At 43.7% G+C, this 72,089-nt stretch overlaps 2 protein-coding genes across 2 annotated transcripts; one reads left to right on the forward strand and one right to left on the reverse strand.

Annotated features, from left to right (window-relative positions):
• Positions 1–2,054: 2,054 nt before the first annotated feature.
• fam49al (family with sequence similarity 49 member A, like) lies at positions 2,055–30,532 on the reverse strand. Its single transcript, XM_083774115.1, has 11 exons — positions 30,515–30,532; positions 22,868–22,947; positions 17,963–18,084; positions 17,152–17,257; positions 13,253–13,389; positions 11,750–11,827; positions 10,631–10,747; positions 6,064–6,149; positions 5,612–5,738; positions 5,165–5,235; positions 2,055–4,390 (listed from the first exon to the last, which is right to left on the reverse strand). Exons 2-11 carry the CDS (start codon positions 22,935–22,937, stop codon positions 4,327–4,329), a joined length of 978 nt encoding a protein of 325 aa, XP_083630241.1. The 5' UTR covers positions 22,938–22,947; positions 30,515–30,532; the 3' UTR covers positions 2,055–4,326.
• A 34,440-nt stretch (positions 30,533–64,972) lies between these two features.
• On the forward strand, positions 64,973–69,471 carry txnl4a (thioredoxin-like 4A). Its single transcript, XM_083774081.1, has 4 exons — positions 64,973–65,128; positions 65,758–65,952; positions 66,328–66,431; positions 68,984–69,471. The coding sequence occupies exons 2-4, from the start codon at positions 65,800–65,802 to the stop codon at positions 69,153–69,155; spliced, it is 429 nt and encodes a 142-aa protein (XP_083630207.1). The 5' UTR covers positions 64,973–65,128; positions 65,758–65,799; the 3' UTR covers positions 69,156–69,471.
• The last annotated feature ends 2,618 nt before the right edge of the window (positions 69,472–72,089 follow it).

A 72,089-nucleotide genomic window follows, 5' to 3' on the forward strand; every position in this document is an offset into this window, starting at 1 on the left:
GACGAAATTGTCAACATATTTAGTTTTAGTCGACGAACATTTTTCGTCATAGCAGTATTGGAAATCAACACTGATGAACAGTACTGTTGAATGTTTAGACTGCATTTGTATTGGTGCTGTTAGCATGACTGTATAATATATAGTTTTTCCTTAATGTGATCTCACGCTGCCCCCTTGTGGTTAGATTAGCACATGGCTTGCTTAAGTGAAAGATCAACACTGGGGGAATTCAACTATCAAATTCTTTATTAATAGTGAACAGTAGACCGACAGGAAATGGGAGAGAGAGATGGGGAGTGACCTTAGAGTATATATGAATAGAGACGGCACCCGGAGGAAACCCTGAGGCCAAATGGACATAGTGGCCGAATCAGGGGGGCAGTCAGACAGATATTTTGTGAAGCCACTAAGGAAATCGGGACTTCCTGAAAGTTCATATAATGGCCTTTTGTGGCGCTGTCATTGGGCCCAAAACAATCCATAGCCCCATAGAGGCCAACTTCACCTAGACTGTATTACCTTATTAGACATGGTCATGAATACTTTCTGCTTCCAGTCACTAGTTTAAAGTCTCATTTCTCATGTCATAATATTCTTTTTGAAAAAAATGACCATAAAGTCGCGTATGTTCTGAGGGGCGTGGCTACCGTTACAGTCTATGATCGGGAGCCACCCCCTGTTCGAGTCAAAATAAGAAGAAGGGGGGAAGTCCCGCCTCGTTGTCTGGGCCAGCCAATGGCCTGCTGGGCCCAAACAGATCTAGAAAGATGGCGATTTACAATTCAAGGACTGACTGGCTTCATCTTACGTCCATATCAGACCCTTCTTTACAGTCTATGGGCCGAATTTGTCATTGCAGCTCGAGCCCGTTGACTATCATTGCGCACGTTCATGTTATTGGGTCCATGACATGTGAACGAATGTTTCATACGTGAACGTGTGCATAGTGATAGTGATAGTCAACGTCCAGCGCGTTCATGTGTTTGGGGCAAATCCATCCCAGAATGCATTCTGTTCCTACCCGGAAGGAGGAGTGAAATCGCCTCATGTGCTTTTGAGCAACTTAATGCAAGTGGATGGAAGGAGAACTCGGGTGCCATCTCTATTCATATATACTCTAAGGGAGTGACATGCAGCAAAGGTTGTCGGGATGGGGACCCATTAGCAGCCTATAGGTGCCCAGACCCAGGGCCTAACAGGGACCCATTAGCAGCCTATAGGTGCCCAGACCCAGGGCCTAACAGGGACCCATTAGCAGCCTATAGGTGCCCAGACCCAGGGCCTAACAGGGACCCATTAGCAGCCTATAGGTGCCCAGACCCAGGGCCTAACGGGGACCCATTAGCAGCCTATAGGTGCCCAGACCCAGGGCCTAACAGGGACCCATTAGCAGCCTATAGGTGCCCAGACCCAGGGCCTAACAGGGACCCATTAGCAGCCTATAGGTGCCCAGACCCAGGGCCTAACAGGGACCCATTAGCAGCCTATAGGTGCCCAGACCCAGGGCCTAACAGTGCCATCAGATTCCAGGCAGATCTAGTTCAGCAGAGTGGTCAGAATCGAACCCCCAACCTCAACCAGCTGTAATATGTATACGTACATGTACAACACCATTAGGAATGGGTCAAAACCACTTCTTTACGGGTGACTTAACACAAACCACGGCTGTGAGTACGTGCGTACGTGTGTGCATCAAGTTAACAAAGGTGCAGACGATCAGAAATCAGCAGAGAGTGATCGACGTTTGCGCTACTGTATGCCGAATTGAAGTGGACTCAGTCCCAGACCTTTCTCCCTGGAAATAAAAAGGTCTGGGTTTCCGAGGCTACTATAGCACTGTTCTTTTCCATTGGGCCTTTTGACTCAAAGGCTTATTCTAAACAGAAGAGGAACCACGCAGACACAGAGCATCCATGGTTGAATGTAATAAATGACAAGTTTATTGTTGCACAAAATGTACAAAATAACAAGCAAATGGACAGGCCTCCCCCCCCCCCCCCCCCCCCCCCCAACAATGATGGCCCCTCCCCTCCCTCAGTTTAGTCATTCGCCAATATGAAGTTGGAATTCTTAAAACCTATGACTATGGCAAGTGGTCCAAGCCAAAACGCATGGTAATTCTGAGAGACAACACATACCCAATTTCAGCATCACTGAACAATTAAAAATGAATAGAAACACCTTATTTACACATTTCTTGTCAGAACTTTTACAACATGCCATCTATATATTTATACAGAATATGCTTGTGCACATACCCCTGTATAGAAAATATATTATAAGTTCAAATTAAGATAGACTAAGGGCTATAGACATCCAAAGTACAGCACTTCTTTTGAATCTCTGTTTGAATCTTTTTTTGTTTTTGTTTTAAATTCTCATTTTTAATACCCATTTATTCAATTATTTACTTCTTAACCAGCCTCGCTAAAAAGAAGAAAAAAACTCAAATGGACTGTATGCAGTTTGTGTGTTTTTCCTCAAGAAAAGACTAAACTATAGTCTTGGATGATAGATGGTAGAATGGAAAAAGCCTCACTTATGTACACTGAAACATTCTGATCTCCTAGAGAGAGAGAGAGAGAGAGAGAGAGGGTGTATACTTGTATTACTATACTTGGTAGACGTAGCAGAATTTGAGAAACGGACTGTGTGTGTGTGTGCGTCATGATGTGTGGTGTGGTCATTCTTTCATTGTTACAAGGCTAACGCTGCGACTGCGTTCACACGGGCAGATGCAAAAGATTCAAAGCTACACGGTGCATTTGTAGCTTATTGCAGCAGCTACAAACGTTGGATGTATCATTGCATCTTCATGTCGCTGGCTTCCGTTGACAATGAATGGTAGACTGTAGCTTTGCATCTGCCCGTGTGTAACGGCATAAAACTCCCACCACCATGGCTGCTGAAGAATGTAAGAAGAAGAAGAAGAAGAGCGTAAACCAATCAGCTTTGGCACTGGTTGAAGGAGTAAGTGTGCTGCGTTTTGTTTTTTTCTTCCCTTTCTTCAGCCTTTCCTATTGTCCTCTCACGTCTTGGGGACACGCATAACAGGCCACACACATTTATTTTGTACACCCTTAAATGCACCCGTTTAAAATCCCAGAATGGATGAGAGCGGCTGTGGAGTCATTGCTTTCCTGAATTCACATGTCTTGTGTTGATCTATAAAGGCTAAATGAAGTTATGTCCAGTGGTCTGGTCTTGCGTCAGTTAGAACAGAATGATTTCTTATAAGCTATAATTATTGTGTCCTAAAATAGCACCACAGAGAGTGAACAACCTTTTTTCAAAGTAAAGGCAAACGACACAATGGTTTTGTGTGGAGAACGAACCAAGCAGCACACTAAAGGTGTTTTTTTTGTGCCATGAAAAAAGAAAACACACACACACACACACACACAAAAACACCCCACATATCCCATGATGCAAATTAATCGTTTGATGATGATGATGAACGAAGAGGAATGTGGACTATATAACGGGAGGCATTCTAAAAGTCAAAGGTGGGCTTTATCTCCTCGTGTCCTTCCCTCGCCTACCTTCCTTCCTCAGCTGCACTGATGAAAGAGGAGCGGGAGAGAAAAAATAAATAAAAAAAGAACAGGCGTAAGCAAATCTCCGGAGGGCATCCATCCATCCATCACATTGCTCAGTGCGTCGCCCGAGGTCAGTGCAGCTGAGGGAGCAAGGCCAGGAACCCTACAGTACCTAAACCACGTCACTGTCATGTCTACAGCCTTGAGAAGTGGCACACCTCTGCAGGCCTCCATCAGGTGACGCAGGCGAGGCTCAAGGAATTGAATGGGGCGGAAAAAGAGGCTTTGTTAAACCTCACCAGTTTTACTAAGTGGAGAAGACAGTGTTGCTTTCAAAGTGTGTGTGCAAAAATACGTTCGTCAAACTAACGTTGGGATATGAACCTTTTTTTTTCCTTGAATACATTTTCAGTCTATGTTTCTTTGATTCTGCGATATAGCTTCCTCCTCTTTTTCCTTATAACTAATGTTCATCTGGCGCCTGTGTTGCACTTTTCTTTAATATATATCTATATTTTATTCTCCTGGCTTTTGTCTTTATTTCTTTTTTTCTATTTTATAAAATGAGAGACAGAATGATGGACAGCTGACAATATATATATAATTATTTTCCTCTTTTTTTATCATCAGGTCTTTGTGAACCTGGGGACCATTTTTCGTTCGTTGTAAACAAACAGGTTTTTTTTTGTTCTTTTTTCCTTTTCAGCCGTTTGCGTTGGTTTTCCTCCCTTTGCTCCTCCGCTCCTCCTTTGTGTGGCCTCTTTCCTCTCCTCCCTCACGTCGTCTCTCATTGAAGGAGGGCCCTGATTTGTTTGGAAGTGCTGTCATCGTTTAGATGTCGTGTCGTATACCTGCGAGAGGAGAAATGTGTGCATGAGAGACGCATTGGAAACCGAGGGGGTGTGCCAACATGTCGACGATATGACGATACAATTTGTATCGTCCTCCCGGCAATATCGCAATATATCGAAATATCGTGATATTGATTAGTTAGAAGTCTCCTGAGGAGGTGTGTCTGAAACAAATCAATAAGGGAGAAGGCAAGATTCGTGTACAGGTCCACATTGAAAATAATCTGAAATATTGACTTAAATGTGACCCGTGTGAAACAATTAATCAAATAATTGATTAATCAATCGGCATACAATTTATCAATTGTAATTACATATTAGATGAAATGAAGAAAATGCCAGCACTCATGTCCTTTTCACATGATTGTATTTACCTCTGACGTTTAGGCCTGATTGGCCTTCCTCAGCGTAATTAAATATTGAAATCCGTTTAGGCATTGTTATCATTTTTGCATGCACTGCTCACAGCTTGCCAAAATTGGAACGCTTGACTTTTGCCACAATAATAATCATCAGTTGCAGTCGTAGGTCCGTCCAACACTTTTTTCATATTTGCTAAAGGATGTGGAAACTAAAAGGGTCATTTCGTCCCCGTCTACAGTCTACACAGTATGATCCCATCGGATTCAGATTCTTTGGCGTGTCATTCTTTCCATATTTTTCTTCTGTCACTACCTCTCTCTCTTGTTCTCTCTCACGCACGCACGCAAGCATGCACACACACACACACACACACACACACACACACACACACACACACGTGCCCCCCCCTACCTCAGTGCGTTGAGTAGTCCCTCCACACTGTTGGATGGCTGCTCTTTCAGCACCTTGATGCAGCCCTTCATCTGCAGCGCACAAAGACAACACAGTCGGTGGTGGAAAAATAGTACTTTAACTTTAGTAAAAGTGTCAGTCCTGTAATTAAAGTACTCACTATGCAGAATGTCCCATTTCAAGTTTACGAATGTCTACAAATATTTAGAAAATAGCAGATCTACAAGCACCAATGTGTCGCGATGTGACGCGTTGTGTGCTATTTTCCAAAGTGTCTAATGTATGTTTTGTAATAATAATCATAATACAGTTTTTCACAGGTACATAGTGCATACTGTACTGTATATGTGCATGCATACAGTATGCAAGCATGCTCTCTATATGGCTTGTTTGGTTCTTGTAGATCACTGTGTGTGTGTATGTGTGCATTTAATTTACAGCGCTTACATCGATTTTGGAGGTCTTGGCGAAAGCCCCCACTGGGTGGACATGGTCGTAGAGAATGATGACGCCCACCATCACCCTCATACAGAAGAGCATGGTGTCTGTGTTAGTGAACCTACAGCGGTACTCCCTACGGCGGACACAGAAGGAAAAGTAAGAGAACATTATTATTATTTCTTTTAACTTTCAGAGTTAAATTGATATAAATGTCCTGGCTTTTACAGCGTAGAATGAGGCAATGGAGGACCACAAGCATTTTGTAATCACTGTCCAGGTCACTAACAACTCCTATATTAAATTTGAGGCAGTTTAACATAAACCTGAGGTGAAGGGCAAATCTTCACATATTGATGGACTAGTAATTGTGTAAGTGTTCGAGTTTCATGAGCTATAGGGACGGTGCGAGGAGGTAAAGGGAGGGATGGACAGAGGAGAGGAAAAGGAAAGGAGGCCACTTACGGAGTCTCAGCATGACACGGCAGACGCAGGCCATGGTGCTTAGACAGTCTGTGGTGTCCTCTATGGGCGGCAATGTCTTATTCTGGAAAGAAGAGTCACTGGTCAATGGGCTATATGCACACAGAATAACTCTTCCTACTTCCGGACGCTTCCCTACTTCCTTCACAGGTGTTACCGATGATACGAATTAAGGTTCTGTTCCATTTAGTGTGCAGTGGTAACACCTGTGAAGGAAGTATAGGCCATGAGCCAAAATTCCCAAATTGCGCGTTATGCATCCAAAGGGTGGGCAATTTTATTTTCGATTTTCTGACTAGCTGTACATCTCTACTTTATAGTTTGGCATGATAACCATTGCAAACTCGTAGCTTAGTGGTGGTTATCATGCGTTGAATATGTGGATCCCTATATTGTCACCATCAAAATGTCCTAACAAATATATGGATAACTTTTGAACCTTAACTTATGTCAAGACTAATGAAACCACTTTTCTGCATAATTAAAACATGGGAAATAGTTTGGAATGGTTATTGTACTTGTTCAAAACTTCTATATATGCTTAAATGGCATTTTAATGCAATATTTCCATCCCAAATATGATGATTTTGAAAAAAGCTAGTAAATATACCCATTTTAAAAGTGTATGCTGAGACCCAACATGTTTCTAATGGCAATAGAAAGCTGCCCATCGTTCTAAGCTTCGATTTGAGTGGTAACATGTGGTTGTACCTCCTGACATACTGTCAGAAATGTGATAAGTGATGACATGAGCCAGCGTCCCAAAATTGAGCTATGGTATCAAATGGGCGCGGCAAGGCTTGGTGTTTCTTTCTTTTCTCGTGGGTGGGTGGAGGGCACCCAGGCAGCCCAGCACCCCCCCCACGCACACACACAGTGCCTCCCCCCCCCCCCCCCCCCCCCACACACGCACACACAAGCTGAGAGCCCCTGATTTTGACCTGATAAATCAATGCACAAATAAAGGCACCTGCTGCATTTCATTTCATCCATCCCTCCCTCCATCTCTCAATCCATCCCTCCCTCCCTCCATCTCTCAATCCATCCCTCCCTCCCTCCATCTCTCAATCCATCCCTCCCTCCCTCCATCTCTCAATCCATCCCTCCCTCCATCTCTCAATCCATCCCTCCCTCCCTCCCTCCATCTCTCAATCCATCCCTCCCTCCCTCCCTCCATCTCTCAATCCATCCCTCCCTCCCTCCATCCCTCAATCCATCCCTCCCTCCCTCCATCTCTCAATCCATCCCTCCCTCCCTCCATCTCTCAATCCATCCCTCCCTCCCTCCATCTCTCAATCCATCCCTCCCTCCTCCATCTCTCAATCCATCCCTCCCTCCCTCCATCCCTCAATCCATCCCTCCCTCCCTCCATCTCTCAATCCATCCCTCCCTCCCTCCATCTCTCAATCCATCCCTCCCTCCCTCCATCTCTCAATCCATCCCTCCCTCGCTCCATCTCTCAATCCATCCCTCCCTCCCTCCATCTCTCAATCCATCCCTCCCTCCCTCCCTCCATCTCTCAATCCATCCCTCCCTCCATCTCTCAATCCATCCCTCCCTCCCTCCCTCCATCTCTCAATCCATCCCTCCCTCCCTCCCTCCATCTCTCAATCCATCCCTCCCTCCCTACATCTCTCAATCCATCCCTCCCTCCCTCCATCCCTCAATCCATCCCTCCCTCCCTCCATCTCTCAATCCATCCCTCCCTCCCTCCATCTCTCAATCCATCCCTCCCTCCCTCCATCTCTCAATCCATCCCTCCCTCCTCCATCTCTCAATCCATCCCTCCCTCCCTCCATCCCTCAATCCATCCCTCCCTCCCTCCATCTCTCAATCCATCCCTCCCTCCCTCCATCTCTCAATCCATCCCTCCCTCCCTCCATCTCTCAATCCATCCCTCCCTCCTCCATCTCTCAATCCATCCCTCCCTCCTCCATCTCTCAATCCATCCCTCCCTCCCTCCATCTCTCAATAAATGGTGCATTTATATAGCGCCTTTATCCAAGGCGCTTTACATAGATTGTGCATTACATTCACCCATTCATACACCGATTGCGGCGGAAGCCATGCAAGGTACCAACCAGCACATCGGGAGCAATTTGGGGTTCAGTGTCTTGCCCAAGGACACTTTGACATGTAGACAGGAGGAGCCGGGATTCGAACCGCCGACCCATGGATCATTGGACGACCTGCTCTACCTCCTGAGCCACAGTCTCCCAATCCATCCCTCCCTCCCTCCATCTGTCAATCCATCCCTCCCTCCATCTGTCAATCCATCCCTCCCTCCCTCCATCTCTCAATCCATCCCTCCCTCCCTCCATCTCTCAATCCATCCCTCCCTCCCTCCATCTCTCAATCCATCCCTCCCTCCCTCCATCTCTCAATCCATCCATCCCTCCCTCCCTCCATCTCTCAATCCATCCCTCCCTCCCTCCATCTCTCAATCCATCCCTCCCTCCCTCCCTCCATCTCTCAATCCATCCCTCCCTCCCTCCATCTCTCAATCCATCCCTCCCTCCATCTCTCAATCCATCCCTCCCTCCCTCCATCTCTCAATCCATCCCTCCCTCCCTCCATCTCTCAATCCATCCCTCCCTCCCTCCCTCCATCTCTCAATCCATCCCTCCCTCCCTCCATCTCTCAATCCATCCCTCCCTCCCTCCCTCCATCTCTCAATCCATCCCTCCCTCCCTCCATCTCTCAATCCATCCATCCCTCCCTACATCTCTCAATCCATCCCTCCCTCCCTCCATCCCTCAATCCATCCCTCCCTCCCTCCATCTCTCAATCCATCCATCCCTCCCTAACCCCCCACACACGCACACACAAGCTGAGAGCCCCTGATTTTGACCTGATAAATCAATGCACAAATAAAGGCACCTGCTGTATTTCATTAATTAGTCACATGCTGCTGACCAGTGGAGAGATGGAGGGAGGGAGGGATGGATTGAGAGATGGAGGGAGGGATGGATGGATTGAGAGATGGAGGGAGGGATGGATGGATTGAGAGATGGAGGGAGGGATGGATGGATTGAGAGATGGAGGGAGGGAGGGATGGATTGAGAGATGGAGGGAGGGAGGGAGGGATGGATTGAGAGATGGAGAGAGGGAGGGATGGATTGAGAGATGGAGGGAGGGAGGGATGGATTGAAAGATGGAGGGAGGGAGGGATGGATTGAAAGATGGAGGGAGGGAGGGATGGATTGAGAGATGGAGGGAGGGAGGGAGGGAGGGATTGAGAGATGGAGGGAGGGAGGGATGGATTGAGAGATGGAGGGAGGGAGGGATGGATTGAGAGATGGAGGGAGGGATGGATGGATTGAGAGATGGAGGGAGGGAGGGATGGATTGAGAGATGGAGGGAGGGAGGGATGGATTGAGAGATGGAGGGAGGGATGGATTGAGAGATGGAGGGAGGGAGGGAGGGAGGGATTGAGAGATGGAGGGAGGGAGGGATGGATTGAGAGATGGAGGGAGGGAGGGAGGGAGGGATTGAGAGATGGAGGGAGGGAGGGATGGATTGAGAGATGGAGGGATGGATGAAATGAAATGAAATGCAGCAGGTGCCTTTATTTGTGCATTGATTTATCAGGTCAAAATCAGGGGCTCTCAGCTTGTGTGTGCGTGTGTGTGCGTGTGTGTGGGGGGGGGGGGGGGGGGGAGGCACTGTGTGTGTGCGTGGGGGGGGGGGGGGGGGGGGGTGCTGGGCTGCCTGGGTGCCCTCCACCCACCCACGAGAAAAGAAAGAAACACCAAGCCTTGCCGCGCCCATTTGATACCATAGCTCAATTTTGGGACGCTGGCTCATGTCATCACTTATCACATTTCTGACAGTATGTCAGGAGGTACAACCACATGTTACCACTCAAATCGAAGCTTAGAACGATGGGCAGCTTTCTATTGCCATTAGAAACATGTTGGGTCTCAGCATACACTTTTAAAATGGGTATATTTACTAGCTTTTTTCAAAATCATCATATTTGGGATGGAAATATTGCATTAAAATGCCATTTAAGCATATATAGAAGTTTTGAACAAGTACAATAACCATTCCAAACAATTTCCCATGTTTTAATTATGCAGAAAAGTGGTTTCATTAGTCTTGACACAAGTTAAGGTTCAAAAGTTATCCATATATTTGTTAGGACATTTTGATGGTGACAATATAGGGGTCCACATATTCAACGCATGATAACCACCACTAAGCTACGAGTTTGCAATGGTTATCATGCCAAACTATAAAGTAGAGATGTACCACCCTTTGGATGCATAACGCGCAATTTGGGAATTTTGGCTCATGGCCTAGTAGGGAAGGGGCCCGTGTGTGTGTGAGTGTGTGTGAGTGTGAGTGTGTGAGTGAGAGAGATGGCAATTTGACTAATGATTATCAATCCAGTATTTAACCACAAGATGGAGACAAAGCATATGAATACACTTTGTATTTGCACATTTGCAACAGAAGAAGTAGGCCTATATAGCAGAAAAGGCATTTTACCACATTAAAGCCAGAGGGCGTTTATGAATAAGGGGAGTAGGTTTAGTTTACCTCTGAAACGAATTTAGTGGTGGCGTTACTCAAAGTCTTCAGCATGGGCGTGGCTTCCGCATAGAACAGAGACATCCGATTGGCCATCTCATTGTTCACCTCATTCTCAGCTTCCAGCTGTGAACCAAACAATAATTTAATTAATTGTTCTCCACATGTGTTCTGGGGAACCTTAAGGGGTCTTTGAGGGGTTTCCGAGCTAAACTTTCATAGGTAGGAACCAAATGGACCCTTGCAGGTCTGTAATGGGTCCCATTGGTTGCATTTGTTGCATTTGGTTGCATTTGTCAGACTCTGAGTTAAACTAGGAAAGTGTGCTCCTCAGAGCACAGGTCTGCGCTAGGCCGGGTTGCCTAGCCTCTTGGCCAATTGGAATGGGATCTGAAAATGGCAGAAAATGTAATCTGATACAAATGCAGCTGTTCAATCCTGGGTGATAGTTTGGTCTTCCTGTGAGGGGTATACAGTTTTACCATCTTGTACCATTTGCATGTTGTATTATTGCCTGTATAGATGTTGAACCATTACATGGAACACAATGTAAAGAAGCCTTTGGCTTTTGTATCATAATGCTGTATTTTAAAATATTCAATCACTCATTCAAAGACAGACCAACTGACTGTGGCTTATACTAATGTAATATCTGTTCACAGCAAAACAAGCACTAGTCTCTCAAGACAGACTGTTGCCTCGTGTAAGACAGAACAAGCACTAACATAGATATACAAGATAAAGACAATTTATTTCACACGGAGTGATTGAAATGTAGTAACAGTCTATTCTGTCCGGTGTGTGTACAGTTACCTTTGAAGAGCATGAGTAGGCTAGTAGTGTACAAGTGCTATTGTGCGAATAGTGATATTCAACAATCTAATATTTTCTCTTTTTATCTGTTTTATCTGTTTTTTATTATTTAATTTATTATTTGAATTTACTATGTGCCAAAACATATGGAATACACACAATGCACTTTAGTGACTTTGAATTTTGACCTAGGGATAGGGACCTAGTAGCACTTAAGTTTGTAAATGTTTCTGGTTGTGATGTATGTTCTTCCACTGTCTCTTGTTAGATGTGTTTAGAACATGGATGTTTAGAACATGGACTGACAAGGCCTACCTGCTGGTTGTTCAGCCTGTTCCTACTTATGGTCCTCCTGTAGTAGCTGAAGTCATTCTGAATGGCTGGGTTGGTCATCTAGGGAGAGGGAAGGTGATGATGGGGAAATGCTTTAAGAAGATGTTATCGTCACTGTCGTGCAGAGACCTTGTATCTCCGTAGTTCAACTTTGTATGTTTTTTTTCCAGTAAATCAGTGGTTTTCAACCTGTTTGCATATAAAGGCCCATTATTTATTCGGCATTCAAGCCACCGACCACCATTTGATGACATTTAGCCTCTCAGACCCAACACTATAGAATGTTTTGTTCGTTGGCTAAGTCCACAATTTTGTCCACAATTCCATGCTGCATTGATGTGGTACCATATAGGAGAGATAAGGCAGACATTGATCAAAATAATAATTATTTTACATGCTCTAATTGTAGGGATGTCTTCTAAATTAGTTGTGAAATTAAATTAGTGGTAAAAGTTTAGAATTGGAATTATGTATATTTGCAGCCATATATATATTTTTTCCATACCAGAATATTCAAAACATCAATATTTGAACTTCAGCTGATTCCTCATAGTATTGACTTCATATACCAATAAAAAAGATCACACCTGTGTGAAGTGAGGGGCCGGGCGCTCTTATCATCATACATCATCTCATTCCGACCAATCACAATTTGCGTCCTCACTTTTGTGATTGTGTAATTTTGAAATTACTGAGTGTCCAGACTCTAGACACCTCGCTATTGGCGATATTCATACCGCGGCCATCTTTCCAGCAAGGTGATAACTAGGTGCAACTTCCCATAGACATTCATCCAAAAAAGTCCTAATTGTATTAAACAACAAACTTGAATTATCAAGTTTTTGTTTCATAAAAATCCACCGTAAACATGTTATGAGCTACTTCCTGTCAAGAATTATGTGCAGGTTATTTTTTTCCTAAGTGTCAGAGTTTGCTTATTATGCAGGAGGCAGCAGGAGGTTGCTTTACTAAAAACAAGTGCTTCCGAACTCCAATACAAAAATATAAAATTAATCACCTGCAAGGAATTTCTTGACAGGAAGTAGCTCATAACAAGTCTACAGTGGATTTTTTGCAGATAGAAAGAGGATCATTCAAGCTTTTTGCACAGCTGCAATGTTGTTGAGTTTGACGTTGTTTAATACAATCGGATAGGACTTTTCTGTTTGGATGAATGGGCTATGGGATGGGGAAGTTGCTTATAGTTAGCAATCAATTCTATTATACAGTAGCACGCAAACTTTCTAATAAGCCCATTGATGATGGTATTAGTAGGAAGGTTTATGAACTTTCCACAGGCCATCTCTAAGACACAAAGCAGGTAGATGTAAATTGTGCCATCTTATAATGAGCACTAGTGGGGAGACTGTCTACTTGCACTGAAGATTTGGTTGAGAATGGGTGAAGTGCTCCTGTACTGTACGAGGCTTGTTGGTGTTGCTCAAACAACTCGACCCTCTCGTTCTCCTCCCTCTCCTTGCTCACCTTCAGTTCGTCGAAGCTGAGCGTGAAATGGAGGATCTCAGCAAACTGTTTGGCCAGCGCCTGCTCTCTCTCCAGGTGCTGCATGGGAGCGTATGGTGGACTCGTCAGGGCCTCCAACAGGCTACGCAGGGCATTCTCTGTACACACACACACACACACACACACACACACACACACACACACACACACACACACACACAAAGGCGTTAGCTTCCCATTCCCAAATCGTGTACTCATACTGCAATTGACACCGTAAAATCCAGATTTTTCCACTTTGAACCCTTGAGGCTTTACAAATGGAACCAAAATGGTCCCTTATGGGTCCATTTGGTTCCATTTCTATACTCAATTTGTATTAAACACTCAAAAACTACGTCGTATATCACAAAGCATAACTCAACATTTACAGTAGTAGTACCAGTCAACAGTGATTCGAGAGAGACATGCTTTGACATGACCTGATGTAACGGTGACCACACATGCCCTCCTCTTCACATAACATGCCACGCTGTCTTTGAACCCCTGACCGTATGGAGACCGTATACAGTCAGTGTATAGCAACGCCTCAGCACCAAAGTCTCCCGAGTATCCCATCTCTTCCATCGCATTAAAAATGCAACAGGGGCCTTCTATAAATACAGTGCTGGTGCGTTTCATCTAAAGGGCCCGGGCAGAAACCCCACTCTAGCAACTCTCCCTCCTGCTGTCACCCCTTCAGCAAGCATAGAGCTGTGAATACTAGACACTGAAGCTGCTGCGTTCACACGGGCACAATGTAAAAGATGCAAAGTTAATCAGTAATCAAACATAATTGATTTGAATCGAATCATCCCACATCAGAGTCATCACAATACACATTGTAGATTGTATATCCGTTATTTTTGTATATGTTTGCATGACACCCTTGTGCAAGGTATAAAATGGTGGCTAATCAGACCAAATCGATTTAATCAATTATAAAACATTATGTTGATTGTGTTAATTCGTTGAAAATAATAAAACATATTCTCAATGTCATTAATCGGAGGAGTAATTATCGATAGCTGCAGCTCTAAACACATGGTGGCTTTCTTGACACGATGTTGATTGCCATTCCATTCACGTCAATTCTAAATCTAGGCCTTGTGACGTGTGCTCGTTCTATAGATCTAGGGGGTGTGTTTGTTTCTACGTTGTGGGAGAGCACCAGATCTGCCGGTGCACTGCAGGGAAAAGACACTAGGAAGTGTTCTGTTCTGCCTTTTTCTTAGCCGTTCCAGGCGTCAGAAGCACAGATGTGTCATGTGATCAGGTCCGTTCCCCTCGGCAGATAGGGACGGAAGAGGGTTTATATTAGGGCGATGTCAACAAGAGGTAATAATGTTTAGAGTGCAGGCATGAATCATTGATGCATTAGCATTAATTATTAGTTGGAGCTTGTTATTGCTGTGGTTGGGTGACCAGATGAGGTAGATTGGAGGTATCATTACGGCCCACCAGGGATCCAAAATGACCCTGAACTCTGGGTGTACAAATGGAACAAGTTTTTAATAATGTTACACTGTAAGATTATCACTGTTAGTTTAACTCTGAGCTTGTACACATGGCCCAGTAATGGGTCCATTTGGTTCCATTTGCACACTCTCAGAGGTACAGACCTGTTTAAGGCCCCTGGATGGGCCCCGGACCCCATGTTGAGAAACAATGTTGTGTCATTAGGTGGTTGTGCAGAGGCCATGTCCACTGAACACATTCATCTGCCTGTATTCTCTGTCTGTCTCTCTACTTCTCTCTCTCTCTGTTCCACTGTTTCCGTAGCAACGGCTGCTTGCCTGCTAGGTCAGCCTGCTGCAGGGCTGGCTGAGGTGTGTGTGTGTGTGTGTGTGTGTGTGTGTGTGTGTGTGTGTGTGTGTGTGTGTGTGTGTGTGTGTGTGTGTGTGTGTGTGTGTGTGTGTGTGTGTGTGTGTGTGTGTGTGTGTGTGTGTGTGTGTGTGTGTGTGTGTGTGTGTGTGTGTGTGTGTGTGTGTGTGTGTGTGTGTGTGTGTGAGAGTATTTATGTATGCGGCAGTGTGGTGTGTGTGTCAGGATGCGTGGTGTGTAGGTTATGAATGCTGCCTCCCTCGCTCTGTGTTTAAGTTATAACAGCCCCACATTGATCATTGTTATGGCACTCCATTGCCCCCCCCCCCACACACACACACACACACCCCCCATCCCCTTTCTGTACACCATATGTGTAACTGGTGGCCCCCACCTTCACTTATAACCCATTTAGACCTGAGGACGATTCTACAAATGTCTTCTAAATCCTGACAGTTTTCTGAAAAACCCTGTTTCTATGTCAGTGGTTCTCAAACATTTTCATGTCAAGGACCCCCAAACAACATATTATCCCCCATCTGAAAATATGTTGTTCCAGGGAAGCATGAAGCAAAGATTTGAGTTAAAAACGTTCGCTCTGAAAGAATATATATTAAAAGATTTGCGCCACATTTTCATAGTTTTTCAAAAAATAGCAGCAAAAAACTCGTAGTGCAGCACTCAGTGCTGCGCTATGAGCTTGTAGATCTACTATTTCTAAATAGCTGAAGTATAACATAATGCTTAAACACCAAAAGGGGTTCCCGTCCAGAATGGGTGAATGTGGCCCGCAGGTTAATATCGGAATACTGATATATTATTGGTTTCAGGCTGCTGTTACAATTCCAAACATGAGCCGCTTTAAAGTTCATAAAGTTAACATAACTATAGTTAAAGGGATATGAAAGGCATTTGAAATTAAATTAAATAAATTAACTTTTCAGGATTCCAATTGCAAAATTGCAAAAGAAAAAATAATTCAAGATTTCAATTCAAATATAGCAAAAATAGCCGATCTACAAGCTCAAAACGCATCACATGTGACTGTGGGTGACTGAGTGAGTGTGGGAATATAGTGGCCCTTTGGAGCAATGTGGCCCCTCTGGAGTGAATGTGGAAATATAGTGGCCCTCTGGAGTGAGTGGGAAATATAGTGGCCCTCTGGAGTGAGTGTGGAAATATAGTGGCCCTCTGGAGTGAGTGTGGGAATATAGTGGCCCTTTGGAGTGAGTGTGGACATATAGTGGCCCTCTGGAGTGAGTGTGGGAGTATAGTGGCCCTCTGGAGTGAGTGTGGGAATATAGTAGCCCTCTGGAGTGAGTGTGGGAATATAGTGGCCCTCTGGAGTGAGTGTGGGAGTATAGTGGCCCTCTGGAGTGAGTGTGGGAATATAGTAGCCCTCTGGAGTGAGTGTGGGAGTATAGTGGCCCTCTGGAGTGAGTGGGGGAATATAGTGGCCCTCTGGAGTGAGTGGGGGAATATAGTGGCCCTCTGGAGTGAGTGGGGGAATATAGTGGCCCTCTGGAGTGAGTGGGGGAATATAGTGGCCCTCTGGAGTGAGTGGGGGAATATAGTGGCCCTCTCCATGGTCAAAGCCCACCCTGTAAGTGTTCACTACAGTGTGTCTCCCCTCATCTCCTCCTCGCTCTCCTTGTTCTGTGGTTCCCATGCAGCCCACTAGGTCCGCTGGGTCCGTTTGGTACTTCCCTCCTGCCGCCAGCTACAGTATGTCATTGCATTTATCTGATGCCTCATGCAGGCCTAAGTAATTACTAATAATCTACTACTAAAAGTAGACAAGAATGACAAAGATTGACAGGTGAAGGCATTTAACTAATTAAGCTCTATAAAATCGTACGAGGAAATAGTTGATTATTTTTACCCCACGAAGATTTTAGGTATATATCGACGTTTTTCTTTTAAATATATATTTATATATATATTTGAAAAGTTTTGAAAAAAAATTCTCAACTCAGGGATGCCAGGGTGAAAGTGGTTAACTTCTGGTAGAGCAGGAAAGCAAAAAGCAGGTTGAAGGCTTTTGCCCATTGATTGCTCACCCAGTCGTAGGGAGAATTCATAGAAGCGCTTGAGCTTGGCCACCAGGGGGCACACTGCATTCCATGCTTTCTCCTGAAGAGCCAGGTCTCCTGGGTTCTGGATGGCCTACAGAGGGGGGGGAGGCACAAACACAAACAAACGTTACTTTCCAAATATTACACGCGTCCTTTCCTGTCTCTCTTAAGTTCAAAGCAATATTTCACTTTGGTAATGGCTTTGCGATCAGGATGGAAGAAAACCTGAAGGTCTCAGCTGTAATTGAAGTGAAACACCAAGAGAGACCATTTCCCCCCCCTTCACCATCTGACATAACCCAAGTGGTCACCACGTGCGTTACTGAGACACAACATCACTGGAAAGGCACAGTTTCTGTTTCAAATTAGCATGCATGATGCATGACTCGGGCGGAAGAATGAGATTGTTTAGGAGGCAATGACAGGAATCTGTTCTGTCACTATTTGTTAGCAAGCCAGTTCAAAGACATCAGCAGGAGTTGTTAACTTGTTCATACAAGGGTGGCAGATGAACAAGATGATTGTTCATCGTGCCAGTGGTTTTACATCAAAATTGTTCACTTTTATTTTTGTCAGAAAAGCTTCAACATAAATAATGACTATTACACAAATAGCATTTTTTCCAGAAAACCAATCGACACTAAAAAGCATGTCAGAATGTTTCTGGCAGTGCTGCTGGCGGAACTAGCACGTGGGTGTAATTTTCCGCACCAAACAGCAATAGCCAACTGGCGGCGTATCGATGTTTTAACACGTGTTATTGACTGGTTAATGTGCGCATGCAGCCTCCCCTCACTTCTCGTATCTCTTGGCCTGCCCCGTTATAGGACTGCAGCTCCGCTAGGATCCCATGAGCCTCCTCCAGCACGGCGCTGACCTGGTTCCACACGGCTGTCTCTGCCTCCGTGGGCTGGGCATCTGGAGAGGGAGGGAGAGAGAGAGAGAGAGAGAGAGAGAGGGGGGAGAGGTACAGAGGGCGGGAGAATAGGGACGAGAAGCACGAAGCAAACAGGTACAAGAGGAGGGGAGAGGATGAGAGGGAAGGAAGACGGAGAGAGAGTGGGCGACAGAGGTGAAAGGGAACCGAGGGAGCGAGAATTGGTGTGGTGTGGACGAGGGGTTGAAAGATAGAGGGGATGATAGAGAGACGAGAGAGATGGAGATGATGTTTGACGGCAGAGGAGAGATAAACCAGAGAGAGAGGGAAAGGGGTATAATAGAGTGGGAAGAGAGAAAGGCGTTAAGAGAGCTGATCGGATGTCAAGTGATATAGCCCTTAAAAGACCAGATAAAAACCTGACATCAGTCTAACCACTTCCTTTAAATCCCCTTAAAAGGTATCGCCACAATTCAACGTAATCAAATGTGAGTTGACTCAAGCTGTCTATGAGTTAACACAGCCATGCACATCTGAGGTCAGGATCTGGCCTGTGAACAGTAGATTAGATTTATAGATTAGTCATTCCAATCGGAACACCAGAGATGGACATAAACCCAAGCCACAAGTCATGCTCTGTCACGCTGTTGGGTTTGATTAAGTTGTAGCTGCCGCTTGTGTGGGATCTAGATAGACAATAATTCAGTTTAAGTTTCGGGTGATAATTTAGAAGTGCATCAGGACATCTCAGGACATCTGGGATGGTGTTTTGTCCAACTAGTGAACTGTTAATGCCACAAAAGTTAATTTGGCAAAGATTTATATGGGGTTGTAATGACACAAGTCCCCCATCAGAGATGTGCAATGATCTTTACTTTTACCTCTATCACGTTTACTACAGTATGTACAATTTTGTTCGACTTTGTTTCGGTTTGGTTCGACTTTCAACCTGTCGTGCCTATTTTAGGTATGTCATGAGTCATGACATACATAAAATACGCACGACAGGTTGAAAGTCATGACTCATGACGATGTCAAAAAGTGTCATAGCTCATAAGTTGCAAGGCCTAGATCGTCAATTTTTGCTATTTTGTTGTATGGTGGAGTTTAAATAGCTCAAGTGGTTAATGCTGAGATCGGCTAAGCAAACTGGGGAGGGCCTTCAGGCATAACTGTACATGTACATACTGTACACAAACTGTATGCACACCATTTTGCTGCAGGGCATCTCTCAGTAACAGCTCTGTAATGCATTGTTTGCCTATGCAGTGTGCTGTTGGCGCACAAGCCGAAACACGTTTATGTGTTGCATTATATACACACACAAGGATTTTCTCTTCTTGAGTCATCCGTGCCTAACGTATGACTCAGGTGCTGTATGTGACATCTGCTTAAAGCGTCTGTATGGGAATGCCTTCGCTTCATGGTTGGTGGTGGTTCCAAAACCCCTGAGCAGACACGGTCCCTCAAATATCCTCAGGCTTATAGCTTTCATTGTGCACTACGTGTAGTAATAATAATTATCTGGGTTCTTGTATGATCTATTCTCCATCACATCAAGCAAAATAAAATCTCAAGTGGTAATTTAACTTGCCGTAAAAATTGACCCGTAAGGTGAAATTAATTAAACAAATGTGTTGTGTAGGGCCCAGAATTCCGAGCTGTTCACCAGCGTGCTTTGTAGTGCTTTGTACTTTTGTGCACCCAAAGGGAGGTGTATAAATGCACAGTATATACACATACAGCTGTTGCTGTTATAAACATCTGACCTGTAAAGCACACATCTGATTTGATCACAATGTTATCCGATTTGTAACCAGGGCTCAGAATGCACTCAAAGAGTTATGTCTTGACTCTTGTCCATCGACTAACGATGGAGCAAAGATTATGATTTATTATGGATAAATCGATTTGCTCGATTAACTGCTGGCACCCCTATATGCAGGCGTTGCACTCTCTCCATAGGACTTTATGCTGAACTTTAGACCAACCGTGTCACAGAGCTGACTATTGTCTTTGGGTTGAGTAGGACGGCTCACAGATTGGAGAGGGGGAGCGTCTAGACGTGTCAACCTAATCAATTCCAGGTCCTTTTCATGCAGTGAGTCACTGCCATTATGTATGAAGGTGAGATTCAAGATTAAAGACGACCTCTCTTTCTCGCCATCAGTGAGCCTACCCCCTCCTATTGTAACATACAATCAGTGAGCCTACCTCCTCCTATTGTAACGTACAATCAGTCGAAAAGTAAAAAAGCAGCTGTTAAGGGATGTTTGGAAGAGGAAGAATTATGCTGGAATAGATTATGGCTAAAGTCAGTTGACTGGGAGTATGAGATGGTGGCGAATGGAGGTGGCCATGTTTACTTGGTTAGAGTGACGCACACACACACACACACACACACACACGCTTGATAGATCATTCTGGCTCACACAACGGGTTAGAACAGAGGTAAGATGCAGAGTTAGAGGGATAATGTTGGACCTTATTGTATCATTATCCACAAGCGACAGAAGGATCAAAGGACTGGCATTCATTGTCATGTCTTTTGTATTTATTCAGGGTCTAATTGAGCCGGCACCAATGGGTAAACGTACACGCATAACGGCACTGGTGGCAGCCGAAGAGTTAAGCATATGATGTGTATATATTACACTGTTTATGCGAAATTAAAAAAATGAAACGAACAGCTGATCAGAGCGTTACTATATTTTTATAGTTTTTTTTCTTTTATTTTCCATTTGCCTTTAAAGTTTAAAGCCTTTTATGTTTCTGTTTAAAGTTTAAACAGAGGCTGAGTGGCGTTTAAATACCAGTCCCTTGATAGCACTGAGCAGAAATCAAAACAAAGGATTAAGGAGCGTGTGAGGGAACAGCTAGGGGCCAATGGGTGCATTGAAATGATGACAACACTGGTAAACACAGAGTGACTGCAGGGTTCGATTTGAAACGGGGGAGATCTTTTCTTGAACACTTAAGCCCTGGCATGTATACTTCTTTGTATGACAAATAAAATAACGGAAATAACTGATCTACTAGCTCACAATTTCAATTTCAGTCACAGTGCGATGTGTTGTGGGCTTGTAGATTTGCTATTTTTGCTATAGGCTTGTATTATATAAAAGAAAAACGTTTTGACACATTTGGACAGATTTAGAAATATTTGCCCGAAATAGGGAATAGCCAGGGTTAATGTATGGTTAACATGCATGTTTTATTAAATTGTTACATTGTGATAAGATAAAACATCTGCATTTCCATAAAGGAAATGCATGTAGTGTATTTACTACAGTCTGGCCAAAGCAGGGATAAAACATGATCCCCACCAGCGATAAAAACATAATAATGATCAGAGACAGGGGGATATTAAAAGTAGAGGCATGGATTTCACCCCCGTCAAATCGAACCCTGCGTGACGGAGTGAACACTGAAAGAAAACCAAAGGAAACACGGAGAAAGGGAGAACTAAAAGAAAAGGAAAAAAAAAAGCGGATGGTCTCACGTTCAAAGTCAAGGAAAACTATTTGGCCATGCTCAAGTTCGGCGCAAGCCAGGACTTTCAGGAGATTTCCCATGAGCCCCCTGGAACAGAAAGAGGGAAGAAGTCTGTGGGTGATGAGGGATGGGTGTTTGGGGGGTGTGTGTTTGTGTGTGTGTGTGTGTGTGTGTGTGTGTGTGTGGGTGGGTGTGTGTGTGTGTGTGATGTGCGAGGAGTGGAGTGTAGGGAGTTGGCGAACAGGTTGGGGTTGGAATGGTACCATGGAGTCATGATGGGTGAAGGTGGGATGGAAACAGGTGCTCGGACAGTCTGTAATTCCACTCTTGGTTTTGAGCCAGCGGAGGTTAAGAGAAGCTCTTGCTCCCAGAAGCTCTTGTCTTGACAAGCATTCAGTGCAGTTATCATTTCAAAATGTCACATAGAACCTAGTCAGGCAATGGACTATATGCGCACACGCCATTTTGGAAAGAAGTTGGGCCGCTTCCCTACTTCCTTCACAGATGTTATGGATGATACTAATGAAGGCTCTGTTCCATTCTGGTCAAACAGAGTCAGGGTGCTGCTATTGTGCATGTTGGCTCACTGGAAACACTCTGCTACTCCAGTGGGTCTCAAAGTGTTTCCAGTGAGCAAAGTGGGTGGGTTCCAAATGGCCCCGTACGGGTGTGTAACTCTGAGAGATCCAATATTTTGTACACTCTGTTTAAAAAAAGTTTGATAACCACTGCATACTAAATGGAACAGAGCCTTAATTAGTATCATCGGTAACACCTGTGAAGGAAGTAGGGAAGTATCGACCCGGAAGTGTGTGCATATAGCCCACTGTAGATCACCGCCTACCGTTACATCTGGTGACATCTAAATTCAATGCGACAACTAGAACAGTGGAGAGCTAACGAATCATGTCACCGTCCAGATGACATGAAGGACCTCCCTCAAGACTTTGCATTAGTTTGGCAATGCAGTTATTTAAAAAAAAACTCTCTACTGTTTCCACCCATTTTTTGCAACTACACTGAATTTCGATGTCACCAGACATACTCGGTATAGGTAGAGATCGACTGCTACATAGAACCAAATGGCTCAGATTTGACATGATGCTCTTGACATCCAGGAGTGGGAATAGAGAGCGTCCGATCATGACAAACCACATCCACAATGTCACTCCCTCACACCATCAAAACCTTGCCGAGCCATGTCCAAACATACCCTCCACAACCCCACAACTACACACAAAACGTGCGCAGACACACACACACACACACACACATTTCAAATGCATACTGTACACATAAACACCAACACACATCCCAGTGGTCACTTACTTTCAAAGTCCAGGAAAAAATGTGGACAATTCTCTAAATCCTTGCCAAGGACCTTAATGAGGTTTCCCATGTCTGGCAACCTGGACGGAAGGAAACAACAAAATACATACAGTACACAGAACCTGGCTGAGATATCGGCACATCTTTTGCAATATCGAATGGTTCCTTTTGTTTTTTTTAGCCTTTATTTAGTTTTAATGCACTGAATATAGACGAGTGTGTATATAGTATATACAGTATAAATGTATCTCTTTTTCTTTGCATTATTAATTCTATTATTTTGTGAAGCGCTTTTGGCATGGTGCTTGAAAAGGGGTTGTATGTGTTTGTGAGTTCGGTGCTAATCTCACAAACCGCTGGGGCAGTGACAGTGCCAGATAATTTGTGCACGCTGCAAGCGGGCCAAGGATGTAGGTAGGCCTACTATGTTTCAAATATACATATGTTTTATACTTTTTTTGAAATATTGAACTTTTTTAACTTTTTTTCTTTTAACTGAACTCAATGTAGGGCATGCAACCTTGCCCAGATACGTAGATGAATGACATGACATCACAAGTAAGAGATCCACATGGAAGCCACGCACGCCGCTATTAGATGTCTTGTTCAGTTGTTCAACCTTTTCTGCATGTTTCTCATTTCCCTTTCCGCATTTCTCCTTCCATCTTGGCATCCCGTCAGACATACCGATCACACATGACATGACTGACACTAACCATTGAAGTCCAGAATGCACGCTGTATTTGATTAGAGAGGACTGTAAATCCAGCATCGAATCACTTAGCTCGCTCATTGGGAGCCGCTGTAGAGCTGTAATCCGTTTACATTACTTTTGTAACTTAATAAAAGCCTGCAATATGGGAGGTACTCTTGCTTAATAATACCCTTTATGTACAGGAGTCTATAGAACCTTTATGAGAGAAGGCAAGCTCTCTCTGACGTCCATGCCCATGGGCAATAGAAAAGCACTGTAATAAAGCAACTCGGATAATAGGCGTAAAGGGAAGTGGGACAAATCCATTAGGACAAGATTCCTTTATGAACATGTGGGTACAGCTCACAAAGCTGATATTTTCTATGATGTAGTATAAATTAAACAGTAATATTGTGCACCTCTACTGAAGCTGAAAGATATATCCCAAATATGACTGTTCTTTGGTTTCGGGGGAGAAAGAATACAGGTTTGGATATTATAGATGTGGATAAGAGTCTTCAAAAAACTAAGAATGTGATAACAACTAGATAATGTCGTCTTTTGGCAAAGTTTAGTATAATAGCGTACAAATGTACTAAAACCTGCTAACATAGTATAACGGACAGATAATATACGGTACTGTAATACACTTTTAGACTGATATTGAAATGCATTGTAATGTATTACCTATTACCTATTACCTTATTATCTAATGATATCTCAGGCTCGGCTCCAGGATGAAATGACTGAGGGGGCAGTTAGTTGAAAATGGCGAGGGGGCACATCTAATTTTAATATAGTAAAACAATATAGAACTTAAACTGAGGGGGCAGACTTTGCAACTGAGGGTGCCAGGCCCCCTCTAGCACCCCCGTGGCGCCGGGCCTGCGGTATCTGGTCATTATTTCATTATCCATTACCAACTCAAATCTCATAATATTTATCACAAAGTCAATGAAAATGCAATTACAGCGTCTCTATTACAAGTTCAACCAATTGAAAGAGTTTTCATTGCCACCGAGTATAATCTGTCACTTGTTACAGTACATCCGAATTTGTTACAAGGTCCATATCCAGATGCAAACATCCACCTATATTCTCTGCAATGTCTCACTGTTTTCAGTACTGTACCTCCACCTGCCATGACCAGAGAGGGGAGCTGACTTTTAATCCATTAAGACCTTATATGCCCATTCTAAAACGGTCTCATAAATCCTAGCAGTTTTCTGAACAACACTTACTGTATGTTGCTATATCAGTGGTGCTCAAACCTTTGTCATGTCAAGGGAAGAGCCTGAAAGGAAGCAACCTAATGTACCGTACCACGTTTCACTTCCGCTTTCATATCCTGTTACATCTGTGCTATATATATATATACTGCCAGGCTGCCAGTGATGTGTGCCTATAGCATTAGCATGGTTACGAGATGCCACCGTCCTGCAAAAAGGCACAGGCCTTTTCACTGACGCTCAGCAGTAATTGGTGTTGCAATGCAGCACCGAGGAGCAGAGCGAGAGGGGAGATAGGGAGGAAGTTAGAATTACCACCGGCGCTGTAGTTGAGAGGTAGATGCTTCGGCTTTGGATTTTGTTTGCTCTATGTTGTCTATACTATATATGCCTATATATATTCCCAGAGAGAGAGATATGAGTTTTATCTTAGCACGTTAAATCAATAGTGGTGGGAGAAAGAGAAAGGGAGAGAGCTGCCTGCTGAGTCACAGCTATACAGTGGTGGACAAAGTACTCAACTCCAGTACGTGGGACAAAATATAAATATAAATATGCATTGTCAAATATTACTCACTACTTAAAAAATAAAAAGAGGTTTGGGTTTTGTAGTTGCCATTGTGTAACTCCAAAGATGGGCAAGGAATACTTGCTCCATTAGAAATGTGCTCCCCCCCTGGCCAGCCGGGGCGCCTGATGGAAGGGAAAGGAACTGGTTGGAATAAAGTGTTCCTTCCACTCGCTACATCCAACCAGGGAAACATCGAGCAACTTGGACACCCATTATTTATTCGTCAATTTAGCGCACGGACCACCATCTGATGAGTTTTAGCCTCTCAGACCCAAAACTAAAGAATATTTGGTTGTCATTGGATAAGATTTTGTCTACAATTCCATGCTTTTGGCAAACATTGATCAAAATAACAATTCTTCTACTTCTTTTAAAATGAAGTAATGCAGATGTTTAACAATAATGTAACTCTTGAGAGCGTAAAATGAAACCAAATGTATCCGTAAGCAGAGCCTCCTATTTTGTTTTGTTGTCAATAAGTTTGTATTTCTTGCCCACCTTTGGAGTTCAGTTACATCATGACAAGGTAACTACACAATCCAAACCTCTACTACAGTGTCCCAGCCCTTGAAGTATTCAAAAGCACTAATTACAAAGTAATATCAATAATAGTGAAAATAACCGATCTACAAGCTCACAAGAACAGATAGTCAAAATTAAAAAAAATGCTTACTCACTCATGTAAATGTACTTAGTTACTGTCCAAGACTCCAGCTATAATTATTGTAATGATTATAACGATGGACAATAGCTTCAAAATAGGATGAAAATCACCCTGACTCATCTTGACTTTAGACCACCTGCTGTAAGACACCGGCTGAACTCCATGCTATGAATATATTAATTACATATTCACACTTGGAGCCTGACAAGGTCATTGTAAAGGTGAAGCCATGCTGAGATCCAAGAATACTGCAGGAGTCTCGCTTGTAAAGCGTCAAAGGTTTCTGACTGCCGAATCCAACAGGCTGAGTGTGTGTGTGTTCCGAAGGAGATACTGTATGGCCAGTGGTTCTCAAAGTGGGGTTCAGGGACCCTCAGGGGTCCTCGAGGTGATCCCCAGCTAAATGTATTCATAGTCATTCATCGACTGCCCGGACAGATTGGTGCATATTGCATGCAGCATGCATTTCCAGAGCATGTTATGGTTAAATCAATTAATTGTGCTTGGTTTGATCAATGGAACTTACATACTAGTATAGGCTACTTTAAGTTCCCATTTAGTGGCATTAAAATTAAAACTTACTTTTCAAAGAAAAAATACCATTACTTTATTGCTTTTGCCCAGTAGTGGGCCCTGGTCCACAGGTTGAGAACCGCTGCTATAGGTCACTCACACACGTACGCACGCACGCACACTATAAAGTGGGACTGTATGTGAAGCATCCAACCATCCATCCAGAGAGTGCTGCCATGGCTGGTGGTTGCCAGGTTACTGTTGACCTGGTTATAATGGTCTGCTGCCACTCAGCGGTGCAGTGTATGTGAAAAACAACATCCAGCTAGGAGGACGTGTTTGTGTCTGACAAGCTCACAGGCACACACACACACACGCATGTGTGAGTGCGGAAGGTGAAGGTGACTACAGCAGCACTACTGTGAAACCGATAACCACCAAGACAACCATCTTTATGGGGTTGGGACATCTGGCTGAATTGTTTTTCCTTTCTGTTAATACATAGCATCAGACAATACACCCAATATTATTATAGTCACTGTCAGGCAGAAACCTTATAGCCAAAAATGGTGATGTGACACGTGAGCTTGAAGATCAGCAGTTTTGTAAAGATCTTTAAAATGTTCACAAAATGATCGCCTATTAATGACATGCCTAAACTATAGGGACACCAGGTTGAAAGTGGTTAAGTGGGTGTGGGTTTTATATAAATATGAATGTAACCAATACAAAGTATCAATGAGAGCCTGTGATGAGCAAGGTTTCCACCCAACAGCACTGATCATATTTAAAACCAATCAGAATTAACCTCACAAACGAATTTACAAACCAGCTTCTCTCCTTACCGTGTTTTCTTAAGAATCTACAGTATCTCGCCTCTTCTTGTATCTCCCTCAGTTTCTTCTGCCTCCTCCTCTCTTCGTCTTGCCCTCCTATCTCTCTCTCTCTCTCTCTCTCTCTCTCTCTCTCTCTCTCTCTCTCTCTCTCTCTCTCTCTCTCTCTCGCCTGTGTGGAAATGCAACCTGTCGGGCTAATACCGGGTTGGCTCTCTTCAGATTGGGAACAGGTGTCACAGGGTGGCACCAGTTCTCATTCCCTTAGTGACACATACTCTTAAGTTCTGCTCTCTCTCTCTGTGTCTGTCTGTCTGTCTGACTGACTGTTGATCTCTCTGTCCACTTCACACTTCTCTTTTTCAGCGCTCTATTTAAAAACATGTTGTTTTCTCTGCTTCCACCCCCCCTGTGGCTGGCGTGTTTAAATGTATTTTTTACTGAAGCTGTTTGGTTTTACCACAGACTATTAATCAATATAGCTTCAACATAAACTACATCAGGTATACTTTGTAAAATCGGATACATTCCAAATAGGCCTAGAAGTATTCTGCGGCACCCCTGGACTTGCGTCACGGCACCCTCGAGTGCCATGGCACACACTTTGAGAAACCCTGCCCTAGGCCTTAGGGGGTCATCAGAGTTGCTACCAACATCTTTGTGTGATAGGAACTTTTTTCTTTCTTTTTACATTAACCACTTGAACCCTGATATCCATATCCTCTGGGAATATTCGCAGAAAATAGCCGATCTACATGCTCACAATGCATCAGCGCGACATGTCATTGGTTATTTTCAGGGAAGTGTGCAAATGAAAGTGGTGATTGGTTTGAGCAAACGCACGCGTTTAATCACAACCACGTTTCACTAGTCATCTCTCACACACGCGTATGCGCACACGCACGCACACGCCGTCGTATCCTTTGATGTGTCTGTACGTGGCGTCTGACAATCCTCCAATCCCCTGTGCATGTGTGATTGAACATTGACCAACCGTACCCTTAACATACAGTCACTGAAGAGTTGTCTTTTGGGGGCGCCCGCTGGCCTAGTGGTCCGGGCGCATGCCACATATAGGCTCTGGCCTGACAGCGCGTTAATGACGACCTTTGCTGCGTGTCTCTCCTTTCTCTCTCTCCCTCTTTCCTGTCCGTCTTCAATGTAACTGTCAATAAAGGCACAGAAGCCAAAAACGAATCTTTAACTTTTTTTTAAAAGAATCTTTGTAGCCAGTGGCATTTAGTTTTTGCCTGCCAAGAGGGATCAGCCACGTGCTTCTATCCTAATGGTTGACGCCCAGTCAAAGTTCACCAATGTTGAATCCCTGCATGCATCAAACGTGACCTGCCAACACAGAATGCTCACTTGTGAGCTTGTAGATCTGCAATTTTCTAAATATTTGTAGTCATTTTAAAACGTGAAATGAGACATTCTGCACAATGAGTACTTTCTACTTTTGATACATTTTGATGCCAATAGTTTTGTACATTTTGAATACGGGACTTTTACTTGTAACAGAGTAGTTCTATATTGCAGTATTTATACTTTTACTTTGAGTACTTTTCCCACCACTTGCCTTCCTTTATACATGAGTATGTACTGAGCCTAGAAGAGAGAGTGCAGATCAACTGAAATAGAACAAAGTCCACTGACACGACTGGGTATCAGATCCTCGTTTCTATCGCTGCACAACAATGTTTCCATCACTCAAAATTCCTCGAGAATTTTAGAAATTCCCGATGAAAGTCAAGTGATCGGAATGTTGTCGATCACAAGTGATGCTGAGAACCAGTGTGCAGACTTTGTTCTTTCTCACTACGTACTCAGCCTACACTTGGAAAATCAGTCGTCCTGAAAATCGAGCAAAGTGCTTCATTTATATAACAGGGCCTACGCAACACACACGCACACACACACACACACACACACACACACACACACACACACACACACACACACACACACACACACACACACCACTCATCTGTAGTCTAACAAGAGGAACCAACTACTCCCTAACTGAAGGAACGGTCAAAGAGCAAAGCCGCTCCAGACCTCAGAGAGACAAAGCCACCTCTAGCCTTTAGCCTGAGAAGACAGTAGTGTCCCTGAAACCTTGTGCATGTTCAAGCCTGAGTTCCACCCTTAATCGTACAGTACAACTACAGGAACAGTCTGCGTTTCTCTACCGAGAAATCAATGTTAATATCATTACACCTCTCTCTCTCTCTCTCTCTCTCTCTCTCCCCTTCTCTCTGTCCATCCATCTGCTATACGTTCTCTCTGATGCCCTATCTCCTCAGTGGTTTTCACAGTTGGACCCTGAGAGGGTTCCATGACGGAATTAGTAGTAGTTGAATTTCATTCTCATTTACAATTAGGACATTTACTGTATACTGCTTAATTTAGACCAAAATATCTTGTTTTGAAAGGGCCTGCCCCCTATAGCTGAATGCAGTGGGCCTTTGAAGCAGTTGAGCTGCTGTGCCCAGATGATGCTGTGACTACACCCTCCTCACTCACCCTTTACCTCCTGAACATCAGTGGATCTCGACCCCCCAGGGATCATTGAGGGGCTTCCAGGTGGTCCCCAGCTAAATCACTTTTTAAATGTTTTTTTGTGGCTTTCACCTTTATTTTATATATTGACAGACAGTAGGCTGACAGGAAATGGGGGAAAGACATGCAGTAAAGGCCATCGGGAGTCAAACCCACGGCACACTGCCAGACTGGATTACCAGCCAAGGTGCCTGGACCACTGAGCCACGGCCCAGGCCACAGTTAAATCACTTTAACCACAATAACCCCTATTTAGACTTTATACTTCCGTTAGGAGTGCACAAGGCCTTTTCGTTACAAAGAGGGTCCCTGGGATGAAATGGGTTCTAAAACATATGAACTTGTGGCTCGTTCACGTGAAAATGTTTCAGAACCACTGCTGTACCCTCATCTCTCCTCTTGGAACCATCATCATGTTTCTCCCTGGTCAACTCCATCTCACTTTTCCTCCTCCCCTCCATCTCCTCCTCTCAACTTGGCCCATATGGTGTTTGTCCGCGGTCGGCTGCTTTCAGATGTTGTGTTGTCATATTAACTGTAAATGTATTTCCTCCCTTCCCCGAGCCCTCGCCGTTCATTCTTACCGTATGCTCGCGTTTATCCCCGCGGAACACTTCACTGCATCAACCAGGGCTCGTCGGCTCCACACACCACTGCGGTTACAGCATGAGCACCCACCACCTGAGAGACAGAGAGAGAGAGAGACAACGATGGAGGTCAACATAATAGATTTCAACATCACACATTGTTGGGGGGTCAGGAAGGCATTAGGTGTCGAGTTGCACAATGTCAGCAAGGGCAAAGGAAGGCGCACATGTACAGCATAAACGAAGGGCAGGAGAATAACACACAACCCCACACATTACAGTCTACAAGCTATCGCCTACAAGCTAGGCAAAAAGTAGGCATGTTTGCATAATAATTATATCTTATATCTGTATCTATATTTCTGAGATAATTCATGCTAAACGATACAATATCTATGGAGGCTAATGTGGGTGTTATGGGTACATTAATACAATAATACTTTAATTAATTTCTTGTGTCCTGCTCACCACTGCCTGTAGTGTAGACTGTGTTACTGACTGGTGTAATTATTAACACTCCCTCTGCTTCCCTTGCATCATCGCATTTTATCAAGAATGATGTCAGGTGGAAACCTTGAATGTCCAAAAGCGTTACTTTACAGAAAACAGAAAAACAAAATAACCTGTGCTCCAATGGATCCGATGTAGTTCTTATTTAGTCACAGGCTCTTGTTAATACTGTTAATTGGTTCAGTATTTCTAAAACCTCACATACACAGTTAACCTCTTTCGCCATCACTTGCAAACATTTTTCAAAATAGCTGATCTACAAGCTCACGGCACGTCGCTTTCCAGTGCATTGTGAGCTTGTGGCTTCGCTACCGTTGCCTGACACTACCGTAGGATGAAGTAGGGCATTCATTTTGGGGGGACGGGTGGGGACGGACATGAAAAGTTGAATTATGGAGATACATGGTTTCCATGCGACGGCAGCGATTTGCAGGCAGGAGGAGGGAGAGTGGCATTGGAACATAGTTGCCAAGGAAACCAAGCCTTTCGATTCACTTGGCAACGCGCAGCGGTTGCTATGAGTCAATATTGTTCAGAGTTATCAATCAGATAGGATGGATGGATTAGATGCATGGTTAAATGGATGACACTTTGACACAGACGTAGGTAGGTGCATGTATACTCTGTAGGTAGATCAGTAGTTAAGTGCACAAATGTGGCTCGGGACGTAAACTTGGGTTACAGGTCATGGTCTGTTGCGTTGAAGAATTGTGTAGACCAGTGGTTTTCAACCTTTTTCATATCAAGGCCCATTGTTGGCATGATTTGAGCTACAGACCATTTGTTGAGATTTACAGTAGCCTCTCAGACCCACAACTAAAGAAATATATTGTTGTCGTTGGAATCTTGGATACGATTTTGTCCACTATTCTGGGCTGTATTGATGTGGTACCATAGGAGAGATAACAGGCAAACGTTGATCAAAATAATAATCATTTTACATTCTCTCGTTGTATAGACTTCTAAATTAACTTAGTAATGCGGATGTAAGTCTTGAGAGTGTAAAATGAAACCAAGGGTCCATTTGGTTTCATTTTACGCTCAAGTGTACAAGCGGGTTCATTTGGTTACCAACTCCATAATTTAGCTGGGGACCACCAGATACCCCCTCAAGGACCACTGATGGTCCCCGGACCACTGGTTGAAAACCACTGCTGCAGAACAACATTTGAATGGCAATGCACTCATAAGTCATTTCTGAACTGAATTTGCTGATAATCACCTGCTGTTTGTCCGTACGTATGCATTTGTGTATTTGCATGCTTTGCACGCTTTGGTGTGCCTTTAAAAACCTTACATAAACATAATTGACCAATTTTATGGTCAAACCATGGTGAGCTTGTGTGTGAGAGCACTAAAAAGAAACAATTTATCCTTTCACTATAAAAAACCACGGCTGTTATGAGCTCTGGAACAATAATTGTCAATTAATGAATGACTGAATGAAAATTTAATTTAATTCTGCAACCAGGTGGTTTACCAAGCTAGGACTGACCAACAACCAGTCTACTGAGGCACTAGGGTGGCAGTGGCACAGGGGCAAAGTTCCTGCTCACCACACCTCCACAATACAGCGTATGCACACAGTGGCCATCTTGCCAAATGCACCACGTCTCTGTGTGTACGTACCTCTGTATTCCACATAACTCGAGAACCGTTCGCCCCACCGACTTCAATTTGACACACACATTTCTGACATCTGCATATAGACTCCATATTTGGGCATACATGCCTGACAAATAGCTCCATAAATTATTTGTACTGTATATCTGATCGTATTAAACTATGCCAAACTCACAAACATTGCAGCTGTCCGGAAAGCTTGATTTATCCTCTTTCTATCTGCAAAGTGTTTGTTTCATAAAAATCCAACGTAGACATGAGCTACTTTTCTGTCAAGAAATTCCTTGCAGGTGATCTTGCAGGTGTTGTAGTTTGGAAGCGCTCAGTATAGTATAGCACCTGTCGTATAGCACCTGTTTTGAAATTGCCCATACTGAAAATGAGTGCATGCTTCCAAACTCCAACACACAGAAAAATAATCACCTGCAAGGAATTTCTTGACCGAATGTAGCTCATAACATGTCTACGGTGGATTTTTATGGAACCGAACGTACACTTAGAAAGAATAATTCAAGCTTTTCGTACAGCTGCAATGTTGGTGTGTTTGACGTCGTTTAATACAATCCGGTCTCTTCTGTTTGGACCTATGGGCTGTCATGTTGCCACCATGCCATTAATTTAATGGCAGCACCAAGGCATGGCAGGTTCAGGTTCAGGTTCAGGTTCATTTATTAGTTTGTCCCCGTGGGGCGATTTGGTTTACAGCAAGGCATAACACAGGCAGGTAACATGAAACACAAAAACACAGCAAAAGGCATTACTCTATAACTAGTCGTGTAGTCAAATAACTATTCCAGAATCTCTGAGTGCTTTATAGAGTCTGGGACTACATCTCCCGAAAGCCGAGAAAGGAAGCTGTCATCTGTTTGTCATTTCCGTTCCATTTTAAATATCTTTAAAACATATTTTTGAACTCCCATTTCTGCTATATTTGCCTAGACTAATATGATTTACTGACACAAAATTTGGAGCGACGCCCCTCTGCACTGTTATTGGTCAGCGAAGTTGACTCCCACTTCCTATGGCAGATTTTCCAATGGGTTTCCCCAGGCTTTTCTTTTTGAGCCGAATGTGAACAAAAGTAAAAGCCTGAGTACCATGGCTACCATGCTCCAGACTGTCTGACGGAAGCATGTGAACAGTCTGGGTAGTGGGTACCGAGGCTACCATGCTCCAGACTGTCTGACGGAAGCATGTGAACAGTCTGGGTAGTGGGTACCGAGGCTACCATGCTCCAGACTGTCTGACGGAAGCATACTGTATGAACAGCCTGGGTACCGAGGCTACCATGCTCCAGACTGTCTGACGGAAGCATACTGTATGAACAGCCTGGGTACCGAGGCTACCATGCTCCAGACTGTCTGACGGAAGCATGTGAACAGTCTGGGTAGTGGGTACCGAGGCTACCATGCTCCAGACTGTCTGACGGAAGCATACTGTATGAACAGCCTGGGTACCGAGGCTACCATGCTCCAGACTGTCTGACGGAAGCATGTGAACAGTCTGGGTAGTGGGTACCGAGGCTACCATGCTCCAGACTGTCTGACGGAAGCATACTGTATGAACAGCCTGGGTACCGAGGCTACCATGCTCCAGACTGTCTGACGGAAGCATGTGAACAGTCTGGCTTGCGAGACCGCTGTATAAGAGGAAGCGGGAATTGGCAACGACTAAATTAGGAGAAAAATGGGCCAAAGATAATCTAGAAATGCACTCTGTCGAGGTCCATACAGTACATGGCCTACTTGTGCACAAGCAGAGCGTGTACTGCTACTAACTAATGTCTATTACAACTGCTGTTCCAAATCCTTTATACCAACCATGAAACATAGTAAGTAAGAATCCCATTGGTACATTCCATTGGTCCCCAGAGTGCATCTGACAGCCAAGCCGTATAAATGTAACTATTGACTTTTCTGGTATAGTCCAGGGAGTTGTAAACCATACCACACCCACTCCCCAGAATTACATGTCTGTACCCATGTCAAGGGAGCTTTGTTTTGACTATGGTTCACTCCGTGGATGATTCCACCGATGCATATCGATCTGTTCATATACTAGCGGAGACTAAAGGTCGATCAGGACGCGGGGAGGTCAGGAGAGGTCATCGTCGTGAATCAGGAAATAGCGGAACTCCACAGAATGCGCCCGTCAGGTGCATGTTCGTAAGTAGCTCTAGTACAATGGTTCCCAAAGTGGGGTCCCAAGTAGGAACCAAATGGACCCTTACAGGTCTGTAACTCAGAGAGTGTACAAATGAAACCAAATGGACCCTATAACGGATTCATTTGGTTCCATTTGTACACTCTCAGAGTTAAAATTAACTTTGATTTTACAATATTGGGGACCCTGAAATAGAAATGCCATTAAATAGGGGACCGTGGCCTCATTCAGGTCAAACTGGGGGTCCTTGAAATGAAAATGGTTGAAAATCACTGCTAGAGCCGTACAGATTCTCTTATTGGGGGTCCTTGGAATAGATTTTCAAATGGGGAGTCTGCAGGCTAAGTATCATTTTGGAGGTCCTTGACATGAAAAGGTTTGGGAACCACTGCTCTAGTAAACTATATTACTGTGCCTATATACCACAATAAATAATAACCTACTAGGCTCCAGGAATGCATATCAGCAGTGTAATTTTATTAGCCTTATTATGAATTCAATCACCTGATTTGAACTTAGTCGTACAATGTAACTCAAACATTAAAACTACTCTGCCATCTCTAGAGATTAGTAAATTGGAGAGACGGCCTCTATTTATAGAGCACCGAAGTCTGACGTCACTTTCAGTAGAGGGCGTCTGTCCCCAGGTTCATGTATTTGTTTAGTTGCATTGAAATCCCCATTGAGGCGATTTGAGATCGCCTCATATAACAACTGTGTTTGAAAAATAAACATGTCACCCCGGCCGCTTCACTCATATGGATATGAAGAATCAACTGACTGAGAGAAAACGCTAATATGTTACTGCTGCTGAATTAGTTACATTTTAGCTAGAAGCAGACTGTATCATATATGAGTGACTGACTGTTGCAAACGATACAGAGACACCTTCCCGACAATAACGCCGAGACAGCTTGTTTATTTTTGGACCACAACGCTTATAGTAGACGATATTAAGATCACCCCATGTTATTCTCCATAGAGAAATCACTTCCGCGAACCAGGGGAATCGTCGGGATAAGCGAGTTACGTCAGGACTTCGGTGCTCTATAACGGAAAACGTCACAGACTTTCAAAACCTAATGTGACTCCCATTGTCCTGATGTGAGGAATATAATAGAATATAATGTGGCCAAAAATACCCATTGTCTTCTGTGCATTTCTCTGCGGAATGGAGTGCGGTTGTTTCACCGTCAAATTACGCATTTGCCATCATCGTTTAGCAGAGAAACACACAGAAGACATATAGGGAATCTCCTCGCATCAGGACAATAGGATTTATGTTCAAATCGGGTTCCCTTTAAGTGTTTGAGAGAGACATATAGAGGCATAAAGTGACATCATGTGAAAAAAATCTGTCTGATTAGTCCAAAGTACTCGGTTCGTGTTAGTTCAGCCCGGTGAACAACAAACATCCCTTTGAAGACCAAAAAGACAATTATTCTTCCTCTCACTCGTTCTCCACCTCCTGACTCCCAATCCCTTCCCTACCTCCTCCTCCTCCTCGACGTGCGCCCCTCTCTCCACCCCTGCCCACTCCTCTTCATTCCGTTCTTTATTCTGTCATCCGTTCACTCATCTTCTCCTGACTCATACATACCCTTCTGACCTGTCTTTTCTTTCCTCTCTCCTTTCAAGCCTTTCTTTGTTCTCATATTACTCTCTCGCTCTCCGTGTCTCTCTCTCTCTCTCTCTCTCTCTCTCTCTCTCTCTCTGAGGCAGTGCTATTGTTGCACCACCACCTTGTATTTTAGTTGCGAGAAGGACAAGAGTGCGAGGGGAAGGAAGGTACACAGTTGTGTTCACTTAACTGTCATTTTTACAGAGTTAAATTACTAGTACAGTTTTCACTGTCTAGCAAATGAGAGGAAGCATTGGATTTATATATTAAATTTCTCTTAAATTTATTGTGATTTTTCTCCCAAGTTATACTTTGCTTTTATTATGTTATGTTGTTTATGTCGACTGAAGACAAATTTCCACATTGTGGACAATAAATGAAACTAACTAACTAACTAACTTATATTAGAACATTTTAAAACAATTATAAACAATATACGTCATGAAAAGTTCAATCATAGTAGAACACTTTAAAGCAATTCTAAACAATATAGAAGACCATGAATAGTTCAATTGTTGACTTCAATGCAGCCGTCAGTCTTTCTGACATGAAAAACGTATACAAATAAATAAATACATAATTCAAAATTGATTCTGAACTTGGCGATTCGATTTTAATATCATGGCATTAAAAAAATCCCGATATATCCCCGAATTGATTTTCTTTTGCCCACCCCTAGTAGAGTGTAGAGGCTATAACGTGGCTGCAGAGGAGAGATGTGCATTGACAAAGAGTGGTGTTCAGCAGTAAATGGGAGGTGGCAGCGTCAGAGCCAGCTAGACCGTCACTAAAGATTGACCGCTGATGGAATGTTACAGCTGATCAGCCCTCGGCACGCACACGCACCCACCCACCCACCCGCTCACACACAAAGAAGACGCAAGCAAGAATTGTACACACACACACACACACACACACACACACAGTCACACACATAAACACAAACACATGCAGGGTCTTGCATGTCTGGTCTGCTGACTGTAAATGGTCGCAGCATGGTTCCGACCCTCAGTGAGGTGAGGATGGAGGGTGAATAAGAGGGTAGAGTGGATGAATGAGAGCGAAATAAGGGACCAAGTGGCGGAAAGCAAGAGGGAGGAGGAGGAGGGTTATGATTCTCTGGCATCACCCCTCCCCCCGTCTCCCTGATCGGTGCTAGCCCTCGCTTACACACACGCACACCCATACGCGCGCGCACACACACACACACATGCCTACATGCATGCATGCATATTGCATACATGTATGAGTCCAGACTAGAGCATGGTGCCTCATGAAACCATGATTGCAAATGAAATGAGCATTGTGATTCTCCTCTGCAAGGCTGACAAAAGAAGGATCAATGTCTAAGCGTTGTATATACAGACCACCGGTTTTCAACCTTTTTCATATCGAGGCCCATTACGTTTCGGCATTTGAGCCACGTGGACCACTATTTGATGAGATTTTGGACCCTAAAGAATTTTGTAATCGTTGGATAAGGTTTTGTCCACAGTTCCATGCTATGTTGATGTTGGTACCATTAGGAGAGATAACAGGCAAACATTGATCAAAATAACAATTCCTCTACATTCTCTAATTGTATCGACTTCTTGTAAATTAAGTAATGCAGATGTTTAACAATAATGTACCTCTTGAGAGCGTAAAATTAAACCAACCAAACCAACCAAATGGACCTGACTTTCCATCATTTAGCTGGGGATCACCTGGAATCCCTTCAAGGATCACCCAGGTGGTCAGCCAGGACGACTGGTTTTAAACCACATGGCATAGAGTGTCACAGTCCCGCCCCCTACGACGACCCTGCAGAAAACAATTCCCTGTTCATTTTCCCCATAGACTTTTCAAAAACGGTTACGCCGCGGACAAAGCCAACTCGGATCGTGACAAATCATGACAATAATAAACACAATGTTTTGTGCAGATCAAATAATTAGAAGAAAAAAAGTCAGGGTACAACTCTTTTTGTTTTGTTTTTCTTCTTACTAATTATTTGATCGGCCCAAAACATTGTGTTTGTTGTCATATTGTCACAACTCAATGTTGGCTTTGTACGAGGCTCAAAAGGTCTTTAAATAAATACTTTTTGAAACGTCTATGGGGAAAATGAATGGGGAATTACAGTATGTCCTGGGCCCTCGTCGTTCTGAAAGGGGGCGGGACTGCGACGCTTTATAGACACATTGTCTGATAGATTGAAAATGTACTAAAGCATGATCTACTTCTAAAGTAAATAAAGGCCTTGGGGTCAAGGAAGATACATTTCAATGGCTCGCTTACTTGAGAGGAGATCTAAGGACTTGCATATTTTGTATAACTAAATGGTAGTGATGCATTTGCATATTATGGTGTGTGTATACATACTTATATGTACTGTAAAAATAAAAGAAGTAGACCTAGCCTATATAGCTCTGCTTTTAATCCACCACCAAGATGGATAGCTTATTGAATGTAGCCATTCATATTTTAATACCATGGTTCTGCTCCAGGGCCTTTCAAAGCCTGCAATAACAGTTGAACTTCCGGATAAAATGAAAAGAAATGGCAGCGTTCAGCATCACTTCAGCTCTTTCCTGCTGCTGTTGTATGTGTGATTTAACCTCTGAAGATGTGTCTGTGCTTTGCAGTGCTGGATATAAAAGCTGCTAGCAAGAGGAACTGCTGGTGCACGTGCGTGCACACTGCACAGTCATCATAATTAGTTAATGGCATCACAATCATTTTTTACCACTTTATCCATAATTATTTTATACTTAAAAAAAAGTGTGTGTGTGTGTGTGTGTGTGTGTGTGTGTGTGTGTGTGTGTGTGTGTGTGTGTGTGTGTGTGTGTGTGTGTGTGTGTGTGTGTGTGTGTGTGTGTGTGTGTGTGTGTGTGTGTGTGTGTGTGTGTGTGTGTGTGTGTGTGTGTGTGTGTGTGTGTGTGTGTGTGTGTGTGTGTGTGTGTGTGTGTGTGTGTGTGTGCGTGCGTGCGTGCGTGCGTGCGTGCGTGCGTGCGTGCGTGCGTGCGTGCGTGCGTGCGTGCGTGCGTGCGTGCGCGCGCGTGCGTGCGTGCGCGCGCGCGCATTCAAAGAGAGAGTAATTCACAGGGGGACTAACATAAAAGCAGATAACATTATCGACTGCATCCCCTGGGGTCCCGCTGTCTTCCAATGTCGCTTTTGTCTGTCCGTCCCTGATTCACTCCACTCATCTGAGACGACTGTTAGGTTATGCCTCCTTAACACATTCACATACTATTTCGCTAGGCAATGATACTCAAATGTCACACTTTCGAGCCACCCCTCCCTCCATCTCTATCCCTCCCTTTCTCTCCAGCTATAGCTCTTGACCATGGAGAATGAATGAATGGCCTCTAACCTCTGTGTGACCTAGAATCTATATTCAGATCCGTGCGTGGAGGTCATCCATTCTCCACAGACTGGGAGAAGGAGGACCCGTGTCCTTGACGGAGATGATGCTTCATCATGCTGCCGCTGCAGTGTCTCTCTCCCATGGCAAGAAAAATATATAGTACACATCCTCTCCATCCCAGTGGGATGATGAGTAGATGAGGCTATAGCGATGCTCTGAGCAGGTATCAAAGATATACTGTAGCTACGTGTGAGCGGAGGTTTGGCTCAAGCTGAGGGAGAAAATAAATGATGGGAGTTTGGTGAGAATGAGATGGAAAAAAAATCTGCGTGTTGGTTAAGAGTCCCTGGTGTGTAGATCAATGGGAATTCTCGCCTTGCTCTGTATTTGGAGGTGCCCATGGTTGATTCAGTTGTTTTGTGTGTGTGCGTGGGTAGGTGGGATGGGTGCAAACAGACAGGCATGTTTGTAAAGCAGCCAGTTGGACTGATCAAACACTATAATATAAGCATGGTTGGCAGGAACCCTGCAGTGAGTGTGTCCATAGCAGAACCCTGCAGTGAGTGTGTCCATAGCAGAACCCTGCAGTGAGTGTGTCCATAGCAGAACTGGAACCTGGTCAGACACGAGCAGTGACACCGGGCTGTGTTACACTAAATATGGTCCCTCAGTCGCACACTGAGAAACACTGTATTACCTGTCGGTACTAGGTAGGGCTGGGCAATTATTAAAACTGATATTTAGAAGATTTTCAACCGAATAATTGAGAAGCACGTTTTTTTTGAGGGGCACTAGACTAGACTAGACTAGATTAAATGCCTTCGATAATAAATGGTCCGTTTTGAGAGTGTGTGTAAACACATTGTCCTAATTGTGATTGGCCGGAATGAGATGATGTATGATGATGAGTGCGTCTGCGCCCCTCACTTCACACGGGTGTGATTTATTTTATTCGTCGTACAGCCGATCAACAAGCTCACAGCAAGTTATGAGCTCATAGATCTGCTATTTTATCTATTTGTTTGAAATAATTGTTCATTAATCATGTTCGAGGCAATGGTTTGAAATGTGTTATTGATTTGAAGTCATCGCCCAGCCCTACCGGCAGGTATCTTGCCTGGTCTAAATGATTCTTATCATGCATCTGTCCTGGATAATTAATGTAACAGGAGCATCAATTGAGATATTCATGCTATAAGAAGATAATTTACCTCTTTATTTCATAACTGGAGTGCTCCATCTCCCTCTCTCTCTTTCTCTTTTAAGACACCGAATTGGTGGTATTGATTTTAAATGAAGCCAGAGGGCAGGCAGTTCAGCTAACTATCGACGTTAGCGGCCAGCAGATATTACCATGATATCTGTAGGAATTCGTCCTCAGAGACTGTATCAAACATATAATCTCATACTTACACTGAGATATTTACCCTTGTCTCTCCATCAAAGTCGCAGAAAGAGAGAGAGAGAGAGAGAGAGAGAGAGAGCGCTAAGAAGCAAAGTCTGCCACAACGGCTCATAGAAGTAGGAAGTGATTGTATCCAGCCTGTCGCTTTGTCTTAGTGGATAAAGTATCACTCATCTCGACTCACGCAGCAGGGATGTTAACTGGGTGTAATTGGACTTTCAGTCGTTTCAACCGAGCAACCATGAAGTGATATGATGGAGGATGAGCTCAGTTTCTCACAGAAATGTATTCATTCAAATGTTGTACAGTAGACCTCAGTAAGCTAACCAAGTGAAATTCAAATGATAGCCGTCGTATAATTTGTTGCAGGATTTAATAGAATTCATTTGGTGCGTTTATTTTGCGCACCACAAAATCCACTGAATTAATTTATCTCTAAAAGTGTCAAATTATAACATATTCATGTTTACAAGCTCAGTTCAACTAACCTCGTCCTCGTTCCCAGGCATTCTCATAGGAGTGGTGTTTCCAGTGTCAAAGTAATAACATCCATCTGGCATGCTCTAATAGTCTTATTGATCTGTCAAGTGCTAACCTCTGATCCCAAGTTTGCTTTCTCAGAAAGAAAAGGAAAAGTTGAAGTGAAAAGTGGATTGAAGGCTGTTCCATGTAGTGGGGGAGGGGGGGGGGGGTCATACATGGTTGACTCATCAATATTGTCCACTTTAAACTAAGCTTCTTGTACTCCGTAGTACAAACATGACGAACAAAAGCTGTTATCTGTCGTGTTTGTTAAATATTATGCAGTGCACATACCTCTGGCTATGTTTTAATACATTTCGTTTCCGATTTTACGATTCTATATAAGTTTTTGGTTCACAACCCATCAGAAAAAACACAGGTGGACTCTGGTCTTGTCACCAGTCAAACACAGTTTTGCCTTGCCACTCACCCCAGCGATGGAAACAAGCTTCAGTTTTTTTGTGTATAGTCCACGTTGGTGTTTTCGAAAAATGTATGACACTGTTGTAATTCTTTAAATTGCTAATAATAAAGTATTCTATCTATCTACAGTATAAGTAGTCCTGCGTATCCTACAAAATCTGAGATCGTAATCAAGCCTAGGTTTAAAATAACATGGTGATTTTGGTTTCCCTGATCACGTAGCCATCTGTATTGTTCCTATCTATATTTCCCCCACCTCTGTAGTCTGTAACAACAAATCCCCAAACTGTACATTGTTCAGTGTGTACCATAGTCCTGTTAGATTGGATCCTTAAATGTGGCATGCCGGTAACTGGCTGGAGAGTTGACCACATAATTGTCTCCGCCAGGCCAAAGCCAGGATGTTTTGCACCGTGTCCGTCCGTCCGTCTGTCCGTCTGTCTGTGAGCAGCTAATCTCCGGCACCGATGGGCCATTCATAGTGAAACTGAACGCACACTCCCTGGATGCCAGAGCAGAACCTCTTCCCTGAATTTCGCTTCCACCAGGAGGTCGATCCTTGAATTTATATTTATTTGGTTTTTAATATTACTTCTACAGATTCTGTCCAAACGTCACGCAAATCGCATTATCTCTATATTCATGTGACCAAGACGGATCTGTCCGATCATATCCCATCAACATTGTTGGCCCACAATAACCTATTTTTTTATAGTTTGCAATGCCCCTATCCTATCTAAGTGAACAAACTGCTCTTAAATCATCTTTGAAAAGGACATTGTTAAAGGCAGGCACTGGGCCTCTACCACCTGCTACCTCCTGTGGTGCCACCCTGTGCCCCTATAATGGGATCAGCTCAGTTTCAACAGAATAATCTCTGATTCCTAACACGACTGGATTAAACCACAGGATTAGGTAGAGAGGATCAGATACGATGATGACGCTCCCAAAACCTGCCCCACGGCCTGACCCCAATACTGCTTCTTCTCCTCATCTCAGGTCTTTGACCCTCAGTGAATATAACGCTAGTAAAAAATTGATACAAAAGGTCCGTGAAAACAGACAAATAAACAATGAGAATAAAGAGCTCCTGCAGTGACAAATTAGGCCAGTCAATAGGATTAAGTGTGTGATAAATTGGGGATAATGTATTCCCAAGAATTGTGAGAATATAGATTAGAGGGACGCATTGTGGAACATATTACAGATAATAAACCGTTTTAATAGAGTTGTGGAACACTGGTTCTAAAGGGGATTGTGGGGTACCCCAAGTTCAATGATTGATATACTTAGCAACCAAATTGACCCTTGCAGGTCTGTAAAAGAGAGAGTGTTACAATTGGAACAAACTGGACCCTTTACAGGTCTATTTGGTTTCATTTGCACAATCTCTCAAGAGTTAAATTAACGCTGAGGAGTTTGCTGGGGGTCCAATATATTATGTGAATAAAGGTTCAGCATCACTGTTGTAGAATACTAGTACATTATTGCCCATTTGATTTTCTCTGGTCTCAAACATAGTGACATGTTATCCAAAATGATTTGGGAGAGTTTCTCCCACTTACGATGACACACCTTTGACCCATGTGACGCTCTGATGCAGCTCTTAGTATTTCAACCACGGATGAATCACTGGCTGAATCACAGCTTGTTTTTAAGGGGTGCAACCACTTCCAACTCATTCAGTGCCACATGACGCCTGATGACGCCTTTCCCGTGACGCCCTCGTTGCCATTGGCGCCTGATGACGCCTTTTTGAAAAGAAAGGATTTTCATCCAGATTTAGAAAATTCCTCTTATCTGGTGTTCAGGTGATGATATGCACATTACATGCACAATAGAATTACAAATTATTTCTTTTATTTATAATGGGCTTCGGTGGCTGGGTCTGTCCGAGCACGAAAATAGCATTTGGTTTGTTTTCACAACCAAGTGTCGCTGTTGCGCAGCCTAACACACACACACACACACACACACACACACACACATTAACTGTATATATGATGATTTCGGGTGTGACAGTACAGTACAGTAGAGGGAACCCCTGGGGACCCCCACACGGTAACTGTCATTTCTCAACCGTTTCGGACGCGGGCCGGCACCCTGTGGGACCGCCACACGGAATTGCACCACTTACTTCACACAGGTGTGATTTTAAGGGTGAAGAATAGCACCTTGCAGTCAGTGATTACAAAGCACATGACATTACACAGCACTCCTGTGTTGTATTATCAGCTGGGGTCACACACACACACACACACACACACACACACACACACACACACCACCAGCTACACGGAGATCATTACACTTCATGATTGGATGTGGTGAGGTGACATCGCTTCCTGGGTGACAGAAAAAGGTGATGGGATACTGTCATGTGGAAACGAGAGATTCTAGATGGAGAAGCTTGTCTGGCCGTGATATACGCAAGTCCATATGTTGTCTTTTATTTGTTGCTTTTGCACTCTGTGAAATGGAAGTGAGCGATTTGACGCAAAATGTTCATGGCACACAAACAGATGCGAACTAGACAAAGTGCCAATCGGCACAGGTCTCCACCAGGGCAGGTCAGGTTGTGGCCTCATGGTGGCGCTATAACAGGCTGTTGAGGAAGATTTGGGCCGGAGGTTCGTGTTGGAGGGATGCAGGTACAATGTTTTTCCATGTGTGCATACATAAGTTGTATACAGATCGATGCAGTTATAGCTAAAAACAGGAATTGGCCTGTTATAGCGCCACCGTGAGGCTGATTTTGAGGAAAAAATTGTGGCATGTCGTCCTCGGCCTAGTGAAAATGTGCGTGTATAATTTAACGGAAATTGCACACTGTGTTTGTGATTTGTGGCCTTTTTTCGAAATGGACGAATCGTGTGAGCTTTGGAAGCCAATCTTAGCCAATCAGGATGGAAGATGGGAAATGGTGCTGCTCCGTGTTGATCACATGACTATGGAGATAGTGTATACCGATTTGCGTGAAATTTGGATAAAATCTGAAGGAGTAATAATAGAAAATGTGTTTTACATATGTCGGCCTCCTGGTGGCGCTATAAAGAGCAGATGTGAAAAATTCCAGGCAAAGGTTTTTCCTTGGCCTGTGTGTGTGTGTGTGTGTGTGTGTGTGTGTGTGTGTGTGTGTGTGTGTGTGTGTGTGTGTGTGTGTGTGTGTGTGTGTGTGTGTGTGTGTGTGTGTGTGTGTGTGTGTGTGTGTGTGTGTGTGTGTGTGTGTGTGTGTGTGTGTGTGCGCGCGCGTGTGTGTGCGTGCGAGTGCATGACGCGACTTGGCTTGTTGTAGCGCCACCATCAGGCTGTTGAAAACTGTCAAGTGGCATTTGTTCCTCAGCCTAGTGGGAATATGCGTGCACAGTTTCATCGCAATCGGACGCTGCGTTGAGGAGTTGTGGCGATTTGTACAAAGCGGGCTACTCCTGAAAAGTGTAGGAGCCAATCGTGGCCAATCAGGATGGAATATGAGAAATCAAGAAATCCTGTCTTGATCACATGACTATGGAGATCATGTGTACCGATTTGCGTGAAATTTGGATAAAATCTGAAGGAGTAATAATAGAAAATGTGTTTTACATATGTCGGCCTCCTGGTGGCGCCATAAAGAGCAGATGTGAAAAATTCCAGACAAAGGTTTTTCCTTGGCCTCTAGGGAGTTGGCATACAAAGTTATCCACAGATCCGTGCAGTTAGAGGTAAAAACACTTTTCGGCCAGTTATAGCGCCACCTTGAGGCTGAGTTGAAATTGTTCATGTGGCATTTCGTCCTCGGCCTAGTGGGAATGTGGGTGCACAATTTCACGGAAATCACGCGATGTGTTCATGATTTGCAGCATTTTGTTTGAAACTGAGCACTCCTGTGAACTTTGGAAGCCAATCTTAACCAATCAGGATGGAGTCTGATAAATCTGAAAGACCCGTTTCGTTGAATGGCTCTAGAGAGACTGTGTACCAATTTGCGTGATGTTTGGACAAAATCTGTAGGTGTACTGTGCAAAAACTTGTTTTGCACAAAGCGGCCTCCTGGTGGCGCTATAACAGGCCGTTCTGGAAAGTTTGGGGCAGAGGTTCATCGTTGGCATCCAGGGAGTGTGTGTGCAAAATTTGGCATCGACCGGGTTAACGGTGGCCGAGATTAGCTGCTAACGGACACACGGACGGACGGACGGACGGACACACGGACGGACACACGGACGGACGGAGTGCAAAACATACTCTCCCCACATGCCTTCGGCCTGGTGGAGACAAAAAGCAAAGCTATTTTATACAAAAACAAGTTCTGGTACTGTACTGTACTGTACTGTACTGTACTGTACTGTACTGTACTGTACTGTACTGTACTGTACTGTACTGTACTGTACTGTACTGTACTGTACGATGATTTGCCTACTGGCCTCGACGCTTACATAAATTGGTGACCTAGCACTTGTTGTGCGTTATCACGGGTAATATAACATGAATGGCTTTGAGACACGTAGACCCATAGAATAGAGTTGATACTTATGGTTTCTTTCTTGTAGAAGGGCACATAAGCAATATTTGGATTTATAATATGCCCAAGTAGCAATACAATACAAGGTTTCACCAAAGTTCAACGTTGCTTTAGTTTAAATGCTTGTTACCTTAGCCAAATATCCACAATTCACCCTCCTTTACTGTCCTTCAGTCCCTCCCTTTAACCCCCACAATCCTTTACTTCCCTGGCCTTTACTTCTTTGCATACATCCAATCACCCCCCCCCCCCAACCCATAAAATAGCCACACCCCCAGCCACCAATTTCCTGACCTATATCATTATTTACCCAATTCAATTAAGAACAAAAGGTTGTGAGCCTTGACTAACACATACTATGCATTGTGATGTGAAATAGCACAGCAGCTAGCTGTGAAATGAACAGCAAAGAAGTGAATTGCCTGAGAGGCCGTCTGAGACTCGGACATTTCACTGGTGGAAAAACCGGCAGTCACTCAATGGTAATAGTATTTGTATAGTAGATAACAGTAGCACAATTTGAAATTTGAAAAATAATTAAGTCTGTGTGTTTGACTATGGTTTGGCTGTATTGCTGAATTCCTACAATGACCATAATGCTTTGGTGCACTGCCCCTCCTTGTGGAGAGGGGGAGGCTGTGTGGAGGTGTGACTTGTAGTCCAGGAAGGAAGTGAGAGCTCATTTTCATGACAAATCTTGGTCATGAAGATGGCGTCATGAGTCATGACTAAAATATCTAAAAACACATATCACATAAAAACCCCAGGAAAGTGTTTCTTGTGTCCTAAACATCATTACAATATAAGATCATGGTTGCAAAAGGTGTGACGTGGCCCTTTAAGGCCTATTCATACTCCAGTTTTAGGTGAAAGGGTGACCACCGAAAACTACAACATGACGTCACACCGCAGTGGTCACCGCTCACACAAACACATCTCTCTGTTTTTTCTAACCACCGTTTTGGTGGTCACCTTATCACCTAACACTGGAGTATGAATAGGCCTTCAGAAGGTCCCACCACCCCCTCCGTCCACCCAGTCGAAGTGTCCCTGAGCAAGACCCTCCCTATAACTTCTCCCCGGGTGGCGGGTGCTGTTTTACTAGAGCCCACTGCTCCTAATGAGGATGGGTGAAAATGCAGAGAACACATTTCACGTATGTGCAAATGTACACTGACAAAAATACCCCAAATGAGCAGGAAGTTGGAACTAAATTAGTATTATAAATTAAGTGAGAGAAGGTGGAGGAAATGTCTAGGCGAATGAAAGAGCATGAAGAGATGGAGCAACACTGCCTTCCCCTATGCCAGTTTCTGCCTCGTCAAATCTGATAATCCTGACACATGCTAGTGCTACTTGGCTACTAAACCCTGTGGAGGTTTATACCTTGTTGACCAGGGTCCCCTCCAACACACACACACGCACACCAAATCTTTTAGCCGACATTAATGGATCTACAAGCTCACAATGCGTCGTGCTGCAACACGATGAAAGATTGTATCTAGATTTTCACCAAATGTTCACAGATTTTCGCCAAAATGTTCGCCAATGCCCAGAATAGGGACATTAGGGTTAAAGAAGCTAAGATACTGTACCCTCGTTAGTGCAGAATAATGTGAGTAATGTGGGCGAGAGACATATAGTACTGTGCTGATCCTGCTCAAAACAATGGGAGAAATTATTGTTGTTTACTTTTGTGGCATTATAAGAGGCCACTACTTAAAAGAAAGAAAGAAACCATGTTGGGGTGTGATTGGTAGCTCAGCTAGACCATAATAATGCTCCTTGTTAAGACTCCTCTCTACCTGTCTCTACACTGGCCTATCTGAAATAATAAAGCACCCCCTAAAAAACAAAACATTTTGTTGGCAAGCATTTTATTGGCCGGGGGAGTCGGAAGTTTCTAGAAAATGCTGAGGCTACAAAGTCCAAGGAGAAGCAGAGGAAAGAAGAGAGATGTTTGAGGAACTAATGAGAGGATGGACTTAACGAAGGAGAAAGATTAATGAACAGAGACAGAGAGAGAGAGAGAAAAGGGAGAGCTGTCGAGGGAGAGAGGGACAGTAAGATTGTGTGAGAGACAGAGGCGAGTGATGGTGGAGGAGTGTGCGCGAAAGATGCACACGGCCATGTTTCCATGGGTGCTCGGGAAAGATTTGGGGGTGGGGAGGGGAGGGTGGGCTGGAGAGAATCTTGCATCACCACCGTGAGCCAATGAAAAGACTCGGTTAAAATGTTCAAAGGGAGTGTCCTAGCAACAGCGGGAGTAAATACCATATGCATATACTATATTAGCGGCCATCGTTCCATTTCAGACAGGAAAAAACACACGCATATTTACACACTGTGTACAATTGACATACTGTGAACAAACATTAGCTGTTTCAATGTGCATTACTATTCATTCATTCATACAAAGTGGGGCATGATCTACATATTTATGCACACGTTAATGACATGTAGGCCTTGTGGAGGGAGCTGTGCTCGTGACCAAATATATACAACCCGTGTTACTGTCTATTAGCATCCTGGCTGTGCCTATTACAACAAGTATGCATATAGTGTGTACACTGCAGGTCATGTAAGACAAGGGTTATTGAATTATCTGAAAGTGGAAAACAGCAACTCTTCAAGCACTGTCATGGCTCACGATGCAAAGCATCGCAAGCTTGTAGATCTGCTATTTTTGAAAGAGGCCTGCCTTAAGTCCAAGTATCAAATCCAAGTATTATGTAGTATATGTACACAGTTTGTGTTATTCATAATGTGGCATGTTTTTCACATGGAACATTCACGATAAAAGCATCCGTGCAGTGCGCACAGCGTGCACGCGTGTTGTTATGATCCATCGTAAAGTCGGCATGGCAGTAAAATCGTCAATTTAATCCACTCATGTGGATTAGACCCGGACTCTGTGAAGAGCACAGCATATATCTTTCCAGAATGACTGTCCCTGTATCTCTGTCTCCACCTAACCTACAGTATCTGTTTATATAGGCCTATCACCTTCTCTCTCTCTCTCTCTCATCCCTTAACATCTCTCTCACACAAAGAAATGCTCAGACCTGCAGAGTCACATGGTAGCATGCTAGCTTCACCCATGGTGCCGCTTCTGCTTTCTGCCCTGTGCTAGAGAAAAATGGTCACCCACTTATACACAGCACCTCTCCCTCTGTTCCTCTCTCGGTGTGTGGAACAGCACGGGTCTCGTAACGTATTGGAAACCAACGTTGAGCCCTCATTCATTCACCCTGCCATTCATTTTATTTCCCTCTCTCTCTCTCCTTCTCTCTCCTTCCCTCCCTTATATCCCTCCCACCATCACCTCTCTCTAGCCGCATGCACCCACCCCTCCTGCTGTGTGTGTGTGTGTGGGGGGGGGGGGGGGGGGGCTATTGTTTTTAGCTGGGTGTTTGCAGAGAGTGCTCGGCTGCTCGCACAAGCGCACGCGGAAATGCACACCCTCGCTCGCTCGCGCCCACGCACACACACTCCCACATCCTCTCTCTCTTATATGCCCCATGATGAGTGCCTGGCATATTGACATTAACCGTAGGTGATATAATGGATATGATAATGGACCCGAATTGCACAGACAAATGCTTGACATGCAGTGTTTACACACACACACACACACACACACACACACACACACAGACACACACACTCACATACACACGTAACAGCACGACACATAACACACTCAATCATAAACACATTCATGTGATATATGGTGCATGTGGGCCGATGGTTCTAGGTCACATATGCACTGTGACCACTCTATTATCGCACACACACACACACACACACACACGATGTGTTGTCATGCATGTTTATTGCCTCATGGGCTCACACTCACACACAGACACGCTTATGTACACTAGAGCTAAATGGCTCCCCTAGACTTACTGCTCAAACATGCTGAGGTGTGTGTGCATGCGTGTGCGCCTGTGCGACTGCGTGCTCACGCCGCTATGCACTGCAGAGGAAGAGGGCAAGTTGTATGGAAGCTGATGTATTCTGGCTAAATCAGCACCAAGCCTTATACCCTATAGCAACATGACCCACTATGCACACCACACCAGCACCAGTCCACAGTCAAACCCTCTCCCATCTCTGTCCCATCCTCAACCACCAGCCATCAGTCCTCCTCTTCACTGTGTCCTCCTCACTCGGCAGCGGTCTCTCTGTATCCACCCTGCCTCCCTCCCTCTCTCCTCCTGAACCTCCATGCCTCTGGCCAAGCCCCGCTGACTCTAGCTTGCCGACATATAGACATCAAATATATACCGGTCTGGGGTGGGACGGGGAAGTGGTTGCCAGGTTAAGAACCCACCAGTGCCCCCCCTCTATCCCATCCCATCCCATCCCATCCCGCCTCCCGGCCAGCGTGAGAGAGCGGCTGGAGGATGATGAATGGGAAAGGGAGGAAGATGCAGAGAGAGAGAGAGAGAGAGGAGGGATGGTTCTGGCTTACCGGCTGGGTGTGCGAGAGGGATGATTCCACCGATTCACTGGTTGCTGCTCCTTCCTTCTCTCTGGACTGGAGGTGGCGCGAGGAGACAGATGGAAGGGGGAGAACAAAGAATGGGACAAAAGGAGGGGAAAATGCCGGAACTCAGAGCTGATACAGCTTGCAATGAAAGCGTGGATAAAGAGAGAGAGGGGAGGAGGGGGCGAAAAGAAGTGTGCCAATGTTGTTTTGCTGCCTTGGAGAGGAGAGGATCCTTTATCCTTGTGAGCCAGAGGGCTGTGGATTCACCTAAACATGAGCACACGCACTGCCTCACTCACGCTGCCGTACAGCCCTCCCTCTCTCGCTCTCTTTGCACTCTCTCTCTCTGCACTCAAGACAGCAGGCCTGGCCCAGCAGCTGTTCATCTGTGGGAAATGGAACGCTGCGTGCCCCCCTCCCTCCCTCTGTCTCCTCTCTTTCTATCCCTCCCCCTCCGCCTCTGTGTCACAAAGACCCCACCACCACCACACACACACACACACACACACACACACACAAACACACACACACACACACACACACACACACACACAGCATGTCCTTGCAATATGAGCCCCCCCCCCCCCGCCCACACTAACATTTACTATTACTACTAGCCTGATGACTGGTAGTAGGACCTGTGTGTGTGTGTGTGTGTGTGTGTGTGTGTGTGTGTGTGTGTGTGTGTGTGTGTGTGTGTGTGTGTGTGTGTGTGCATACATTAACTTGTGACATTTTCTTTTCTGTGAGAGTGACTCTTTAAATTGTATATGAATAACTGCTGGACTTTACTTTGTGTAAGTGAGCCACGGTGAATATGGCTGAGCGTATTCTTGTCAAAGTGTGTGGGTGCATGAGGCAGCTCGCACGCATTGTTGCGTCCCTGTGCTGAAGAGAGGAAATTGAAATTCTCACTTTGCAGATAAGCAACGAAAAAGAGAAAGGAAAAAAACCAATGACTTGCGACTTTTTTGCGAAGTTTATTCAAATGTTCAGACTGTGGCCATATATGTATGCAAGTATATTGGTTCACACTGACCGCACGTGTTCTTTACTGTACTTATTGTGTGTGTGTGTGTGTGTGTGTGTGTGTGTGTGTGTGTGTGTGTGTGTGTGTGTGTGCGTGTGTGCGTGTGCGTGTGCGTGTGCGTGTGTCCACGTGCGCGTGCGCAAATACTGTGTGTACTGGGCTTAGTGGGCTAGTGAAACTCCCGGTCGGGCCCCTTACTTGAGGGTCGTACCCCTGATGACTGGGCCAGGTTAAATGAGCCATGCCTAAATTCCCATTCTGTGTAGTGTGTGTGTGTGTGTGTGTGTGGGGGGGGGGGGGGTTGTCTATTGTCTGTCTGGGACCCCGGTAGCATGTGAGCCCACCCAGACGGGAGAAGACGTTGGACAGCCAACTTTTCCATAAGTCCATCCACTCTCTATCTCTTGGATGGGGGATCCAGTGAGAAGTGATGTTAGCAGTTGTGGAGAGTAACTAAGTACATTTACCTAAGTACTGTACTTTTTGCACATTTTTGTTGTCAGTACTTTTACTACTACATCTCAGAGGCAAATATTGTACTGTTACTCCACTATTTGAAAACTTGAGTCACTAGTTACTTTGTAGATTTTGATTATTATTACAAAACATACCAACATTAACCAGCTTTATATACATTTCGGCCATTTGAAAATCGATCTACAAGCTCACAATGCGTCGCGATACGACACAGTCCACACACAGTCCACACCCACAACACCAGAGGGAGTTCAACAAACCATGTGCAACCCATATTCGGCACAAACAAGGGACTAAATTAATTTCGCTCCTATGCCACCAAAATGTGGAACGCCCTGGCTACCAACAGTCATTAAGACATGCGAATCCCTTGACTCCATCAAAACCGCTCTTAAAGGGCACCTACGGACGGCTATACGGCGGCTCCTGTATATTTATGTAAAACATTCAGGTACGTTTTCCACCACTGTGTGTTAGTGACACCCAGCCTTTCTATAAACATGTTATGTTCCTGTAATTGGTTACAGGAAGAGGAGGCAGGAGGAGGTAGACGTTGTTGGCCTACAGTGAGTTGGACCGGCTATCAATATTTAAAGAGCATGCCTAATTTATACTCCAGTATGACGTGTCACATGCCAACAAAAACTGATCTTCAAAATAAGCTAGCTTGAGCACGAGTTGCTAGCTGTCGCCAAGCAAGCAACATCATCGTGTGATGCAGGGCCTGTTCTAGCCTGCTCCAATAGGGTGAGCAGGACTAGACCATATGGGAGTGCATCCCTGCACGCGCCCTGCACGCGCCGCGATATGCTATCATCAGTTGATCTATCCATCTATCTATATGTTCTCTTTGACCAACAGTCACCCAATTTCCATCAGCACCCTGTCGGTTATCTCTAGGTATGTTTCCATTAAGCATTTGCGAAAATAGGAGGCATATGTTCATTAAGTAAAAAAAAGCAGTTTCCAAGTTTCCATTCAGGATTTTTCAGAGCCTTATTGCGCAAAACCAGGGCTTTATGGAAACATGCCTACTGATGGCAAACGTTCAGGGTCAAAATTTCTCTGAAAATGCTGCCCACCCAGTCAGAAATGATAAATGATACAGATATGTTGTGATTTGTTTTAGTTGAGCTTTGGATGAGTGCGACACGGCTTGTCGCCTGCATGTGAGTCTGTGACAGCCGAATTGATGCAACATTGCAAACATACGGTAGTGATATACTTAGTTTAATACTTGATTGATTAATCAATCAGTTCATTGACAATTAATTCAAACGGATACAAAGTACAAACACAAGAAGCGTGCAGGCTTGTTTCCATTTTGGTCCTCTTGAGTAATGAGGGCAGGGAGCAACAATACAAAACAAAGACAAAAAATGAAATAAGTTGGGCTATAGTGCTCAGCTAGCAGTCACATGAAGTTCTGATTGCGACAACAGCAGCGCAGTCTAGTTTCTGCGTCTGTTGGCGAAAACCATGTGTTTCTGTTAAACAAGAGCAGCAACTAATTATACAGTGTGAGTCTTCCTGTTTCTGTGAAGTGGACCCTTTTCAAAGTATTAGTTTCACATCACAAGACGGACGGACATCAAAGTTTGCAGTTAGTATAGCTATATGATAGTGAAATGGATTGCAGTTTTTTCCATATCCTCCCTGTTATGAAATATCATCATCACCAGGTTCAATGTTGCCATATCTGTGGCGGGAATTCATATGGAATTAAGGGTTAATAGCCAGCCACCTAAAAGAACATATGCCTTATATAATATGTTCATGCACTCTTCTTTCTCACATTCTGAATGCATGATCCTAAACAGTGGCTGGCCTAAGGCAAGTTGCATTATGTGACCCTTAATGACCCAAATATGTCAAATAGACTACAGCATCATATATGTACTGTATATAGCCACACTGTATGTTGAGAGGGAGCGAGCGGGAGAGAGAGAGACGGAAAGAGGGAATATTTTGCCCATTTTCTGTGAATATATAACTGCTTTTAATGTCTAACAAATTCTTCTCCATGAAAATCTCACCATGATATTCAGAAGCCCCTCTAAGGCTAGAGGCTGTGTGTGTGTGTGTGTGTGTGTGTGTGTGTGTGTGTGTGTGTGTGTGTGTGTGTGTGTGTGTGTGTGTGTGTGTGTGTGTGTGTGTGTGTGTGTGTGTGTGTGTGTGTGTGTGTGTGTGTGTGTGTGTGTGTGTGTGTGTGTGTGTGTGTGTGTGTGTGTGTGTGTTCAAATCGAACCCAGACACCCCCCCCCCCCCGTGGAAAGCCAACATCTTAACCATTAAGTCAAAGGCAATAGCCTATGACTCGGGGGAGGTATTAGACTTTTTGAGGCCATATCAGGCTGACGTTGTGAGCCACTCTGCTACATGTGCACGTCTGTGCACAACCAGAGGATGCTGCTGACCCCAGCAGTAGCCTCAGAGTCAAGGTAGCCTTGTGAGCCATCCTCTGTTCACTGTAGTCAAGGACTAGATTGGGAGTGAGTGAGTCTGTGGTTCTGATTGCAATGGGAAGTTCATTCAATAGTTTTGGAGCCAGAAGGCTGTTTTAGGGGATATTCTGCCAGCTGATCTGAACGAGTATGGTGGGTGGGGATACCATACCTGCAGGTTTCTTTGTATAGTCCAGCATCAGAGTTCTGTACTCTGAATTTTGTCTGGTTGAAGACCCAGCATGCTGCGGCATTCTGGATCAATTCTGGATCAAGGAGACTACAATGAATGGATATTCTCTTGTCTTTGTATAAAGTGATAGTGGGCGATGATGATGATGGAGTCAATTTGTGTAAGTCAGATATTGTGGAAAGCTTTCCATTAGCGATAAAGAGGTGATAATTATTGAGCCAGTCAAGTCATTGACTCTGTTAATCAGACACGCAGAGAGAGCTTCGTTGGCAGTCTTGGAGCTGTTTAGCTGAAGGCAAAGCTCTGGATGTGTTTCAGCGTGAATTGACTTTCCCTTTGGCATTAGAACAGATATGGGGTCCTAGTACACGTGTGAGAGGTGAGGACAGCTATATTGGGACATTCTCAATCTGCTATTCCCTGTCATTAGCCCCAGATGCCTTTTTCCAGGCAGCATAGGATGGATGTGGAAGTCTGTTTGCTGAAATATTAATAGCCTACCTGAGCATTATTTTCATGCAATATAAGGTGGAGCACCTTGGATTATTAATGCGCTTTCACATTTTATTAATTTTTTAGGTCAATATTGTTGTCCCACCTGGCTTCCCATTGCATGAATGACAGCAGTGTGTACAGTACAGTTCTCAAATTCTGCCCGAACCCGACGTTTTCGGGCCGTGCCTAAAATGTATGCTAATCAGTAGGGCTGGGCCTTGGGCTCCATGAAAGAAATATGTATATAATATGTATATGTTTATATGAAGACGTTTTAGGGCTGGGTCGGGCTTAAAATGTCCACGTTTCAGCCAGGTGGGCCTTCCTCAGCGTTTTTAAACTCTATTTTAGCACAACCACTTTGAGTTAAGGATATAAGAGAAGACATTGTGATCTAATCTCTTTCGCTCTCTCTCGCTCTCTCTCTGTCTCTCTCTCTCTCTATTTAATCATCTATTATTATTATTAAATTGACCTGCTTTCCCTCCCTACCCCACGGGACATTTTAACCCATGCATCAATTCTTAGTAACAGAATTCCACACATTTCCAGTTGCTGACAGGCTGAAAGTAGCAACCCTGCTTCAGAGACTCCACAGCAGGAGGCTGATATCCAAACGTTTTATTTTGTGCGGTTACAATACCCTGTTATAATTATATTACATCTAATTGATATGTTTTTTGGGCTGTGTAAAACTAGCGTCTACCTATATCACACCACCGCCCCCGGAGGTTGGACATTTCTATATAAATGACTACGTTAGCAGCCGGCCGGTGAGTTGGCATATGCATCACGCAGGACAAAAATGCACTGTATATAATGGGTCGACATTTAAGCATCATGCATTAACCACTTAAACCTTGACAGTGTTATATGACGAGAGTAGCTGATCTGTATGCTTGTAGGCGTACGTTGTGTATAAATTAAGCACACTAGAGCGGTGCCTGTTGGAGCCTCTACAGCAGTGCCCAATGGGCACTGCTGTACTTGGAATGATGCATGTTGGAAATGCATGCCCCACCCTGCCGATATTATGTCTGTGTCCCTTTTATGCCCATATATGGATTTCTTTGTCAGGCATGCCCAAATATGGAGTCTATACAGACGTCAGAATGATGTCAGAACAGGCCAGCTCCATATGGACACTGGGCAGGGGCCCTGTCCAGATCCCGGGCGGAGGCCTTTTTGGGGCGGTTCTGGACAACCGTGGGTCCGACCGACTCGACACAGTGTTCCACTCCCTGTGGAGGAGTGGAACACGTGTGTCGAATTTGAAGTCGGTGGGGAGAACGGTTCTCAAGTTATGTGGATTACAACAGTACACACACACAGACAGAGACTTGGTGCATTTATAGTTAGATAGGCCTAGGCTATTTTTGAGAATGTAAAAGAAAAGGGACATGAGGGTTAAGGTGTGTATGTAAGCAACTGTACAAGCAACCCACTGACGTAGACATTCACCTGCCTCTACTAAACATAATCTCTCTCTCTCTCTGCTCCTCCTTCATCTCTCTTCCTCTCTGTGTGCCTATTTCCGTCTTATTAGGAGTCACTGACGGAAGTGTAGTATCACCGCCTCCTCCCTCCATCCGCCACCCCCGCAACCCCCTCACCCCCTCACCATAATCACAGTGGCCTGCCGCTCGGAGCACCCCTGCTGTGCGTGCGCCATTAGTACAGTCTGACCGAGCTCTCTCTCCCTCTCTCCTTATAAGGGCAAAATACATTGACAGAGGCTGAGACACGGGGATGTACCAGTGCAGGAAGGCAGGTAGGGGCCGGTGGCTTTAAAGGAGAGCAGAGAGAGAGAGAGAGAGAGACGGGAGAGAAAGAGATGGAGAGGTGGAGGAGAAGAGTCTGGGAAGTAGAAAAACAGAGATGGGTTGGGATGCTGGAGTGAGAGAGGGATAGACAGATTGGGAACACTAGGGGAGAAAGTGGTACTGAAAGGACAGCGCCCCGGCCAGTCATACACACGCACGCAGAGCCATCCTGTGTTTTCTTTCAACTCAGAAATGGGCCTATTTACGCTGTCAGACACCATCGTGCTTTCTTTTCTTTTTTCACGATCCCTTCTTGCAGAGACCGTCTTATAATATTGTCTCTCTGGTCTCTCTCTCACCCGACCAGAACTGCACAAGGACAAAACTGACCAAGGGTGACATGCATGCATACACCTATGCATTCTCACACCAACAGTTTATCGCCGTGTGACTGTATAGTGACTGCTGTATAGTGTGTATCACTGCGTGCACATGTGATGGAGGAAGTTCATGAATATGACACTTATAAGTTAAAAGGGAGAGATTACCTCAATAAAATGTGTACTCTTTCAAAGGTGAGGGCGGGGCCCTATATAAAAGTCCTTCATGGTGAAGTGTGTTTGTTTGGACCTGCGTGCGTGCGTGCGTGTGTGCGTGCGTGCATGACTGTGTGTGTGTGTGTGTGTGTGTGTGTGTGTGTGTGTGTGCGTGCGTGCTGGTCCTGTTGGTTCAGCTGCACCCTCTCAGATTCACACCTCCTGTGTAGCAGGAGGGAGGCCTAGCTGGCCCGTACATGAGGACAGAGCAGGTGCTAATTAGGCTCAGGCTTGTGAATGAAGCTGCCCACCGTAAATGGAAGTGAATGGTACTTTGGACCCTGTGCTGTGTGCATTAAACTAGGCATGTGTGTGTGCGCACGCGCATTTGAGCATTGTGCTTATATATTATGTACTTTTTTTTTTACGTGTGGATGCATTTGCAATGCATCTGGGTCTTATGTGTACCTGTGTGTGTAATACGCGTGCGTGCAGTATTCTGCACTACTCCATCAGCATTGTGCAACTATAGCTGGGCCGGCGTTATGTGACTCAGGGACTTCAGTTAAATAGATGTGGAGAGCTTTGTTTCCCCCATCTGATCTGCTGCAGATTGGGGGAGTGTGTGTGTTTGTGCATGAAGGGGGGCTGGCTCCCTTTGGGAATTACGAGCTGAGAGATGCAAATCCAGTTAGTCACAAGTCCTTGGGAGGGCTATACACAAGTACGGAGAGAAAGGGAGGGAGAGGAAGGGAGGGAATTAAGCAAACACAACACCAACTCCCTAAGTGTGTCAGTGCCTAACATAAAAAGCGCACACGCCCCTGTGTCTCCTTGGACGGCATAAACAGCCCTGTCAAGTGCCTGTCCTCTCTCATAGTGCCTATATGAGAGAAGACACCCAGGGAGAGGTGCGTGCACTTTTTATATGTACGATGAAACATTTGATGTGGTTCCAATCTGTATGGTCCTACTTAACTTATTGGGGTCGATTTAGGACTTCTATTTTACTTACTTCTATATTACTAATCTAATTACAGTATTATGATCTGGGGGCGTGTAGTATGTCATATTGCAATTTTGGGCATGTTAAGAAGCGCTTTTGACACCCCGCGGAGTGCGCAAAACGGCCTTGAATTAGTCATGGGTGTGTTTAAGGCGTGTTTGAGACGTACCCAATCAACATGTCCGTACTATTCTCTTTACCAGTCAGCTGATGTCACATACGGAATGCGCACTTTGGGGATCGTGGTATGACATTTCTTCAGGCTGGCACCATAGAAGACATGACATGCCTTTGTCACATTTGGGTTAATTATTTCCCACGGATTATGGAGATGTTTTTATTTATTTTTAAGGTTGAGAAATGAAAGAATTATGGCCGTTTCTAATCTCAACATTTTTTTTTTAAAGACGCAAAACTGCCATGTCTCATAGAAACAAGTAAATAGGTCTATAAAAATAAGCGCATATAACAGGGGTCTGTAACCTATTTTAAATGAAGTGCCATGTTTTTATTTTCTAAATAGTGAGTCTGCCATATCCAGATTAATTTGAATGACACCACATTAAAATAAAAAAACATATTTTGATTGTCCACAAATATAAAGTTCTTCCTTCTTTTTAAATATGTTCTTGCACATTGTTATAATGATCATTATATATCCCCCTGCAGTCAGAGTTCATAGTTTTAATGAATGAATGTGATGCATTGTGAGCTGGTATAGATCTGCTATTTTCAAAAGTAATCTTTTTATTTAATTTTTGGATTAGCTGTCCTTAGTTGGGCAAATGCATTCATCTGGGGATCATTGACATCGGAATGTGCTGTGTGAGGATCACTGGTTTAAACAACATTAGGAGAAAAGCCCAAATAACCACTTTAGAAACAAGAAAAACAACCACACAGAAAGCAACTTTACAGAAAAATAAGCCGCTTATAATAAACAGACATGGCAACACTCTACCAGCTTCCCAGAGCCGCTCAAGTGTCAAATCAAACAGTGCTTTTTGCGTTTATGAGGTGGTCAGACCCACGTCTAATCGTTATGCGCTGAGTGTCTTTAGGTCAAGGGGCTTAATAGCAAATTGCGCAAAGCGAAAATAATTAACATATGGACACTCCCACAATGCTAAAATATTCAGGACCGCGGTAAGCCATAATGTGTGTGCGTTCAACACGGGTCAGTGCGTTCAACACGGGCCGATATGCCTTTCATAATACGAATGTGCGCAGAGCGAGGCCAATTTATGTATTTCCATTGGTAAAACGCACCTTCAAAATCTACCCAATTGAGTCATACTCCATGCCAAAATGTCTCCCCCTCTCCTTCTGTCTCTCTGTCTGTCTCTCTCTCGCTCTCTCTCTTTGTCTCTCTCTCTCTCAGTGGTTTTAGTGTTTGACATATCTGACTTTTCATATCTTTAAAGTCTCTCTCACGCCCCTCATTCCGCATTCTCTGAAGGAATTTGAGGAAGGAAAGAGTGTGTGTGTGTGTGTGTGTGTGTGTGTGTGTGTGTGTGTGTGTGTGTGTGTGTGTGTGTGTGTGTGTGTGTGTGTGTGTGTGTGTGTGTGTGTGTGTGTGTGTGTGTGTGTGTGTGTGTGTGTGTGTGTGTGTGTGTGTGTGTGTGTGTGTGTGTGTGTGTGTGTGTGTGTGTGTGTGTGTGTGTGTGTGTGTGTGTGTGTGTGCGTGCATGCGTGCGCACTTCTATACAGATATAGTACATGTAAACATATATTTATTTGGTCTCTTGATTTGAATTCATTTCACACATCACTGCATATGTAAGAAGCTTCTGGGGTATTTTTTCTTTCACTGCAAACATTTATACAGTAGACTGTTGAGCCGCAAAGCACCCGACAAAGAACGTTCAAAATAACAGTGCAAAATAGTGCCAATTGTCTAGGATCTTGGTGCACAGACGCAGTAGCTTGTGTGCTTAGTATAAACTGGAACAGACCACGCCTGGGGCTGAAAGACACTGCTGACTATATGCAGAGGCAGAGCCTATCTCTACTCTAGAGGAGCAGTGGTTTCTCTGCACTCTGTGCTTTAAAGTGAAGTCGAACTTCGGTACAACCTTGGGTTGTATATTAGCTACCTGGGAATAATACTGTATAAGTCCAAATATTGTCAACCATTTTCATCATGACGCTTCATGTGCTCCGTGCTCTGCAAAGGTTCAACATTGGTACAAAGGCAGAGAAAGATGCCTTTTTACTCTAGACGATAATAACAATAAGATCAGCATGATGGGGGGGGGGGGAAGAGACTCCCACTCTCCCGGACTGTGGCAGATAATACCCTCCCCCATTTGTGGGCAACCACATGGAGACAGAGAGAGGAGGGGGGAGTGGGAAGGGATGGATCATGGATGTATGCCAACACAACCTCCCCTGATACCCAGATGATCCTTACTGTCTGTCTGCCCTTTCTTTGTAGTGATCCACTTAAACACTATCAGTGGAAAACAGATCCTGGATTACCACAAATTTCAGTGTATATATGTACATGTGTGTATGGTAGTCCCCTATATGCCGTATATACAGTAGTATACAACTCCACCTTCTCAGTGAATGTCTTAGGTCTATTACAATGTCTAGACAGGAGCTCCTCAGTTGTAACCCATGATCTTCCAGACCCCCCCCCCCCCCCCATTCTGAGCTGATTAATTAATAGGAAACAAGAATGCATGATGATCACACCCAACCAGTAACAGTGGCCTCTGACCTATCTTTTGCACCATGCCTCTTTGGCAGAGTAATGGATTGCAGGCTATTAAGCTTACGTGAGTGGACATGACATGGACATGACGCATCGTAGATTTGTTTGACAGCACTATCAGCAGTGTTGCGTAAATGTTTTGTTTGTTTGCACATAATATATAATAAAATGTCTAATTATATAAATATATATAATATCAAAACAAAGGTACGTGTTTAAAATAAAACTGAAGAAAACCTAAAAGAAATAAAAACATTAAGGGACTCAAACTATAAAATGTCATAATTTCTTTATGGAAATACCTTTTAATAAAGTATGTTTTTTAGTTATACAATACCACTTTATTAGTCCACAAAGGCCAATTAAATGCCAGGCATGTGATTAATCTAAAAATAAAACTATAAAAAGCAATAAGGATGTATTTAAAATTAAATTAAATAAATGTATTTAGCAAGCTTGATTTCCTCAGGCAGGTTGTTAGGCTACTAGCCACAGACTGTAATCACTCCAACCCTGTTGACTGGGTGCCTGAGTTGTCTCTGTACTTGGACTGCTTTTTTTTAGGGGCGCTGGCCCCTCCTATGTCCAGCTTTGAGGGTTTGTGTAAACACAAACATTGTACTAACACAAACATTGAATGCCATTGACAATGAATGGCCAGTTTTTAATGTTTGCCCAAACACTAACATTGAATGGCATGAAATTCAAATTCATTGAATTCATTGAATGAATCATATATACAACTCTCCTGGAGGTAGGCAGGGAGGGCGGTAGGAAGATTTTGGGGGGAGGTAGGGGGTGGAGCGGGTCATACTCTTTCAGTTACACAGCTAACAACCGTAGTTAATCACTGCAGAGTGTAGGTGGAGTGGTCAAGTTTGACCATCCTGATTCTGTCAGAGACGCACACTCAGGGCAGGCTATTTGCACGCACACGCACACACACACACACACACACACACACACACACACACACACACACACACACACACACACACACACACACACACACACACTGTGACACACGCACACACACACACACACACACACACACAGTCACACACACACACACACACACACACACACACACAGTCAGTCTCACACGCACACGCACACACCGTTGACTCCATCTGGTGGAAACAATAGGTATCTACACTGTAGGCTGTTGATTTATTTATACCATTGGATTGGCTGTTCCATCAAACACCTAGATTTAGATTCTTTGTTATTGTCTCCACCAGGCCGAAGGCATGTGGGGAGAGTATGTTTTGCACTCCGTCCGTCCGTTTGTGTGTCCGTCCGTGTGTCCGTGAACAGCTAATCTCGGCCACCGTTAACCCGGTCGATGCCAAATTTTGCACACACACTCCCTGGATGCCAACGATGAACCTCTGCCCCAAACTTTCCAGAACGGCCTGTTATAGCGCCACCAGGAGGCCGCTTTGTGCAAAACAACCCGGCCGATGCCAAATTTTGCACACACACTCCCTGGATGCCAACGATGAACCTCTGCCCCAAACTTTCCAGAACGGCCTGTTATAGCGCCACCAGGAGGCCGCTTTGTGCAAAACAAGTTTTTGCACAGTACACCTACAGATTTTGTCCAAACATCACGCAAATTGGTACACAGTCTCTCTAGAGCCATTCAACGAAACCGGTCTTTCAGATTTCTCACACTCCATCCTGATTGGTTAAGATTGGCTTCCAAAGTTCACAGGAGTGCTGTACAAATCGCCACAACTCCTCAACGCACCGTCCGATTGCGATGAAACTGTGCACGCATATTCCCACTAGGCTGAGGAAGAAATCCTGTTGGAGACCTGTGCCCAGAAGGGCACTTTTTCTAGTTCATTCTTTGATTAACAACAACAGTTTGCAGATTGTAGGATATGTGTTATCATATGGGGACTCAAGCTGATTAGAGTTATATTGGCCTAACAACATGCAACAAGATGTTGAACAACTTTGTAATGAAATTTATGAAAGAATGTATGTCTTGAATTAAGAAACCCTAACAGACCAACTGGAGCACCAGAAATGTCTAGCATTGTTCTTTTGAGTTAGTCAACTTTCATCATGAGTCCAGAGAAGTGCAAAAGTGACTATCAGAGTATCAGTAATACTTCACTATATTATCCACTTTTCTTTTAGCATCTTAAGAGCTGGGTGGTGTTCAATCAATGCTCTTATATTTATCAATATCACCAACAACGGAAAATTGGAAATATTCAACCACTAAAACCCTTTATATTTCATTGAGCAGGGTTTCCCATAGACCTAGAATGCCACATTTCTTTGTCGAAAAAAGCCGAATGTTGGACTTGGACCATTGACATGCCCAGAATAGAGAGGGTTCATGCATGTGGTTAAAGTAATCTCAATAAGATTCTGCATGTACATATATAACTGCACTACAAATGATGGTTGTTGATCGTCCTTTGGCAAAGAAAAGGAAAGGTACTATGTTTACCCAGGGTAACTGGACTAAGCTCAAGAACTTGCTTACAGCCAGGCCCTGCTCATAGAACATTTCATGGTAGAGGTTCAATGCCTTGTCCAAGGGCACTTCAGCGGTGGTAATTTTAACGTGCCGGTCCGGGGATACGAACTAGCGACCTTCCGATATCAAGACCGCTCCGCAAACCGTTTGGCCACCGCTGGCACAAGCTGCAAAGACTACAAAGACTCTGTGTACAAATGGACAGAGGCATACCGGATTGCATCTAAGGGCAGTTGAAATGTCTGTGTGGTAAAAAAAAAAGAAGGGCAAGACCCTGATCAATACAGAAGATGCTACAGGGCTTCAACAATATCTTCTCCAGAAAAGGTGTGGCTTTATTTTGTTCTGTAAGAAAGTCAGGGCATTAATGATTTTATTTGCTCCAAGTCTAATTGACTAGGTATTTGCACATAAAGGCCTTGTGTCCTGGAAACACTATTTCTATTATTGAGGTTCAAGCCTTTTGTCTTATATAGAGCACTTACCGTATATTTGTATATTTAGCAAACTTTCAACTACTAGACCGGTCTAGTAACCTCCCTCACCAGGCTTTCCACCACCGGTCTAGTAGTTGAAAGTTTACTAAATCCATTGCTCCACACTCCAGTCCAGTTGGTGGCAGTAACGAGCCTATAAGCATGCCACCAACTCTATACCGGTATAACTTCCGGTAGCTGAACAACATACAACAACGTCAATGAACAACATACATAGTACATACGTCCACTTCCACTAGCCGTCGTTCATTATTTGTACATTTCGAATGAATTGGGGCGTTTTTTCCTAATTACTTAGCTCACATAGTTACAGTATCTAACGCCAGTTACTCATCTGGGGTAAGTGTTTTCGTAAAATCACTAAGTGTACGTTAGTTTGCAGAATGTTCTTTAGGTAACAAGCTAACGTTAGCTAATGCTAATGTAACAAGCTGACTGTCCAGCTAAGAATCAAGAAGGTTTACAACAAAGAGGAAAAAACAAGGCACTCTTTGGTGAAACAACTTAAAATCCTTTATTGATGAGGCTAGTTCATAATAGAATTGCAATTTGTTAAAAAACTGGGACAACCCGGACAACCCACGCGTTGCGTACATTCTTCAGTGTATGTGTACATTCATCGAACTTGTTTCCCCTCCTTTGTTGCAAGTTTTCAATCCCCTACCTCACGAAACCTGAATCAAGAAGGTTATTTTTTATTTTGAATTGTAATGAATTGGTTCTACATTACTGTATGATTTGGTAGAGAAAGATGTCTGGTGATGTCTATTGTAAACAAGTGTAATTCTTTATGGTGTCTTCCACAGTTAAACATTTTTTGTATTGAGTTGTGCTTGAAATGTACTGTAATTCTGCACACTGTTAATACATACTTCAACCAATCATGTGATGCCCTCAGATTCTGACAGTAACCTGTGCTTCCTAATGATTGTGTGTGTGTGTGTGTGTGTGTGTGTGTGTGAATACAGTGTTTGTTTCAGTGTGTGAACGGACAGTACCAGGAGGTCAACATGTCGTACATGCTCCAACATCTCCACAACGGCTGGCAGGTGGACCAGGCCATTCTGTCCGAGGAGGACCGAGTCCTGGTAATCCGATTTGGTCATGACTGGGACCCAACCTGTATGAAGATGGATGAAGTTCTCTACAGCATAGCTGAAAAGGTTAGCTTAAGCTATCTATCTATTCACTGATCCACTCACTGACTGGCTCACTCTACCTATCTATCTCTGGCGTACACACACACACACACACACACACACACACACACACACACACACACACACACACACACACACAAATAAGCTAGCCATCTTATGCAAGAGAGTACTACAATAATCATTCAACTGTCAACTCAACATGGCTGAATATTAAGTATTCAGTTAGAAATATTTGCCAGTTTACTAATTTGTGTTGTATGCCTCTGCGGCACTATAATGTTGACTGAACTTGTCATTCACAATGAGCATGTGAATAATTCTGTTTTGAGAACATGAACCGTATACTGACTTCAGTTTACTGTACAAACATTCTGCCAGGTGAAGAACTTTGCAGTCATGTACCTGGTGGACATCACAGAAGTGCCTGACTTCAACAAGATGTACGAGTTGTATGACCCCTGCACCGTCATGTTCTTTTTCAGGTAAAGTGCTAAACCGTTTTGACTTCTCCATTTGTAAAGCAGTCTTAAAATCTAAATGTCATTTCAATGTACATGGTTTTCATTCTTCTTGGATTTCGATTTTAACAAGCAAGCTCAAGGTGTCACTTGGGGAATTACAACTTTAACCCTAGTGTTCCTATTCTGGTGGGAACATTCACCGAAAATAGCAGATCTTCAAGCTCAAGCTATGATGGCTTTGTAGAGGTCAGCACTTTATGGTAAATGTGGCAGGTGACTTCTCGAAAGCCGGTCATAAGTGTCTGTCTGTGTATGTGTGTAACCAGAAAATAACTAGCTCGTGAAAGTTACATTGTGGTTCATAATCTGGACTTAAAAAAAATCTTTTCAGTAAATCTGTTACATTGTCTTTATAATTGCTAAGTAGTTGGTAGATTAACCGACTGCAAACTGAGCTGACTGTGTTCTTGTTGACAAATGGACAATTTGTCCAACTTGTTTTTCGACTCAAAAAATAAAAATCGATTTGGCAGCGCAGCAGTTGAGAACGTATGCATTCCTTTAAGCAACACAACTTCTGCAGCTGCATCCATATGTTTAGAATTTGCATCAAAGCCCAATAATACAAAATATACTTTATTTTATAAACAACACTGAAGCAGCAGCACTATCGGTTATGCTATCGGCTATGCCCTAACTCAATTGTCTGTAGCGGTAAGCGCCCACTTTTCTCTATTTGGAAACAAAGACGATTCCCGCAATAACTGATACGGGACGCACGTTGTTCCATATTTTTAAGAGCTGCTATTTTGAAAACAATCATGGGAAAAAAAAGTGTGACAATGTGGAATATTCTTTGAAACATTTTAACAACAACACTAATCTTGTATGGGGGTTCCTGTGACAAATACATTAATCTGGGAGTCCTTGACATGAAAATCTGTGAGAATCACTGGTTTAAATGACTTTAAGAAACACTGGTTTGAACGACATTAAAGCCAAAATAAAAAACACTTTAGGAATGAGCCCAAAATATTTACACGCAATTTTACAGAAAAATAAGTCCAAAGTCGCTTATAATAACCTAAACAGGATTATTATTTCATGTCAACATTCAAGTACAACTTTCAGAAGATGTAACCCAGCTAAGGCCAGGCTACCCAGGTAAAGTAATGAGTCACTCTACAAGTTTAAAGTTTTCCACCTGTCTAACATAATTTCTGAGTCGCTTGTTTACAGAATAAAGTCTATTTATTTATTTTTAGGGCTTTGATGCAAATTATCAGACAATTGTTCAAGTTGCTCCGGTCCGAGTCCAAGTCGAGTCCCAAGTAATTTGGTCCCAAGTCCAAGTCGAGTCCCAAGTCAATCCAACCCTCAGGTCCGAGTCCCAAGTCATTTGGTCCCAAGTCGAGTCCCAAGTCAATCCAACCCTCAGGTCCGAGTCCCAAGTCATTTGGTCCCAAGTCGAGTCCCAAGTCTTTCTGTTGTGGGCAAGTCAAGCCAAAAAAGATTGCCCCCCCCACCTATGTCTAGTGACTACCCCCACCTCCTTCTTTGTTCCCCAACCTGCAGGCCTACATATCTTATTTTTTTATGATAATTCTAATTTTGTTATTTGTCATGTGACTTGTCATGATTATGAATTGATTAACCAGGACCGAATGGAAACAAGACAGCAAGGACTTTTTTCAGTGATCCCTTTTTGATCAGTGTTTGACTGTACCCTATACTGATTACATTTCTGCCAATAAAGTATTCAATCAATGAATCAATAGATATTCCCCACTGTATTTCACTGTATACTATGGCTCCCCCTAATGGACATTTTGTACCCTGTACGCTGTAGCAGAGGTAGTGCAATCTGTGCATGCTCACAACTGTCACTGTGTGCCTCCATGTTGACACTAGTTCACAGACACAACTTCACACTTAGTTAGTACATTATGGAAATATGGAATATACAATTGGATCTGGGTGTCTTTCAGCAACACTAACTCAAAGGTAGGAAGCAACTTTTCAATCTACTTAATTGTGGTGAAAATAAAGGTTTTGCCTTAGTGTGCGAGTGGAGTTGCTTTGCATTATGCGCAGCCCACCACCGACTGTATTCAAATACCGTACGGAAACAAAACAAGTCACGAGTCATCTTGTCTCGAGTTGAGTCGAGTCGGGAGTCATTGGCTAGCAAGTCGGAGTCGAGTCTCAAGTCTCGTTGGTCTTTTACTTTCCAAGTCCGAGTCGAGTCGCAAGTCTTTACATTCAAAGTCCGAGTCGAGTCGCAAGTTGTCAAATATGCGACTCGAGTCAGACTCGAGTCGAGTCACTATGACTCGAGTCCAATTGTCTGCAAATTATAACCATAATGGTGCAGCTGCAGAAGTTGTGTTGCTTAACATCCCTAATCTTTATTTTCCTAATCTATATAATCTTTATTCACTTGTTAGAGTTGCCAGGAAAAAAACGTATGAACCATAGCATCTTGTCTGTATGAGGGAATGAAAGGGGAATTCATGGAGAGTGTGAAACTTGCTAAAGATTAAATGACTTAACTGAATGTTTTTGTTTTCCAGGAACAAGCACATCATGATTGATCTGGGTACTGGCAACAACAACAAGATCAACTGGACCATGGAGGACAAACAGGAGATGATAAACATTGTTGAAACTGTGTACAGAGGTGCAAGAAAAGGACGAGGTCTTGTTGTATCGCCTAAGGATTATTCCACTAAATACAGATATTGATGTTGTTTCCCCTCAAAACATTTTGGAGTCCAGTTGGTTCCTGATACATGTTTTGTCTTTTGGACCCAGAGTTGTGGAAGACAGAAATTAAGTTTTTCTTTGCCTACTTTTCAAGCCTTGCTTCTCACCACCAGTCCTATGGGACAATATTGTATTTTTGTTTTATAAATAAACATGGTCATGTGATCTTGACATTTTAATTAAATGTGTTTTTTTGTGTAAGCTACTATTTAAGAATTGACAATTTTAAATAAATACATTTTGTCTGGGAAACTACAGTGTACAATTCTGTAACCATTGTACATGTACTGCAGCATGTAGTACAAAAATCACATGACACTGACTAGAAAATCACTCGGACCTGTTCTTTTTAAATATACACAACTGTGTGAAAAAATTAAATCTACGTAGTTGTTTAATGGAACAACCAACTCAATGGTATGATTTATAATTTAAAACCTTAAATCCAATATCCTGGGAGGTTCCTGTAGATTAACATGGTAGTGACAGTGTAGGTACTTATTGTGTCCACCAGATGGAGTCAACGGTGTATCAAATTATGTATACATTTGACAGTTGACACCAAGACTCCAGAAAAAGGTGTGGCTTTAAGATTTTGTTCTGTAAGAAAGTCAGGGAATTAATTAACTATGTTCTATGTTACACACATTCATAGACTTGCTCCAAGTCTATTATTAATAGACTTAGTTGTACATAAAGGCCTTGAAACGGATATTCATTATTTCTATTACTAAGGTTCATGCTTTGAATCGGAGCACTTTAAATTATCTCTGTGTGAACTGCTATACAAATAAACTTGCCATACTCTGTCACATGAACTTTGTAAAATATATTGGTCTATTGGGCCTGGTCTTCAAGATATGCAAGGAAACGGGGATACCCATGCACCTTTCAAGGTTCAACACCAGAGCTAGCTCCACTGATCTCACTCAACCCAGATTCTGCCCAAAAATGGGGTCAAATTCATACTGCTATGCCAGCAACAAATTAAAAATGGTGACTCCTTTAATTCCTTCTGAAAATCAAAACCACCATTACTGTCCGCACCTGTCTGCAATTTGTATCTATTCCTAGAGTCCTAAACTTTAACGCCAGATTAGAAATCGGTGGGGCAAACGGTTCTTGAGTTTCCTGGATTACAGACGTACATACATGCGTGTACACACAGACTTGGTGCATTTATAGATATCAATTTAATACCAGTAAGACGCCCTGAGGGCACCCGAGTGCACGTGACCTCGCCCTTTTGGGCATGCATCCGCCTGGGTGACGCCAGACTGCTGGGCGAGTGCTGGTGCTTTGGCATGGGGGGTCAGATCAACATATATAATGTCGGAAGAGGTCAGCTCCATATAGGGAAATCTAAGGGTGGCAGCGAGGCAGTGTCTTGAGTGTACAGGGTTTGATGAAGGCCCAGGTAGGCCCGGGCCTTAATTTTTGGGCGTGTAGAGAACTCAAGTTTTCGCCGGCTGCCGGATGCACTAATGCATTTGCGGCGAACCCGTCTAGAGTTTGAATGGACAGGTATCAGTCAAAAGGGAGACATCGAAGAGGAAGGACGGGTGGAGGTGGATCAACATAATGCAATGTCAGAACAGGTCAGCTCCGAGAACTAAGGGTTTGAGGTCAGATGTAGAGGTATTATGGCCATACTATGTGCAGATCTAGGTGATGATCCAGTCTTCTCCATGTATAGATATCCAGGGTTTGTCAGTGTCGTGATCTTTATATATGGAGACGGCCATATATGGAGGCGTGATGTCACGAGGCATGACCACATATGGAGGCATATACGAGGAGGCACATAAACGGGAGATTCAGGTTTTCATAGCATAGGTTTTTATAGTCATTTATTAACAAGACATCATATAATAGCCTAGCCTTGGTGACATTACAGGCATATGCAAAGGGTAAACCTATGTAACTTAGATAGCATTTTATGTAGACACATGCATAGTTTCATTAGACCATAGGTCGCAAACCTGCATCTCCCATCAGTCAGTTGCTCCATATATGGTCTACAGAATTTATTCTATATGTTGATTTGACCTCATCAAACCCCTAGAATCTGAAGATCTAGGGCCTAGATCTCCATATATGGATTGGCGTATGCCCCTTTGAGGACGTCTAGGACGTTATCAACAACCCTGATTAATAGATTAATAGTTTAACCCCTGCTTCTTAACTGCCGTATTAAGAAGCTCTGTTGTTTCATGGCGACCTCTTAGGCGAGGTTGCTTTTCACACTCAGGGTGTCTTGCTGGTATAGATATTCCACAATAGGTTCTTAGCTTACGTATGATTCATGATGACTATTTTTCATGTATCTGATGTATTACATGTTTTACTCTGGATTTAAGCGTCTGCAAAATGCCTAAATTGTATAATATCTGTCTTTAAATGTCTCTGAATTGAATACACAAATGGGAACAAGCCCCTAGAGCTTTTTGTGTTATCCTTTTAACAATATTGTTAAACTGTGTCTGTGTACATCCTAGTATTTTCACAATGCCGTGCCCCATCTTTCTAATGCAGTTTCATTCTCTGAGCAACGCTTTCACTTTAATCTGACTGACACGCCTTTTCATTTGCTGTGCTGTTTCGCTGTTCAGCTTGACTTGAGGGTCACAGATTCCTTTTCTAGGCCATTTTGTTCTTGTTATGTGAATATGATGTCCACTTGCTATGCACAAATATCAAAACATATCTTGAGGGGTAGATATGTGAAGTAACAAAAACCTAGGGTAGACTGCAATGTTTATTTTGGGCACTTCAGTACAGTACAAAGAGAGAATACAATGAAAGAAATGTTACAGGAAAACATTCCAGCTGTTGCATAGCAGCATAGTATGGCACTGTTTAGATTTATTTATTTATTTCTTCTTTTTTTAAATAAGAGTTTGACGTTTATTT

Source organism: Protomyctophum parallelum (assembly GCF_964188405.1).
Source record: "Protomyctophum parallelum genome assembly, chromosome: 1".
Lineage (NCBI taxonomy): Eukaryota > Metazoa > Chordata > Actinopteri > Myctophiformes > Myctophidae > Protomyctophum > Protomyctophum parallelum.

What these genes read in the sequence shown, in the direction of transcription:
- txnl4a (XM_083774081.1), top strand. Translation starts at nt 65,800, where the DNA reads ATGTCGTACATGCTCCAACATCTCCACAACGGCTGGCAGGTGGACCAG. An exon ending in TCTACAGCATAGCTGAAAAG is followed by an intron (nt 65,953 to 66,327) that starts GTTAGCTTAAGC and finishes ACATTCTGCCAG; the next exon opens with GTGAAGAACTTTGCAGTCAT. An exon ending in ACCGTCATGTTCTTTTTCAG is followed by an intron (nt 66,432 to 68,983) that starts GTAAAGTGCTAA and finishes TTTGTTTTCCAG; the next exon opens with GAACAAGCACATCATGATTG.
- fam49al (XM_083774115.1), bottom strand. Translation starts at nt 22,937, where the DNA reads ATGGGAAACCTCATTAAGGTCCTTGGCAAGGATTTAGAGAATTGTCCA. An exon ending in TTTTTTCCTGGACTTTGAAA is followed by an intron (nt 18,085 to 22,867) that starts GTAAGTGACCAC and finishes CTCCCTCTCCAG; the next exon opens with ATGCCCAGCCCACGGAGGCA. An exon ending in CCAAGACCTCCAAAATCGAT is followed by an intron (nt 5,236 to 5,611) that starts GTAAGCGCTGTA and finishes TGTGCGCTGCAG; the next exon opens with ATGAAGGGCTGCATCAAGGT.